Source organism: Bufo bufo, chromosome 1, assembly GCF_905171765.1.
Source record: "Bufo bufo chromosome 1, aBufBuf1.1, whole genome shotgun sequence".
Classification (NCBI taxonomy): Eukaryota; Metazoa; Chordata; class Amphibia; order Anura; family Bufonidae; genus Bufo; species Bufo bufo.
The window spans coordinates 793,531,379-793,603,467 of NC_053389.1; the positions used below are offsets into that span (position 1 = coordinate 793,531,379).

At 46.6% G+C, this 72,089-nt stretch overlaps 2 protein-coding genes and 1 long non-coding RNA gene across 3 annotated transcripts; 1 reads left to right on the top strand and 2 right to left on the bottom strand.

Moving 5' to 3' along the window:
• The first annotated feature begins 12,957 nt into the window (after nt 1-12,957).
• HOOK2 (hook microtubule tethering protein 2) lies at nt 12,958-34,736 on the top strand. The gene is made up of 22 exons (XM_040415047.1): nt 12,958-13,120; nt 17,580-17,665; nt 18,947-19,019; nt 19,220-19,270; nt 23,089-23,221; nt 24,040-24,107; nt 25,478-25,540; nt 25,833-25,913; nt 27,677-27,840; nt 28,081-28,221; nt 28,505-28,706; nt 28,817-28,927; nt 29,193-29,280; nt 31,098-31,164; nt 31,242-31,379; nt 31,457-31,544; nt 31,624-31,658; nt 31,814-31,896; nt 32,073-32,176; nt 32,281-32,385; nt 32,546-32,617; nt 32,720-34,736. The coding sequence occupies exons 1-22, from the start codon at nt 13,037-13,039 to the stop codon at nt 32,879-32,881; spliced, it is 2,199 nt and encodes a 732-aa protein (XP_040270981.1). The 5' UTR covers nt 12,958-13,036; the 3' UTR covers nt 32,882-34,736.
• Nucleotides 26,905-52,955, bottom strand: LOC120986457. Its single transcript, XR_005775687.1, has 3 exons — nt 52,945-52,955; nt 45,658-45,660; nt 26,905-27,144 (listed from the first exon to the last, which is right to left on the bottom strand). It is a non-coding gene; the product is annotated as an uncharacterized LOC120986457 (long non-coding RNA).
• BEST2 (bestrophin 2) lies at nt 47,661-54,895 on the bottom strand. The gene is made up of 10 exons (XM_040415048.1): nt 54,807-54,895; nt 51,990-52,164; nt 51,803-51,897; nt 51,414-51,647; nt 50,987-51,141; nt 50,222-50,299; nt 49,713-49,865; nt 49,530-49,610; nt 49,063-49,217; nt 47,661-48,136 (listed from the first exon to the last, which is right to left on the bottom strand). The coding sequence occupies exons 2-10, from the start codon at nt 52,139-52,141 to the stop codon at nt 47,716-47,718; spliced, it is 1,524 nt and encodes a 507-aa protein (XP_040270982.1). The 5' UTR covers nt 52,142-52,164; nt 54,807-54,895; the 3' UTR covers nt 47,661-47,715.
• Nucleotides 54,896-72,089: the final 17,194 nt, after the last annotated feature.

A 72,089-nucleotide genomic window follows, 5' to 3' on the forward strand; every position in this document is an offset into this window, starting at 1 on the left:
GGTTACTGTAATAAGATGTTACAGGGGTAATAAGAGGATCAGGAGCCGGGTTACTGTAATAAGATGTTACAGGGGTAATAAGAGGATCAGGAGCCGGGTTACTGTAATAAGATGTTACAGGGTAATAAGAGGATCAGGAGCCGGATTACTGTAATAAGATGTTACAGGGGTAATAGAAGGATCAGGAGCCGGGTTACTGTAATAAGATGTTACAGGGGTAATAAGAGGATCAGGAGCCGGGTTACTGTAATAAGATGTTACAGGGGTAATAAGAGAATCAGGAGCCGGGTTACTGTAATAAGATGTTACAGGGTAATAAGAGGATCAGGAGCCGGGTTACTGTAATAAGATGTTACAGGGGTAATAAGAGGATCAGGAGCCAGGTTACTGTAATAAGATGTTACAGGGTAATAAGAGGATCAAGAGCCGGGTTACTGTAATAAGATGTTACAGGGGTAATAAGAGGATCAGGAGCCAGGTTACTGTAATAAGATATTACAGGGGTAATAAGAGGATCAGGAGCCGGGTTACTGTAATAAGATGTTACAGGGTAATAAGAGGGTCAGGAGCCGGGTTACTGTAATAAGAAGTTACAGGGTAATAAGAGGATCAGGAGCCAGGTTACTGTAATAAGATGTTACAGGGGTAATAAGAGGATCAGGAGCCGGGTTACTGTAATAAGATGTTACAGGGTAATAAGAGGATCAGGAGCCAGGTTACTGTAATAAGATGTTACAGGGTAATAAGAGGATCAGGAGCCGGGTTACTGTAATAAGATGTTACAGGGGTAATTAGAGGATCAGGAGCCGGGTTACTGTAATAAGATGTTACAGGGTTAATAAGAGGATCAGGAGTCGGGTTACTGTAATAAGATGTTACAGGGGTAATAAGAGGATCAGGAGCCGGGTTACTGTAATAAGAAGTTACAGGGTAATAAGAGGATCAGGAGCCAGGTTACTGTAATAAGAAGTTACAGGGTAATAAGAGGATCAGGAGCCAGGTTACTGTAATAAGATGTTACAGGGGTAATAAGAGGATCAGGAGCCGGGTTACTGTAATAAGATGTTACAGGGGTAATAAGAGGATCAGGAGCCGGGTTACTGTAATAAGATGTTACAGGGTAATAAGAGGATCAAGAGCCGGGTTACTGTAATAAGATGTTACAGGGGTAATAAGAGGATCAGGAGCCGGGTTACTGTAATAAGATGTTACAGGGGTAATAAGAGGATCAGGAGCCGGGTTACTGTAATAAGATGTTACAGGGGTAATAAGAGGATCAGGAGCCGGGTTACTGTAATAAGATGTTACAGAGGTAATAAGAGGATCAGGAGCCGGGTTACTGTAATAGGATGTTACAGGGTAATAAGAGGATCAGGAGCCGGGTTACTGTAATAAGATGTTACAGGGTAATAAGAGGATCAGGAGCCAGGTTACTGTAATAAGATGTTACAGGGTAATAAGAGGATCAGGAGCCAGGTTACTGTAATAAGATGTTACAGGGTAATAAGAGGATCAGGGGCCGGGTTACTGTAATAAGATGTTACTGGGGTAATAAGAGGATCAGGAGCCGGGTTACTGTAATAAGATGTTACAGGGGTAATAAGAGGATCAGGAGCCGGGTTACTGTAATAAGATGTTACAGGGTAATAAGAGGATCAGGAGCCGGGTTACTATAATAAGATGTTACAGGGGTAATAAGAGGATCAGGAGCCGGGTTACTGTAATAAGATGTTACAGGGGTAATAAGAGGATCAGGAGCCGGGTTACTGTAATAAGATGTTACAGAGGTAATAAGAGGATCAGGAGCCGGGTTACTGTAATAGGATGTTACAGGGTAATAAGAGGATCAGGAGCCGGGTTACTGTAATAAGATGTTACAGGGTAATAAGAGGATCAGGAGCCAGGTTACTGTAATAAGATGTTATAGGGTAATAAGAGGATCAGGAGCCAGGTTACTGTAATAAGATGTTACAGGGTAATAAGAGGATCAGGGGCCGGGTTACTGTAATAAGATGTTACTGGGGTAATAAGAGGATCAGGAGCCGGGTTACTGTAATAAGATGTTACAGGGTAATAAGAGGATCGGGAGCCAGGTTACTGTAATAAGATGTTACAGGGTAATAAGAGGATCAGGAGCCGGGTTACTGTAATAAGATGTTACAGGGGTAATAAGAGGATCAGGAGCCGGGTTACTGTAATAAGATATTACATGGGTAATAAGAGGATTAGGAGCCGGGTTACTGTAATAGGATATTAAAGGGGTAACAGGAGGATCAGGAGCCGGGTTACTGTAATAAGATGTTACACGGTTAATAAGAGGATCAGGAGCCGGTTACTGTAATAAGATGTTACAGGGGTAATAAGAGGATCAGGAGCCGGGTTACTGTAATAAGATGTTACAGGGTAATAAGAGGATCAGGAGCCGGGTTACTGTAATAAGATGTTACAGGGTAATAAGAGGATCAGGAGCGGGTTACTGTAATAAGATGTTACAGGGGTAATAAGAGGATCAGGAGCCGGTTACTGTAATAAGATGTTACAGGGGTAATAAGAGGATCAGGAGCCGGGTTACTGTAATAAGATGTTACAGGGGTAATAAGAGGATCAGGAGCCGGGTTACTGTAATAAGATGTTACAGGGGTAATAAGAGGATCAGGAGCCGGGTTACTGTAATAAGATGTTACAGGGTAATAAGAGGATCAGGAGCCAGGTTACTGTAATAAGATGTTACAGGGTAATAAGAGGATCAGGAGCCAGGTTACTGTAATAAGATGTTACAGGGTAATAAGAGGATCAGGGGCCGGGTTACTGTAATAAGATGTTACTGGGGTAATAAGAGGATCAGGAGCCGGGTTACTGTAATAAGATGTTACAGGGGTAATAAGAGGATCAGGAGCCGGGTTACTGTAATAAGATATTACATGGGTAATAAGAGGATTAGGAGCCGGGTTACTGTAATAGGATATTAAAGGGGTAACAGGAGGATCAGGAGTCGGGTTACTGTAATAAGATGTTACAGGGTTAATAAGAGGATCAGGAGCCGGTTACTGTAATAAGATGTTACAGGGGTAATAAGAGGATCAGGAGCCGGGTTACTGTAATAAGATGTTACAGGGTAATAAGAGGATCAGGAGCCGGGTTACTGTAATAAGATGTTACAGGGTAATAAGAGGATCAGGAGCCGGGTTACTGTAATAAGATGTTACAGGGGTAATAAGAGGATCAGGAGCCGGGTTACTGTAATAAGATGTTACAGGGGTAATAAGAGGATCAGGAGCCGGGTTACTGTAATAAGATGTTACAGGGGTAATAAGAGGATCAGGAGCCGGGTTACTGTAATAAGATGTTACTGGGTAATAAGAGGATCAGGAGCCGGGTTACTGTAATAAGATGTTACAGGGGTAATAAGAGGATTAGGAGCCGGGTTACTGTAATAAGATGTTACAGGGGTAATAAGAGGATCAGGAGCCGGGTTACTGTAATAAGATGTTACAGGGGTAATAAGAGGATCAGGAGCCGGGTTACTGTAATAAGATGTTACAGGGTAATAAGAGGATCAGGAGCCGGGTTACTATAATAAGATGTTACAGGGGTAATAAGAGGATCAGGAGTCGGGTTACTGTAATAAGATGTTACAGGGTAATAAGAGGATCAGGAGCCGGGTTACTGTAATAAGATGTTACAGGGTAATAAGAGGATCAGGAGCCGGGTTACTATAATAAGATGTTACAGGGGTAATAAGAGGATCAGGAGTCGGGTTACTGTAATAAGATGTTACAGGGTAATAAGAGGATCAGGAGCCGGGTTACTGTAATAAGATGTTACAGGGTAATAAGAGGATCAGGAGCCGGGTTACTATAATAAGATGTTACAGGGGTAATAAGAGGATCAGGAGCCGGGTTACTGTAATAAGATGTTACAGGGTAATAAGAGGATCAGGAGCCGGGTTACTGTAATAAGATGTTACAGGGTAAATAAGAGGATCAGGAGCCGGGTTACTGTAATAAGATGTTACAGGGGTAATAAGAGGATCAGGAGCCGGGTTACTGTAATAAGATGTTACAGGGTAATAAGAGGATCAGGAGCCGGGTTACTGTAATAAGATGTTACAGGGTAATAAGAGGATCAGGATCCGGGTTACTGTAATAAGATGTTACTGGGGTAATAAGAGGATCAGGAGCCGGGTTACTGTAATAAGATGTTACAGGGGTAATAAGAGGATCAGGAGCCGGGTTACTGTAATAAGATGTTACAGGGGTAATAAGAGGATCAGGAGCCGGGTTACTGTAATAAGATGTTACAGGGGTAATAAGAGGATCAGGAGCCGGGTTACTGTAATAAGATGATACAGGGGTAATAAGAGGATCAGGAGCCGGGTTACTGTAATAAGATGTTACAGGGGTAATAAGAGGATCAGGAGCCGGGTTACTGTAATAAGATGTTACAGGGGTAATAGGAGGATCAGGATGCACAGCCGAGGGAGAACGCTCTGCAGGATGAGGAGGGGCGCTTAAGATTGCTCTCGCATCCAACAATATTTCATTGCTGGTTGCTAGGGCAATAATATGGGCCCTCTCCACATTCAACTGTATCTCTGTCCTCAGGACAGGGATACAGTTGGATGCTGCGGCCTGGCACAGGAGCTGATGTCTTCTTGTCCTGCCGCTCGCTGTTTGGCCCTTTCACATACGGGTTGTGTCTGGATCTGTTTAGGAAAAAACAAATGGCTTTGCACACAAGTGCAGTCAGTTTTGTCTGCGTTCAGTGTTTCAGTTTTTTCTCTGCAGGGCGCGATCAGTATTGATGTGTTTTGTAGGCGCGTAAAAAAACTGATGAATGACAACATCTCCTAGCAACGATCAGTGAAAAATGCTTTGAATCCGGATGCAATGAGCTTTTCACGGAAACCCCATTCACTTCTATGGAGCCAGGGCTGCTGGAAAAACGCAGAATATAGAACATGCTGCGATTTTCACATAACGCAGAGATTATTAGTGGGGGCACTATGGTTAGGTTTCTGCATACTGGTGGGAATTATTGTTGGGGACATTATTACTACTTGGGGCACTATGATTTTTTTTTTTTACTATTGAGGGCATTATGGTGGCTTTCCTACCACTGGAGGCCTTATAGGTGGCATTATTACTATTGGGGGGTACTATATGGGGTATTAATAGTACTGGGGCACTATAGGGGTCAATTATTACGACTGGGTGACTACGGGGAATATTATGGGCTGTATGGGGACATTTTTGGGCACAGTGTGGAGGGCTCTACTACCAACAAGGGGAACTCTGGGAGAGCATTATTACTATTGGGGACACTGTTAATAATGAGGGCACTCTACGAGAGGATTATTACTTTTGGTGGGACTTTTAGGAGCACTATTACTGTCATGGGGCAATTATTTTTATGGGCATTGTGTGGCAATCATTATTAAAGGGGCACTATTTGTGTGGTACTAGTATTTTCAGGGGGTATTGAGGAGCACAGTGGGCATAGTATTGGGGGTGGAAGCAGGACAACACTGTGGGGTCACCAAGATAGGGAGTTTGTGTTGAGAAGGTGGGGAGGATAATGGAAAAGTGAGGAACCAAAGACGTGGGGGTGGAAAACTCTGCAAAGACAAGATGTGGCTAGAAGTCTTCATGGCGGTCTGGGCCAAATGGAAAAAGGGAAAGAGAAGGTCAGAGGAGAATCACCAGATGTAATAAATATGTTGTGCTGTATTCTCCTGTATGTTTGGTAGAGCTGAATAGCCAGACGTGGTGTCTGACAGGAAGATTAGCGCTGCATGCCGCAGTTACGAGGTTGTCAGACGCTGATATAGACTGTAATAACACTATTATAGGCCATGCCGCTGTGCAGCATATGTTCTATCTAATGCCGCACTTTTTTTTATTCCAGAGAAGTCCTCTGATTCATATCTTCATTTTGCCACCTTCTCAGGAGTAGTTTAACAGGAAGTGGAGGGTGAAAACCACAACTTCTCAAGAGATCCCACATCATCGCATCCTGTGGACCACAGACTCATTTTGTGTACAATTCATATTGCTCAGACTTGGGTTCAGATTGTGCAGTGAAAACCTTGCTACTGTTTCTTAAAGGAATACTCCAGAGAACACGGATACACTGTGCTATGCCTGGGGCAAAGCTTGGGGCCAGAGCATAACTTCCGTCCTGGAATACCGTGCTGTTCCCACTCAGGCCTAGTGTATCCGTTTTTTTTTCCCCTTGGAGTGTTCCTTTAAGTACAGAATGCGTCCCCTTTTAATATTCTCCCGGTGTGGTCAGAAGCCCAAGAGAAACCTCATCAAATATAATCCATTGTTCTGTGTTATCGGCACCGTCAGGCGGCAGAGCCCCCTACCGTATGCCCCATATAAGCTATACTTATAGATGTTAGGGTAAGTACCAGTTAGTAGTGAGCTGCAGTACCCCAGCATGGCCAGTAGACAGCGTATGGAGCTGTCTGATTCCAGCTCTGTCCATTGTTTAGTTTCCGGTGCTGGAGGCTTGCCCAAAAACAGCTGATTGGCAAGAGTGTGAAGTGTCGGACCCTAGTGATCTGTTGACAACCCCTTTAAAGGGCATCTGTCAGCAGTTTTGTACCTATGACACTGGCTGACCTGTTACATGTGCGCTTGGCAGCTGAAGGCATCTGTGTTGGTCCCATGTCCATATGTGTCCGCAATGCTGAGAAACATGAAGTTTTAATATATGCAAATGAGCCTCTAGGAGCAACAGGGGCGTTACCATTACTCCTAGAGGCTCTGCTCTCTCTCTCTGCAACTGTCACGCCCTCTCCAATTTGATTGACCCGTCCAGGCGTGGTGATGTTTTTTATTGCCTGGCCTTGTCAAAGTGGCGAAGGAGAGCAGAGCCTCTTAGTGTAATGGCAACGCCCCCATTGCTCCTAGCAGCTCATTTGCAGCAATAGGGAGAACATGGGACCAAGTCAGCCAATTTCCTAGCTACAAGTCTCTTGACAGAGGTCCTTTAAGCTGCCCGAATACATTAGAATGCTGTTGACGGATCTTATTTTTGTCCCCCAAGGTTTGCACTTGATGTGACGTGTTTGAGGGCTTTGAGTGCGCACTAGATCACCCATGTTGAATTTTCCCACCTAACTCCCAAGAGATAAGCTGTCTGCATCTGCTGTTGACGGATCCTTTTTTTTTACCATAGACACTTGTAATGAATTCCCCCAGGGTATGTGTTGGCCGTTGCACCTATCTATCCCACTGGAATTGCTATGGACATATGGCCAAGCTGAATGTATATGTAGTAAGACTGAGGCGACATCTCTCACCGGAAAGTTATGTAATGTCAATGTCTACGGAGCTGCGCCCACAGAGCTTACAGTCTATATATGTTGTAGTAAAACAAGCAGCAGGTGAGCGCACATTGTTTACAGCATTGATCACACAGGTATTTATGGGATGAGATCACCTGAGTGAGCAGGAAACCTGCATAACCTCAGCTTCCTCATACACAAGGCAAACAAACAAGCGCCGTGAGGACTGGACAACCCATCGTCTCTGCCCTGCTCCCTGCACTGGGCTGGAATGTTACTTGCTGCTTGCGACATGCTGCGTGCAGCTGCACAGAGCGCCGCCTGAAGCCTCTCCTGGGCATTAGGATTAGGGATGAGCGAATCGACTTCGGATGAAACATCCGAAGTCGATTCGCATAAAACTTCATTCTAATACTGTACGGAGCAGGAGCTCCGTACAGTATTAGAATGTATTGGCTCCAATGAGATAAAGTTAGCGCTTCGCGGAGTCTCGCGAGACTTTGCACAATAACTTCGTCAATTAATTTGTACTGTAAAAAAAAAACATTTCCCGAACTCGGGTTCAGTTCCAAGGTGCCACTTGCTCATCGGAGCCAATACATTCTAATACTGTACGGAGCTCCTGCCTTAGACCTCCACCTGGTGCTTACGTACATGTAACCTCATCATACCGCCTTAGCCATGACGAGTGCTGGATCCTTCACCTATGGAATGGAGAAAAGAGCCATGGTCTGACTGGCTGGTAAGGCGGCCATTGTTCTGCGGCAGATCATAGCTCCGATGTATATAATGAGTTTCTGTAATAATGGTAATTGCCCTGTGTGAATGACGTCCTGACGTGTTAGATGAGTCCTTGATCCTCCCTTTACATTCTGAAGACGCTTAGTCCTTTAAACCAGGGATTAGCAACCTCCGGCGCTCCAACTGCTGTGAAACTACAACTCCCAGCATGCTCCATTCATTTCTAACAGCTGAGCCAGTGTGCAGGCTGCTGGAGTTGTAGTTCACAAGAGCTGGAGTGGCGGAGACTGCTATCCCAGGCTGACGCCCCATCAGCCTGTGTACTATCCTGGCTATAAACCCAGAGATTTCTCTAGAATGGTCTGTACGCCCATTGAAGCCTATGGGTCCGTGAAAATCACGGACACGCCACGGATGGCATTCGCGGTGCTTCCGTTTTTCACTGAAGACTGATAGCAGATTCTTTGGAAAGTAATTTTCAGCTGAACAACGTCAGTGAATTACGGATGACACACGGATGGTAAAAACATCTTGACAGATGAAACACGTACGCTTTTTTTCACGGACGTCACAGTGACACAGAAATGTGGACGAGGCCTTAGGGCTCATGCACATGACCATATGTTTGGTCCGCATTTTTTGGCGGATCAGATGCAGACCCATTCATTTCAATGGGACAGTAAAAGAGGCGGACACCGTGTGCTGTTCGCATCCGCACGTCTCTTCCGCGGCCCTGCAAAAAATGTTGGAACATGTCCTATTTTAGCCCGTTTTGCGGACAAGGATAAGACATAAAAGTGAAAAAGAAAATGGCAGCATGTACACGGCCGGGCTCCGTGTGTAGCGGATCTGAGATTTACGGACCGCAAAACACTAACGGCCATGTGCATGAGCCCTAGGTGGGAGCATAAAAAAATAATGAAAAGTTTAAATAGGTTTTTGTCGATTCTTGTCTGCAAACGGACAAAAAATAGGACTTGTTCTATTTTTTTTGCGAGGCTGCGGAACGGACATACGGAGCACACGTGTGCTGTCCACATCTACTGTGGCCCCATTGAAATGAATGGGTCCACATCCGAGACGCAAATAATATGGATCAGATGCGGATCAAAACTACGGCCGCGTGTATTAGCCCTGATAGGTAATAAAAAAAAGCAATTGCGCCAAAATTGTTTGTTTTTGGTCACCTCTCTTCCCAGTAAAAATTATATATTATTATAATATTTATATATATATATATAAAGTGATCAAATACCTGTACGTACCCCAAAATGGTAACTATACAACTACAGCTTGAGTCTTGACACAGCTCTGCCGAAGGAAAAAGAAAAAAGTTATAGGCGTCAGAATATGGCAACACCAAGAATATTTTTAAGGTTTTTATTTTATTTATTTTTTTAAAGTTGTAAAACATCACAAAAGCTATATACATTTGGTCTCCCCCATAATGGTACCAACCAGGCGAATAAAGATAACGTGTCATTTATACTGCACAGTGACCGGCGTAAATACGAACCCTAAAAAAACTGTGGCACAATTGCATTTTTTTTCCCCCATTCCACCCCATTAATAATTCTTAAAAATTTTCTTATATGAAAAAAAGTATGGCTTTTGGAAAGCGGGGAGAAAGAGTGTTCTTAAAGGGCTTGTTCAGGATTAGAAAAACATGGCTGCTATCTTCCAAAATCCACAGGTTGTGTGCGATATTGCAAATCTGCCCCATTGACTCTGATGGAGACCAGCTGCAATACCAGCCACAACCTTTGGATGGCGTGGTGCTGTTTTTTTTTTTTTAATCTGCTTGTTTTTCTAATCCTGGACAGGCTCTTTAAGGATTATGACTCAGTATCAGTGGAGTACGACCTCTGGGCTTCCGTCTGTTGGCAAACTACCACTCCTAGCATGATCTGGCAGCTGGCAGAGCATGCTGGGAGTTGTAGTCAGGTTTTAGAGTAATGATTTACACTATGACTCACGGCCTGAATTGAGCTTTCAAGGAAAATGAAACCGGTGTCAGAGTTCTGTGTAACTCCGCAGTGTACTGTGGAGGTGACGGAAACATCTTCTCTGCGCTGATACATTGCAACAAACTATCTGCACAAACCACAGACCTGTGTGGTAACTGTGTGTATTTAGCTCTGGACTGGATACAGCTGTAACAAACCCTCAGCGGTGGCTCTAAATCATGTTTCGATTCACTGTCAGCAAGCAGTGATATTGAAAATGGTGAAGAATTGAAACAGAGTATACTAGAAAGTTGCACTTATTATGAGTAGTACCTAGTACAGGGGCAGACCATGAGACTCTTATGATGTGGCCCTTGGTGAGAGGGACTGGACTACGTCTCCTTCACAGTGTTTACCGGTTTCTGCCACTAGGGGGAACTCACTGCTTGCAGCTATATCCAGGTGCTATACTAGCAGCAGAAATCTATATGCAGTGAGCTCCCCCTAGTGGTGACAGCTGGTAGCTCTAATTTTACCACCACGGTCGCTGTGTGAAGGGAAGTGGGGGACTTCGATTTCTAGGTGGTAAACCGACCCTTCAAAAACAAAAAAGTATATTATAAAATTACCTCTCCCGCGGGGAGGGCCATGTTTGGGTTGTGAGTTTTGCTATGAGACCCTATTATTTTCAGGGCACATCCCTGCTTTTAGGTCGGAGATAGTCCGTTGTATACTTACGGTGGTTGGTCCAGGTACCTAGAACCCGCCATCGAGTAGCCAGGTGTTGGGTCCGCCACTGTTAAAAATAAAAGTAAAAAATAAAAAAACACCCCAAAAAACTACAAATTGGCCTGTACTGCCAGCTAAGACCCAATCACCCTCAATGGAACATGTAACACCTAAAAATTTACGAATGCAAATTTTAAAAAAATCTATTATAGGGCAACTGGATTATTACCAGAAAGAAAAATAGGTAAAACGTAAAAATAAATATTTTTTGTTACGTTATTTTCAAACTGTAACTTAAAGGGGTTGTCCAGGTTCAGAGCTGAACCGGGACATACCCATAATTTCACCCAGGCAGCCCCCCTGATGTTAGCATTGGAGCATTTCATGCTCCGATGCTCTCCTTTGCCCTGCGCTGGATCGTGCAGGTCAAGGGCTCTTTTATTTACAATAATACACTGCCGGGCAGAGGCTTCCGCCCAGCAGTGTGTTCGGTGACGTCACCGGCTCTGATGGGTGGGCTTTAGCGCTGCCCTAGCTGTTTTACAGGCTAGGGCAGCGCTAAAGCCCGCCCATCAGTGCCGATGACATCACCGGGCTAACTGCTGGATGGAAGCCTCTGCCTGGCGGCCCTCTGGAGAGCCCGGTTCGTCACGGGAGAATCACAAAATGCCCTTGCCCTGTGCGATTCAGCGCAGGGTAAAGGAGAGCATCAGAGCATGAACTGCTCCGATGCTCAAGTCAGGGGGGCTGCCTGGGTGAAAATGGGGATATGTCCGGGTTCAGCTCTGAATCCAGACAACCCCTTTAAAATTGTAAAAGAAAGATGTGAATTATGTGCATAAAATGATAAGAAAGTAACCTACATTGTCTGCAAAATAAAAACACACACAAAAAAATCATATCACCCCAAAAAGTTATAGCTGTTAAACGAATGCGTGCAGAAAGCGGCTAAGGTCGAGTTCACACTTGTGTTAGGGCTCATGCACACATCCATATGTATTTTGTAGTCCGCAAAACACGGATCCGCCAAAAATACGGATGACGTCCCTGTGCAATCTGTATTTTGCGGAACAGAACAGCTGGCCCCTAACAGAACAGTCCTATCCTTGTCCGTAATGCAGACAATAATAGGACATGTTCATTTTTTTTCCGAAACGGACATACGGAAACGGAATGTACAGGGAATAACTTTAGTTTTTTTGTGGACCCGTTGAAATGAATAGTTCTGCATAATAGTTCTGCATAAGGTCCGCAAGAAAAAAACTAAACGGAACGGACACGGAAAGAAAATACATTCGTGTGCATGAGCCCTTATTTCCATCAGTGATTGGGAGACAAAACCAGGTGCAGGTCAGAAGCACAGAACAGGTGCAGATCTTTCCATTATTTCTGTGGAGGCGCCGCTCCTGGTTTTGGCTCACAATCACGGATGGAAATCAATGAAGTGTGAACTTGGCCTAAACGGTGTCTGGTCCAATAGGCCCAAAATATGCCAGACCTGATCAGGTTAATACGTAATAATTGAAGGAGTTGTCCCATGAGTACTACTTATTCCCTAACCACAGTGTCTGGTCGGTAGGAGTCAGACAGCTGGGGCCCCTGGCTGCTCCCATACTGGCATGGAGCGGACAGCACTATGTAGGGGCCACATCGCTCCTGTGAGTGCTTTGCATCCCCTTCATAATGTGCACAAGTGCTCTCCATGTGCAGACTGCCCTTCCTATTTACAGAGGTGAATGTCGAGCAGTGCTGCAGTATAAAGCATGGAAAAGGACAGAACAGCAGCCGGACCCTCAGATGAGACAAGAAGCAGAATTCATGTAGCCATAGCTGAATCCCAAGTTGGATGAAAACCAGTATGGCGGATATCACCCAGCTTTCTCAGACTCCTGAGACCACATGGCAGGCATACATGGCTGTGTAATGGGACAGGATAGTCTGGAACAGATATCCACAGTAGCCTACAACCTGTGCGTCCTCCAGACATATAGATATTGCCTTGACTGTCAGTGCATGCTGGGAGTTGTATTTTATAGCAACAGTTGAAGAGCCTGGTCTAGGTATGTTTTGACACATCACGTGTTTTAATAAAAAAAAAATCCTTCAGGCAATGCGATGGACACCCTTATTTGTCCCGGTGAAGGCCCTATCACCCGAACCGTTGCTCTTGGATGCCAGAGAAGCTGCATTCCGATTGGACGGGTATTTGGAAGTGGGCGTTCCTTTTTATCGAGTAAGGTATGTTATACGTGAGCGCTACGGTGCCCGGCGAGGACATAAACAGCTGGAATTCGCCTTGCCGTGGCCTACTGGCTAAAACCGTATGTTTTCTGAGGTAAAGAGCCGGCGACACCGGGAGATGAGCGGCGACAGGAGAGGGGAGCAGAGTGACCCCCTGCTGACATGGGTATGTGTCTCCCACGGGGGGAGAGGACAGCGCGGCTGGACACTTCTAACTAAACTTTTCTTGCTGTTACTACTCTTACTCCCACTTTACTCATTATTACTCACCCTGGTAAGCGTCTTACCGTGGAGCAGAGGATTACTGTATCGTCACGTGCCCGGTAGTATTTCCTCCCATCAAGAAATTATGTAACTCTCCACAGGTATAATACTTCCGTGCATCCTAGTACCTGCCCCTACATAATACTACAGCCCCTACTCATTATATGGGGGTACTTTCTATACTGCCCTACTCATTATATGGGGGTACTCTCTATACTGCCCTACTCATTATATGGGGGTACTCTCTATACTGCCTTACTCATTATATGGGGGTACTCTCTATACTGCCCTACTCATTATATGGGGGTACTCTCTATACTGCCTTACTCATTATATGGGGGTACTCTCTATACTGCCCTACTCATTATATGGGGGTACTCTCTATGCTGCCCCCGCTCGTTACACGGGGTACTCTCTATGCTGCCCCCGCTCGTTACACGGGGTACTCTCTATGCTGCCCCCGCTCGTTACACGGGGTACTCTCTATGCTGCCCCCGCTCGTTACACGGGGTACTCTCTATGCTGCCCCCGCTCGTTACACGGGGTACTCTCTATGCTGCCCCCGCTCGTTACACGGGGTACTCTCTATGCTGCCCCCGCTCGTTACACGGGGTACTCTCTATGCTGCCCCCGCTCGTTACACGGGGTACTCTCTATGCTGCCCCCGCTCGTTACACGGGGTACTCTCTATGCTGCCCCCGCTCGTTACACAGGGTACTCTCTATGCTGCCCCCCGCTCGTTACACGGGGTACTCTCTATGCTGCCCCCGCTCGTTACACGGGGTACTCTCTATGCTGCCCTATACTAGAGCTGCTACTCTTTATGCCAGGGTACCTTTAATACTTCCCTACTCATTATACAAGGGTGCTCTTAATACTCCCCTATACTATACTAAAGCCCCTGTTCATTTATACTATAACTATACTACCCCCCCATTTATACTATGACAGCGCTGTACTAGAGACCCTCCTCATTTATACACTGCTCAAAAAAATAAAGGGAACACTTAAACAACACAATGTAACTCCAAGTCAATCACACTTCTGTGAAATCAAACTGTCCACTTAGGAAGCAACACTGAGTGACAATCAATTTCACATGCTGTTGTGCAAATGGGATAGACAACAGGTGGAAATTATAGGCAATTAGCAAGACACCCCCAATAAAGGAGTGGTTCTGCAGGTGGTGACCACAGACCACTTCTCAGTTCCTATGCTTCCTGGCTGATGTTTTGGTCACTTTTGAATGCTGGCGGTGCTTTCACTCTAGTGGTAGCATGAGACGGAGTCTACAACCCACACAACTGGCTCAGGTAGTGCAGCTTATCCAGTCACATCAATGCGAGCTGTGGCAAGAAGGATTGCTGTGTCTGTCAGCGTAGTGTCTAGAGCATGGAGGCGCTACCAGGAGACAGGCTAGTATATCAGGAGACGTGGATGAGGCCGTAGGAGGGCAACAACCCAGCAGCAGGACCGCTACCTCCGCCTTTGTGCAAGGAGGAAACAGGAGGAGCACTGCCAGAGCCCTGCCAAAATGACCGCCAGCAGGCCACAAATGTGCAAGTGTCTGCTCAAACGGTCAGAAACAGACTCCATGAGGGTGATATGAGGCCCGACGTCCACAGGTGGGGGTTGTGCTTACAGCCCAACACCGTGCAGGACGTTTGGCATTTAGTAACATAGTAACATAGTAACATAGTACATAAGGCCGAAAAAGACCATTTGTCCATCCCAGTTCGGCCTGTCATCCTACAAGTTGATCCAGAGAAGGCAAAAAAAACCCTGTGAGGTAGAAGCCATTTTCCTCACTTTAGGGAATAAAAAAATTCCTTCCCGACTCCAATCAGCAATCAGAATAACACTCCTGGATCAACGACCCCTCTCTAGTAGCTATAGCCTGTAATATTATTACACTCCAGAAATACATCCAGGCCCCTCTGAATTCCTTATTGTACTCACCATCACCACCTACCTCAGGCAGAGAGCTCCATAGTCTCACTGCTCTTACCGTAAAGAACCCTTTTCTATGTTTTGTGTACAAACCTTCTTTCCCTCCAAACGCAGAGGATGTCCCCTCGTCACAGTCACGTCCTGGGGATAAATAGATGATGGGATAGATCTCTGTACTGCCCCCTGATATATTTATACATAGTAATTAAGATCTCCCCTCAGTCGTCTTTTTCTAACGTGAATAACCCTAATTTTGATAATCATTCAGGGTACTGAAGTTGCCCCATTCCAGTTATTACTTTAGTTGCCCTCCTCTGGACCCTCTCCAGCTCTGCTATTGTCTGGCCTTGTTTACAGGAGCCCAGAACTGTACACAGTACTCCAATGTGTGGTCTGACCAGAGAACACCAAGATTGGCAAATTCGCCACTGGCGCCTGTGCAGATGAAAGCAGGTTCACACTGAGCACATGTGACAGACGTGACAGAGTCCTTGTGACGCCGTGGAGACGTTCTGCTGCCTGCAACATCCTCCAGCATGACCGGTTTGGCATTGGGTCAGTAATGGTGTGGGGTGGCATTTCTTTGGAGGGCCGCACAGCCCTCCATGTGCTCGCCAGAGGTAGCCTGACTGCCAATAGATACCGAGATGAGATCCTCAGACCCCTTGTGATATCATATGCTGGTGCGGTTGGCCCTGGGTTCCTGCTAGACCTCATGTGGCTGGAGTGTGGTCAGCAGTTCCTGCAAGACGAAGGCATTGAGCTATGGACTGGCCAGCCCGTTCCCAGACCTGAATCCAATTGAGCACATCTGGGACATCATGTCTCGCTCTATCCACCAACGTCACTTTGCACCACAGACTGTCCAGGAGTTGGCAGATGCTTTAGTCCAGGTCTGGGAGGAGATCCCTCAGGAGACCGTCCGCCACCTCATCAGGAGCATGCACAGGCGTTGTAGGGAGGTCATACAGGCACGTGGAGGCCACACACACTACTGAGCCTCATTTAGACTTGTTTTAAGGACATTACATCAAAGTTGGATCAGCCTGTAGTGTGTTTTTTCATTTAAATTTTGAGTGTGACTCCAAATCCAGACCTCCATGGGTTGAAAATTTGATTTCCATTTTTTTATTTTTGTGTGATTTTGTTGTCAGCACATTCAACTATGTAAAGAGCAAAGTATTTCAGAAGAATATTTAATTAACTCAGATCTAGGATGTGTTATTTTTGTGTTCCCTTTATTTTTTTGAGCAGTGTATTATTACAGCGCTATACTAGAGACCCTACTCACTTATACTATGGCAGCGCTATACTAGAGACCCTCCTCACTTATACTATGGCAGCGCTATACTAGAGACCCTCCTCACTTATACTATGGCAGCGCTATACTAGAGACCCTCCTCACTTATACTATGACAGCGCTATACTAGAGACCCTCCTCACTTATACTATGACCATGCTATACTAGAGACCCTCCTCACTTATACTATGACAGCGCTATACTAGAGACCCTCCTCACTTATACTATGACAGCGCTATACTAGAGACCCTCCTCACTTATACTATGGCAGCGCTATACTAGAGACCCTCCTCACTTATACTATGACAGCGCTATACTAGAGACCCTCCTCACTTATACTATGACAGCGCTATACTAGAGACCCTCCTCACTTATACTATGGCAGCGCTATACTAGAGACCCTCCTCACTTATACTATGGCAGCGCTATACTAGAGACCCTCCTCATTTATACTATGGCAGCGCTATACTAGAGACCCTCCTCACTTATACTATGGCAGCGCTATACTAGAGACCCTCCTCACTTATACTATGATAGCGCTAGACTAGAGACCCTCCTCACTTATACTATGGCAGCGCTATACTAGAGACCCTACTCACTTATACTATGGCAGCGCTATACTAGAGACCCTACTCACTTATACTATGGCAGCGCTATACTAGAGACCCTCCTCACTTATACTATGGCAGCGCTATACTAGAGACCCTCCTCACTTATACTATGGCAGCGCTATACTAGAGACCCTCCTCACTTATACTATGGCAGCGCTATACTAGAGACCCTCCTCACTTATACTATGGCAGCGCTATACTAGAGACCCTCCTCATTTATACTATGACCATGCTATACTAGAGACCCTCCTCATTTATACTATGGCAGCGCTATACTAGAGACCCTCCTCATTTATACTATGGCAGCGCTATACTAGAGACCCTCCTCACTTATACTATGGCAGCGCTATACTAGAGACCCTCCTCATTTATACTATGGCAGCGCTATACTAGAGACCCTCCTCACTTATACTATGGCAGCGCTATACTAGAGACCCTACTCACTTATACTATGGCAGCGCTATAGCAGGAATATAACACGTTGTGTCTTCCTTCCGTAGATGAGAACGTTTCCAGTCTCCGGTCCGTGTGCGTCCTACAAGGACTTAACGGGAGGACTTGCTATCGCCCAGGTGTTGAATCTCATGTGAGTAGAAAATCAGGGTTTGAATCCTGAGACTGATGTGATGACTTGTCCATAGTGGCATAGTAGTGCTTGTAATGTCACGCCTGTCTCCTCAATCACCCTGCATCCTGGTACATGTCACCCTGTCCTGCATATGTGTGCGGGCTTCATGGGCATCAGAGGTCTGTCCCACGGGGCCACTGTCCTGGGCGCATCTTTGGATGTCCTTCAAGTTCCGGCTAGTCCTGCACATGTGTCCAGGAGTGCCGCGCAGTGTCAGGCAGCTGCACAGTCAGCAGAGCTATATGATGCCATCAATCTCGTGGTGCACTTGATTGGTACCTTCTGACACCCCAAAAGTAGTGCATGGAGACCCCGTTCTGCTGATCTTAGGGTATCGGTTGTCTAATTGGGGTCCTGTACTTCCCCCTCCTTGAAGGGTTCACAAGATAGGTGCCCAATATTAGACTGCTGGGGCCCCACCGACCACCAATATGGGGGCCCACAGTCACTCTCTTTCCCTATCTCCATAGAGTTGTCTGGAGCTCAAGTTCGGCCACCTTGCCAAACAACTGGTGAGGGGGAGACCAAGGATTATGGGGATCGAAGTGGTGGGTCCCCAAAAGTCTGACATTTACTAGCTTTCCTGTTAGTGAAAACTCCTTAAAGGGAACCTGTCACCGGGATTTTGTGTATAGAGCTGAGGACATAGGTTGCTAGATAGCCGCTAGCACATCTGCAATACCCAGTCCCCATAGCTCTGTGTGCTTTTATTGTGTAAAAAAACAATTTGATACATATGCAAATTAACATATAAGAGTCATATCTTACTTGTTTGACCAGAGAAGAGTCATATTTTCAAACTCTGACTCATCTCAGGTTAATTTGCATATGTATTAAATCGTATTTTTTTTTACACAATAAAAGCACACAGAGCTATGGGGACTGGATATTGCAGATGTGCTAGCGGCCATCTAGCAACCCATGTCCTCAGCTCTATACACAAAATCCCGGTGACAGGTTCCCTTTAATCTTATGTGTTCTTAGAGATTAGAAAGACAGACTTGCTTTACTTCTTCCCCAGAAAACAGTGCCACTGATGTCTGTGGCTGTATCTGGTATTGCACCTGAGAAATTAGGTGCAATACCTGAGACTGTCCGTGGACAAGAGTGGCGCTGTTTCTGGAATAAATAAAAAAAGAAAAATAAGTTTATCTTTACTTATCTCGGACAAGCAATGATTAAATATAAAATGAAATAAACCTGTACCCTCAGTGCTAATGGTGTGTCTTGTGTCTGCAGAGATTCCTCCTGGTTTAATGAAGCCTGGCTGATGAGGATAAAGCCGGACCCTACCGACAACTGGAGGCTGAAAGTAAGTGGTAGCGCCATAGAGGGAGTTGTCATAACCTGTTCCCTGCCCATAGTCACCTAGTGCTGTATTCAATGAGCGTTTCAAAGGACAATGGCTTCTCCTGCTATACAGAGTCAGCACTGTACAAATAATGTACCGTCACACCTTATATCCAGAGAACCGTCGGCTACTAACATGCACTAATTCCTCCCTTCCATCAGGTCAGTAATCTGAAGAGAATCCTGCAGAGCATTCTGGAGTATTATCAGGAAGTGAGTATCTTCTGTCTACATAAAGTAATGTCCAGTGACAGGTGGCAGTATTATAGCGGTTATATTTTTGTACATAGGAGCAGTATTATAGTAGTTATATTCTTGTATATAGGAGCAGTATTATAGTAGTTATATTCTTGTACATAGGAGCAGTATTATAGTAGTTATATTCTTGTACATAAGAGCAGTATTATAGTAGTTATATTCTTGTACATAGGGGGCAGTATTATAGTAGTTATATTCTTGTACATAGGAGCAGTATTATAGTAGTTATATTCTTGTACATAGGGGGCAGTATTGTAGTAGTTATATTCTTGTACATAGGAGCAGTATTATAGTAGTTATATTCTTGTACATAGGAGCAGTATTATAGTAGTTATATTCTTGTACATAGGAGCAGTATTATAGTAGTTATATTCTTGTACATAAGAGCAGTATTATAGTAGTTATATTCTTGTACATAGGAGGCAGTATTATAGTAGTTATATTCTTGTACATAGGGGGCAGTATTATAGTAGTTATATTCTTGTACATAGCAGGCAGTATTATAGTAGTTATATTCTTGTACATAGGGGGCAGTATTATAGTAGTTATATTCTTGTACATAGGGGGCAGTATTATAGTAGTTATATTCTTGTACATAGGAGGCAGTATTATAGTAGTTATATTCTTGTACATAGGAGGCAGTATTATAGTAGTTATATTTTGTACATAAGATCAAGTATTATAGTAGTTATATTCTTGTACATAGGAGCAGTATTATAGTAGTTATAGTCTTGTACCTAAGACAGTATTATAGTAGTTATATTCTTGTACCATAGGGGGCAGTATTATAGTAGTTATATTTCTGTACATAGGAGCAGTATTATAGTAGTTATATTCTTGTACATAGGAGCAGTATTATAGTAGGTATATTCTTGTACATAGGAGGCAGTATTATAGTAGTTATATTCTTGTGACATAGGAGGCAGTATATAGTAGTTATATTCTTGTACATAGGGGGCAGTATTATAGTAGTTATATTCTTGTACATAGGAGGAGTTTTATAGTAGTTATATTCTTGTACTTGGAGGCAGTATTATAGTAGTTATATTCTTGTACATAGGAGGCAGTATTATAGTAGTTATATTCTTGTACATTAGGAGGCAGTATTATAGTAGTTATATTCTTGTACATAGGAGGCAGTATTATAGTAGTTATATTCCTGTACATAGGAGCAGTATTATAGTAGTTATATTCTTGTACATAGGAGGCAGTATTATAGTAGTTATAATCTTGTACATAGGAGCAGTATTATAGTAGTTATATTCTTGTACATAGGAGGCAGTATTATAGTAGTTATATTCCTGTACATAGGAGCAGTATTATAGTAGTTATATTCTTGTACATAGGAGGCAGTATTATAGTAGTTATAATCTTGTACATAGGAGGCAGTATTATAGTAGTTTATATTCTTGTACATAGGAGGCAGTATTATAGTAGTTATATTCCTGTACATAGGAGGTAGTATTATAGTAGTTATATTCTTGTACATAGGAGCAGTATTATAGTAGTTATATTCTTGTACATAGGAGCAGTATTATAGTAGTTATATTCTTGTACATAGGAGCAGTATTATAGTAGTTATATTCTTGTACATAGGGGGCAGTATTATAGTAGTTATATTCTTGTACATAGGAGCAGTATTATAGTAGTTATATTTTTTGTACATAGGGGGCAGTTATTATAGTAGTTATATTCTTGTTACATAGGGGGCAGTATTAGACGCATGTGTTTCCCCAAAGGGACAGGAGTGTAGCCCTGCAGTGGAATGGATTGGACACGCTCCTGACCCTTCTTTCCCCCTGCCATCTGCTGTATGAAGCCTCCATACACTGTAGACCACCCGCAGGTTCAGCAGACTGTACAGATGACGTATATAGAGCAGCTTTTGCGGGCTCCTGCTTGATCTTTGGCCTGGAATGTATCAGTGTTGCAGGTTGTGTGGTGTTTTTCATCTTTTCCAGATTACGTCGTCCTTTCCCCTCCAGGGCTATCTGTAATCATCACCTTGTCCTGCCAGAAAAACCCCGTCAGTGAGCTTGTGCCCTTATTCCGCTTGCAGCGCGAACAATGGAGCCTTTGTCGCTTGGGCTTCCCCCTTTCTGGAATTTCTTCTGCGCTCTTATCTCAGTCCTTCACCCGCACTTCCTCTTCACCTGCTGCAGGCCTCATCCCAAGAAAATGTCCCCTGCGACCAGCGTTAATCATTGTGCAGCCACAAACCTAAAATATCTGTAGTGCTGGGGCATATACTGTATATGTTATACCAGAATAGTCCTTTCACTGACAGCAAGCAGAGCTCTGGACAAAGGCAAGAGCTTGTACATTTCATGACAGTTCCCCATTGGCTGACTGACATTCATTCTTAATTTACACTATAGTAGTTCCTTCAATGACTTGACTTTATCTGGTCGACAGTTGGGTAGTCCATGAATGTTCAGGGGGACGGAGGTTGGGTCTGAGGTTCCTTCTGGGGTGACGTGTCCTCTTCTGAATCATAAAAGCTCAAAGATCGTCATAAGGCCGGGTCCATGTTACAACATATCCTATAATCCCTCGGAACTGATCATTGTGTAAGGCCGCCATCTGGTGGTCACTGGGTGCAAGTGGACACGTTTTTATTTCTACCTAAAATCCACTGTAAATCTGTCCTCGAATTGTTATTGTGGCTGCTTTTACACTTCCCACGGGGATTTTCATCTGCTCATCTTTTCCTGAGCTACATCCTGTATTATACTCCAGAGCTGCACTCACTATTCTGCTGGTGCAGTCACTGTGTTCATACATTACATATCCTGTACTGATCCTGAGTTTAATCCTGTATTATACTCCAGAGCTGCACTCACTATTCTGCTGGTGGAGTCACTGTGTTCATACATTACATATCCTGTACTGATCCTGAGTTTAATCCTGTATTATACTCCAGAGCTGCACTCACTATTCTGCTGGTGGAGTCACTGTGTACATACATTACTTATCCTGTACTGATCCTGAGTTACATCCTGTATTATACTCCAGAGCTGCACTCGCTATTCTGCTGGTGGTGTCACTGTGTACATACATTACTTATCCTGTACTGATCCTGAGTTACATCCTGTATTATACTCCAGAGCTGCACTCGCTATTCTGCTGGTGGTGTCACTGTGTACATACATTACTTATCCTGTACTGATCCTGAGTTACATCCTGTATTATACTCCAGAGCTGCACTCGCTATTCTGCTGGTGGAGTCACTGTGTACATACATTACATTACTTATCCTGTACTGATCCTGAGTTACATCCTGTATTATACTCCAGAGCTGCACTCACTATTCTGCTGGTGGAGTCACTGTGTACATACATTACTTATCCTGTACTGATCCTGAGTTACATCCTGTATTATACTCCAGAGCTGCACTCACTATTCTGCTGGTGGAGTCACTGTGTACATACATTACTTATCCTGTACTGATCCTGAGTTACATCCTGTATTATACTCCAGAGCTGCACTCACTATTCTGCTGGTGGAGTCACTGTGTACATACATTACTTATCCTGTACTGATCCTGAGTTACAACTTTTTATAATACAATGCTTCCATTTTTTTGTTATTGGAAACAGTCAGCAAGCTTGTCCCCAGACAGGGCAGCGTTTTCTTACATCAGACTGGTGTAAAGATGACACTTCCCAGACTGTCTGCCCAGAGTCTACTGCGGTGATTTTGCAGACTCTGAACATGCAGGGGGATTTCAGCTCTGAAGCCTGCAGAATTGTAATGTGTTTATTCCTGCCCAGGTTCTTTCGCACCCGGTTTCGGAGGACCACATCCCAGATGTTGCGATGATTGGGGAGTTTTCCAACACTGCAGAGCTGAGGAAGATGGTGCAGCTGGTGCTGGGATGTGCTATCAGCTGTGACAAGAAGGAAGGTGCGACACAAGATTTGCCTCCAATCCCTCCACTTCTAGTGTCCTGCTACCAGATAAATTAGGGTTATTTCCACTACTACTCGGGCACTCCCCTATGCTTTACAGTGCAGCATTACTTGTCTATATTGGCTGCAACTAAACTGCAATCTATGGGACAGAGAAAATGATTATAAGTGAACTGCTCCAAACAAACGTGGTGTTAAAGGGAACCTGTCACCAGGATTTTGTGTATAGAGCTGAGGACACGGGTTGCTAGATGGCCGCTAGCACATCCGCAATATCCAGTCCCCATAGTTCTGTGTGCTTTTATTGTGTAAAAAAAACGATTTGATACATATGCAAATTAACATAAAAGAGTCATATCTTACTTGTGTGACCAGAGAAGAGTCATGTTTTCAAGCTCTGACTCATCTCAGGATAACTTGCATATGTATCAAATCGTTTTTTTTACACAATAAAAGCACACAGAGCTATGGGGACTGGGTATTGCGGATGTGCTAGCGGCCATCTAGCAACCCGTGTCCTCAGCTCTATACCCAAAATCCCGGTGACAGGTTCCCTTTAACAAGGGGGAACGACCGAGATCAGTTGGAAATAGGGAGGCCATTTATTATTATTTACACGCTGAAAATGTGAAAATTGATTTAAAGGGACTCTCCACAACTGATGATGTATTTTACCTGGTACACAGGGCGGGGATTCTCTTTGTAGGGTTACTTTGTCATGCTCTGCCCAGCAATGTGTATAACCTAACAGATCAGTTCTGTCTCGAGTGGAAGCCTCCATTATGACTCTGATCCTTCTTCTCCAAACTTCAGAGCATATCCAGCAAATCATGACCCTGGGAGAGTCGGTGCAGCAGGCTGTCATGGAGTCCATACAGGAGGTAGGTGCTATTTAAAGTAGAACCCCACCCAACCCTTGTATCCTGCGTCCTGTCACGGCTGATTGTTTGCAGCACAGGCTCGATGGCTATATACAGTGGAGGAGAGGGCAAAGCTAGCCAGTGGGTAAAAATGCTTCCCCCCCTGTGCTCTTCAGCACATTGTACAGGTCACCAAATGGCGCCTGCGCCTCGCTATTCTGCTGGCGGAGTCACTGCGTACATACCATACTGCCATTACCGGTAATCAGCTTACAGAACTCTGGGGGTCCTGCTGGATTGGGGGTGGGGGAGGGGAGAGACCCCAAACATGCCTGCATGGATGTACCGAATGGCGCATGCGCAATGAATACCAGCCACCATTTCCAATAATTAGTCTACAGACCTGCGGGCATCCTTCTTGATTGGGGTTGGGGGGGAAATGAGACCCCAAACATGCTTGCTTGTACCAAATGGCGCATGTACAGTGAATTCCAGCAATTTTTTTTCTACAGATCTCCGGGGATCCTGCTGGATTGGGGGTGGGGGTAAAAAGAGACCCCTAACATGCTTGCTGCATCCATGTATTCTCTGCGGAGTTTCTCATTAATGAGCACCTGTCACCTCCTCTGCCATGTCTTAGTAAAATACTTGCATTCCTCATAAAATTGTGGGTATGGAGCACCTTTTCTTTGGATTCCTCTGTTATCCCTCCTGGAAATGTGCGAATAAATGGTCCACTAGGTCTACCATTCCTTGTGCCACCATGCAATTGGCACCGGCAGTCGTCAGTGTTTTTGTCACTTGTATAAGTAACAGAGGATCTGCACAATGCAGAATTAGGGCCCATTCACACGACCGTGTGGCTGCCTTGCCCGTGTTGCGGATCGCAAATTGCGGTGTGGAGGCACAGACTCGAAAGCCCACGTAAGGGCGTCCGAGTGTTTCCGTGGGCTTCCGTTCCGTGCCTCCGCACTGCAAAAAATAGGGCTTGTCCTCTCTTTTGCCATATGTTGCAGATCGCTGACCCATTCAAGCCAGTGGGTCCGCACCGCAGTGCAGAGTTCACTCGGCCGGTGCCCGGGATTTGTGGACCGCTATTTGCGGTCTGCAAGACGGGCATGGCGGCTGTACGGTCGTGTGAATGAAGAAGAGATTCTCATAGGGAATACAAGTAGTTAAACATGGTTCTTGTCATGTCAGCGACAGACCAGTCGCCGGATGGACCCCGTTGACTTATAGTCTGGTCCATCACCCTCGGCTTGGTGCCCGTCATTTTGGCTTGAAAAATTTAGCTATTAGTTAAAAAAATTCCCAATTCTGTAGCGCAGGGACTTTGATTTGGAGGATGTTTGTTCTGTACTTGCTGATTGTGTATTTTCCCTCTCCCACAGCTCCTGAGCAAGGAACCCACAGACGCAGCGACTGCCGACAGCTATGTCAACTACGACAGTCAGGTAAGTGTCCCCCCAAGACCTTTCTTGCCTCCTGGGATAGTGAGAGATGGGTTTTGGTGTTCTGCATCCTGCAGCTCTCCAGCTGTTGTGAAACTACGATTCCAAGGATGCTAGGAGTTGTAGTCGCACAACAGCCGGTGGACCGCAGGTTACATAACACTGGTGTAAACGCTACATGTCGCACCATGCTTTGTGAAGACACTGAACCAGCAGGGGATGCTGAATTGTCACTGCAGCTTTGGATGCGATTGGAGTAGAACTGTAGCCTGGTATCTTGTTTTTTGTCTTCCAGTCTCGTAAATATTACTTCCTCAGTGAGGACACGGACGAGAAGATGGGCATCCTGCATCGGTGCCACGAGCTGGAGCAGCAGGTACGGGGGGGTAACGTGGGGCATGCGCAGTTTCCATGGTGATGGCGTGTCTGCTACTCGGTTGCACGTGTGTGTGTGGTGGTGTGCACAGCATCTACTAAATTACAGACCCCCCGACCCTAAATAACCTGGGGGGCTCTTATTTACTCATTTGTAGATGCAGATTGATTAATTGATCTGGTAGTGCAGATGAGGTGCCGTCGCCTAGCAGAAACCCACCGGGACCCATTCATATGGGTTGTCACAGCCCCGCCCCCTATGACAAACCTCACTTAAAATCTAGGATCGTGGCACTGGGTGGACATGCCATTTAAGTATAGTTTTTGACAGCTGAAGAATTGTTAGAATTTCCCCTTTTCACATTGAGGTTGGCACATACCCGGCGGCGGTTTCTGCCCGGCAGACTCTGGTGGTGGGTGGGGGCTGGGCTTCTAAACATGGCGACCTCATTGAATGATTTCACCCTCTAAAAAGGTTTTGAGCTGAGTTTGATTTGGCATCCGGAGATGTTGGGTGAGTTTAATGCCTGCCTTGTACCCGCTACTTCTAATGCTAACCTTTTTGCATGCCAGCAATGCCTGCCAGCTGCCTAACCCAGGGCATTGCCCTGCAACACAGTGCCAGGGGTCGGTCATGACACCCCCTCATCTACATGTTTGCATCCTGTACCCCTTTGTCTATGTGTTACTTGTATATGTTGTTTTGCAGCCATTTGTGGGTACAGACCCCTAATTTTGGGATTGGGGGGAGGATTCTTTGGCGCTCCACACTAAAAGCATCATCGATTAATAGAAATTGTGCCCACCATGTACCCACTGCAATTAGCATGGTACCCAAAGCTGGCACCCTTACCCCTGCCCTGCTCCTATAGGAACTTGTATGTTTGCAAACTAAAGCCTCGTGCACACAGCCGTATATATAGATTGCGGTCTGCACAATATGGAAACCATCTGTGTTGCATCCACATTTTTTGCGGACCTGTTGACTTTAATTTGCGAAACGGACATACAGATTCAGAAAGCGCATGGATCATCCGTGTGCTTTCCCTATCGGTATGTCCATTCTTCAAAAGGATAGAACAGGGATCAACAAACTTTGGCACCCCAGCTGCTGTGATACTACAACTCCCAGCATGAAAACATGCTCGGCTGTTCTAACTCCCATAGAAGTGAACGAAGCATTCTGGGAGATGTAGTTTCTGAACAGCCGGAGTGCCGGAAGTTGCTGATCCCTGGGATAGAATGTCTGCAAAACGCGGACCGTGGGTCCATTGAAGTCTATTGGTCCAAAACAAAAAATGCGGATGGCACACAGACCGCTTCCGTATTTTGTCGATCCGCGGTTTGCAGACTGCTAAACGGACACAGTCATTTGCATGGGCCTAACTGTGAGGCTCTTATCTAGGAGTGAACCGGACCCCTAGGACAGGGAGAAGCCATGAGTGAGAGGGTTTGCAGAATATTGCATGGGATATCCATACCTTGTCCCCGCACCCTGTGCATGGACCGAAAACCGCACAGCATCATGGGTTGTTACCTGACCTCATGTGTTGATCTGGGGACATGCTAGGAATTGTAGTACTGTACCAGCCTGGATGATGAATATGTATGGGGTAACCACAGGAGAAAAGCCCTTGTTATGACCCCTTTCCCCTTAACCCTTTCTTCCGCTCTCGTCTCTTAACCCTTCTCACACTGTGTGCACTTGGCTCCTCTCCCTCCCATGTCGTGCCCCCCCCCCCCCCTCCACCTTTCCTCCTGAAGGTCTCCTTGCTGATGGAAGAGAAGCGTAACCTTCTCTCTGAGAACCGATCCCTTCGAGAGCAGCACGATTCACCAGACGGAGACATCGGGACACCCCAGATGTTCACTAAGAAAATGCTGCTGTTGCAAAGTCAGATCGAGCAACTTCAGGAAGAAAACTACAGGTAAGGGCAGAGCAACGATAGGCAATGTTACTAACGATCTTCCTGGTTCATGAACAGAATGACAGGTCTACAGTGAAGACTGGGATTGCAGCTCCACTCCATTAAAGTGAATTGATCTGAGCTGCAATTCAACCCACAATCTGTGGGACTGTTTTAGGAAGAAAACAACGGTTTTTGTAATCTTGGACAACCCGTTTAAATATCCTGGCAAATGGCTGATATTGCTCCAACATGTTGCAGGCTGGAGAGTGCACGTGATGACTACAGGCAACGGTGTGACGAGCTGGATCGGGAGTTACAGGAACTCCATCAGCGGAACCAAGACCTAACCGGACTTGCACACGAGGCCCAGTCACTACGGGATGAGATGGACGTACTCCGGTAAGGGGGCAGGCTTGTCTAACAAGAACTAGACTTTTTTTCCCCCCCAAAGGTACCAAATTTTTCATCAAAATTCTGTGGAGGGTCCCATTGATCATAGGGGTGGAGGTGGGCATTCTAGAGCATTTGTGTCAGGCTCCATTGAAATGGCTGATAACAGGGAACAGTACACTGCATTAAACTGCATAATATACACGTCCCATTGTAATGGCTGCTGCAGAAAAGTTTCACTAGGGCTCCTCCTAACTGATATGACTGTGGCCCCTTGTCTCTACCTCATCAGGCACTCTTCAGACCGCGTGGGGAAGTTGGAGTCCCTAGTTGAGTCTTACAAGAAGAAGTTGGAGGATCTGGGAGATCTGCGGCGCCAGGTGAAGCTTCTCGAGGAGAGAAACACGGTCTACATGGAACGCACCTGTCAGCTCGAGGAGGAGCTTCACAAGGCGCACGCCTCCCGAGGACAGGTGGAGAGCCTCGGCCGACAGGTAAGTGATGTCTGCATCTGACTAGAACATTGAGCTCTAGGATTAGCTATGACATCCAGGCCTGGCTTATGGTTGGAGCTGTACGATTTGCTGCTGGTTCATCTTGTCAGGTCCAGGAGCTGAATAAGAAGCACTCTGCAGAGTCCTTGCGGGCAGAGAAGTGGCAATTCGAGTTCCAGACCTTGAAGGAAAAATTTGAGGCTTTACAGAAGGAGCGAGAGGTGAGGAATGTACCTGCATTGGTAGGGTCGTCTTCCTGGGTAGTCTCTCGTTAGCTGTAGCTTTCCAACAAACACTTTGATCTGATGGGTGTGCTTGACGCTTCTGGAGATCAGGGGCGCCTGCTGCTGGTTGCCTGTGTGTGATCCCTCTCTGGTCATAGCAGACTTCAGACATGATTTCTCGTCTGCATGGCTGCTTCTTCGGAGGACGGGCATCCTGAGGTCTATGGTGGGATGATGTCCAAGCTCCTGTGTTTTCTTCCAGCGGCTGCTGGCAGAAAGAGACTCTCTACGGGAGACCAATGAAGAGCTGCGCTGCTCCCACCTCCAGCAGACGTGCCTGGTACAAGCAGGTGAGAAGACACAACTAAAGCTGATAGTTGAGGGCTCCGGCAGTATTCCTGCCCTCATGATCACTACAGGCTATGAACACTCCGGGCTAAAGGAGTTGCCGCTCCCTTTGTACCATTGTAAGGGCCTGGGCGATCTGGCATGTTCTTAGGGTGGATGGGTTATACTGGGCCAGATGTCTTTGGTCAACTTCCTAAATAATGGATTCCGCCTCTGTTGACCCATGTTTCTTAATCTGATGTAGAGTTGTTGCGATACCAAATTTTTGATTCGGTTTCGATACCATGAAAAAGTATTGCGATACTCGATACCATTCGATACCACGCGAAAAAAATAAACAAAAAAAGCCACGTGCATTCCTCATTTTTAAAAATGGCGAATCGCGCAGTTTTTATTTTATTTTTTCTGTTCCGGCATTCACCACCTAGATTTTTTTTTTATATTTTAATAGTTTGGACTTTTCTGACGTGGCGATGTAATATGTTTATTTATATATTTTATATGTGAAATTGGGAAAAGGGGGGTGATTTATACTTCATATTTTAGTGTTTTTTTTTTTTCACTTTTTATTTAATAACTATTTCCCCCCTTAGGGGCTAGAACCTGGGATCTTTCATCCCTTTTCCTATTCACCCTGATAGATCTCTATCAGGGTGAATAGGACTCCACACTGTCCCTGCTGCTCTGTGCTTTGTGCACACAGCATCAGGGATGTTACCATGGCAACCAGGGCTTCTGTAGCGTCCTGGCTGCCATGGAAACCGATCGGAGCCCCAGGCTTACACAGCTGGGGCTCCGATCAGAAGCTGCCACTGCACCACCAATGAGGGGGAGTGGAGAGGTCCCTGTGGCCACTGCCACCAATGATTTTAATACTGGAGGGTTGAGAGGGGCCGGCGCACTGTGCCACCAATGATTTTAATGGGATGGGGGGATTGAGGGGGGGGGGGGCACACTGCACCACCAATGATTTTACCCCTTTATACAGGAGGCGGGTACTAGCAGATCAGCGGCAGTTAACTGCCGCTGATCGCAGCTCCCTGTCAGGGGCAGGGTGCCGGCAATGCGATTCTGCTGCCGGCACCCGCCTCCTGTATGTGTTAAAGACTGACTACTGTATATGAGTCCAGACTTTCACTATTAGGCCACACAGAGCGGCGCCCAGCGATGTCTCAGCACTCACCATTTAGTCCTGGGCGCCGCTCCGTTCGCCCGCAGTGCCCCATTACTGTCTCCTCTCCTGCTCCACATGCTGCTGATTACTATCGGAGCGATGGGAGGAGACATCAGCTTCACTAGTGGGCGTTCCTTCTCCCTGGCTGTAGCGCTGTCCAATCGCAGCGCAGGGAAAAGGAACGCCCACTAGTGAAGCTGATGTCTCCTCCCATCGCTCCGATAGTAATCCTATCATTGGTGGCGCAGTGCGCCCGCCCCTCCTCCGCCCCTCTCTTCTCATTGCCGCCCCTCCTCCACCCCCTCTCTTCTCATTGCCGCCCCTCCTCCGCCCCTCTCTTCTCATTGGTGGCAGCGGCAGCAGCACAGGGGGAGGGAGGACAGCTTCCTTCTCCCCGTGCTGCTGAGAGAGAACATGAGCGCGCCGATAGCAGCGCGCTCATGTTCAGAGATACTAGACTGCGCAGAAGCGCAGCCCAGTATCGAAAAAACGGAAATCCCGGTATCGTATCGATACCGGGACAAAAGTATCGATTGGGTATCGAAATTTCGATACCCGCAACAACCCTAATCTGATGTATAGAATAGGGAATTGTGTTAATTGGACGAGTCCTCCTGAGATTTTTGGCATTTCATCCCTTCGTAGATGCCTTCTCTGGACTGTCTTCTCCGGTGGACAACTTGGCAGCAGAGATCCTTCCTGCGGAGCTGAAGTAAGAGTTGTGCAGATGCGATGTACAGAGTAGAGGTTGTATATGGCTGCCTGTACTGACCTCTGTATACCCTGTAGGGAGACGGTTATCCGCCTGCAGCAGGAGAATAAGATGCTTTGTGTGCAGGAAGCCTCGTACCAGCAACGTCTGTCCGAGCTGCAGAATTTGCTAGAAGAGTCCAACCGCGGCCGCAATAGACTTGAGAGCGAAAACCGGTGAGGAAGGGGGGCATTGTGCGTCTAACCTCCCTCCCCCCATACCTTCCATAGATGATGACTGTCTCTTGTTTCAGGCTGAATCAGCAGCAGATCCAGGAGCTGAAGTATCGGATCGAGGATCTTCATAGACAACTGATGGAGCAGGGCAGCCGGGCAGAAGATGTAAGTGCGCCTTATATGTTTGACCACTGCACTGTACTGTCCACCCACCGGACTCTAACCGGACCCTTCTCTGTCCTAGTCCTCACAGCTGAAGAGGAAGCTGGAAGAACACCTGTAAGTATGTAACCTGCACATTGGGGACATGTGTCCAGCAGAGCTTACAGTCTAATGCACATCGCCAAAGTTGGATAGAAGTAGGATTTGTAGTAGGGTTGTTTCCTGCAGAGACAATCTAATTTACATTGGTTTTCATGATGTGCTTCTTTCAGGGAGATGCTTCATGATGCTCACTCAGAATTGCAGAAAAAGAGAGAATACATTGAAACCCTGCAGCCTAAGGCCGACTTGAACAGTAAGGAATCCTATCAAATTCTGTATATCTGCATGCACCACTAGGGGGAGCTCACTCTGTTCAGGATTATACATTTCCCGATGAGTTTTATGGGAACTGTGTGAATCCCTTTTGCATTCAGAGTTTTGCCCTGGGGCTCTAACCCTGATTATTACTCTCCGTCCCTCCCGCCGCAGTGTCCCGCAAAGTGGATGAGTTGCAGCAGATCTTACGACAGAAGGAGGACGACATGAGGGCCATGGAGGAGAGGTACAAGCGATACGTGGACAAAGCCCGGACGGTGAGCAGCGAGTTTTTCCAAACGCTAATCTCCCCGTCTCGTGTGCACACGTTTTGGGATGCGTTTTGGACTTTTTAAAAATCTTTTGTGAACCTTCTCCTCAGGTTATTAAAACTCTGGATCCCAAGCAGCAGAATTACATTCCTCCAGAGATCCAGGCCTTAAAGAACCAACTGCAGGAGAAGGAGACCAGAATCCGGCACTTGGAGGTGCAGACATCTTAGTTATAATACATAAGAGTGCATGTGAAGGAGGTTGTCGGAGAAAGGCGTCTGACAACCTGATCCTCTTTCAGCTCTGTGTGCAGGAGGGGTGTCAGATTTCCCTCCATAGAGGTATGCAATAGTATTTCCACTTCCTTTCTTCCAGACTGACTTCGAGAAGACCAAGTCTCAGAAAGACCAGGAAGAAAAGCTGATCATAAGTGCCTGGTATAACATGGTGGGTGACTGCTCCGGGGTGCCTGGTAATGGCGGGGGGGGGGGGGGGGGAGCCTGGCTTGGGTATTGCACTTACTATATTTATTATGCCCTTTCTCCGCAGGGCATGGCGCTGCAGCAAAAGGTCACCGACGATAGGACGCAGGTCCCGAGTGGAGCCCAGTCTTTCCTGGCCCAGCAGAGACTGGCCACCAATGCCAGACGTGGACCGCTCTCCCGCTCCATGCTCCCCAGATACAGCGACAAGCGGCAGAGCATGTCATGAACCCACCAGGGTGGTTCTATATAAGCTGCATACTTCTGCCAGCCCCATAAGGGAGGGCTTGTTTACCTAGTGCCAGGGACCAGCAACCTCCGGCACTCCAGCTGTTCTGAAACTACAACTCCCAACATCCTCCCTTTTACGTCCATGGGAGTTACAATAACAGCCAAGTAAGTGTGGATGCTGGGAGTCTGTAGTTTGACGAAGGTTGCTGATCCGTGGACTAACCTGTCAATGTCTGGACAATCGCACTCCTCTAGGGGGCGCTGATCCTTTTTATAAAACTAATTCTGCCTTCTTCTTTTTAACCTTTGCTGCCTCCTTTTACCCTTATGCGTTTCCCTTTACCTAGGGCATCCTCAAAACTGGCATGGAACTTGCTGTAGATTAATGAACATGAGCAGAGTACTTGTAGTGTGCCCCCTGGAGGCAGTGATGTGGACTGCTAGATACGGCTCATTATAGGATAGGGTGCCCTATGTACATGCCCCATCCTAACATAGAGACATATACAGGCTGCATGTGGCGGCCCCTGAGATCTCCTGCTCATTCAGCTATAAGCATATGGTTTTATTATCACGGATGGTTTTATTACAGTCATTGTGTCTTTCAGTCGCTCACATACACTGGTTCAGTACACGTTACAGGTCGTCGGGGTAGGAAAAACCCCAAATTCACCATAGTTATATTCTATAGGTAGTCTTCTATGAAGGCATATAGCCAGTACTGCAGCACCACCTTGTGGTTGTTTGTGGTTACTGCAATGAGAAATAACTATAGGATTTTTTTTTTTATCCACCTATAATTTTAAGGTTTACCGTCCTGTCTTTTGCACAACTGGTGCAATTTAATTCTATAGTTAAGCACAAGCCAAAGACCTCTCCTTAGGATGCACATTCACCTCTTTTTATAGGTTCTGGGTAGACATAGCTTACCGCGTTTTATATTTAGGGGAGGGGAGACCCCAATAGTTTATACATGCTCCAGTATGTTATATGCCATTTTGACGTGTAGTATTTATATGTAAGTCAGTAACACTAATAGGGTTCTGGATAGAAGACGTCACTATTTTATATGTATATGGCAGTCAAATTTTAGGGCTGTTTAATGGAAATTAGATTTTCTTTTTTGAAAGATAATTAAACGTACAGACAGTACCCCCCCCCCCCCCCCTTCACCCGTGCACTGACTTGTTGCCTTATTAACTCTTGCTAGCAACACAGAGCCCTGAGCTAGCCAAAGTGGTACGTCCTATGTACAGTATATATATGGATAGTATTATACTGGCCCTTTAAATCCTGCTGCTGCCATTTTCCCATCCCTTTTCATATTTGGACAGGTGACGTTGGGGTGTTTTTCGGGTCTATACACGGATGTTGTTTTCTGCTTGTATTTATATGTGTTTTAAGCTGTGAATTGCTACTAACTTGTACCGTTTTTATTGTTCTGGTTGGTATGTCACTCCTGACCCTTTCACTTCAAATAATAAATAGCGCGTTATGCCCTAAGGTAGATATTTTTATAACATTATAGGAGAAGAGCTGCTTTTTAAAATACATCTTGATACAGAGGTACCCCCACTAGGGAGGGTAAGGAGCTCCATATTGTTAGAGGTGCAGTACCTGCTGTGCCCTCTAGATGGAGCTGTGATGGTATAACTTACAAGAGCTGAATATGCCGTCCACTATAGAATAGGTACAAATATAACCTCTAGTCATTGAGGGGAGTTTGTCTTGTGGGCCCCCCCCAATTTACAGATGTCTTTTCTATCTGCTCTTAGCTTACCTTTCGTAGTATTGTTTATGATGTTGTCTTTTATACACTACAAATAAAACTTTTATCTTCCTTTTTACCAAAATCCGTCTTTTTATTTTATTTTTTTTCTCCTCCATAAGTGATTAATATCTTGAGTTGATAAGAGTCCAGGAGGCTCCATTTACAGAAGCAGCATTGCCTCACGAAACCATTTGCAGGTTTTAAAGTGGTCCTCTGGGTCTAACGTACACACATTGACCAAAAAAAAATAAACAATACTTCACCCAGATAAAAATGTCAGATTGCTGCAAAGCCCAACGTGCAGTTAGGTATCGGGCAGATAAGTAAATGATTACAGGTATGGTCTGATTAGACACTGCGTCTTGCCACAAGAGGGCGTAAAAGTGCTTCTCCGCTGCCCTATAAAAAGGCTGGCAGAGGCTACTTTTGGGTAGTGTACCTCTTGGCGATTGCTGACTGCTAGGTATGACACACTGAAAGACATTTTGTCCAGTTGACAGACTTTGAGAGGGGGCCCATAATTGGACTTAGAAGCAGGTTGGCCGTTCTGACCTAGCTGATAGGAGGTGTTGGGGGTAGTGCTTACATGAGGGCACACTAACATGGCAAGCAGGTTCTGGATGGCCCAGACAGACCACTAGTAGAGGAGATCATTTTATCCCCTGACAGCCGCTATAGTTTTGTTGTTCACCATCCAGACACAGGTGGCACCTTCATTATACCCCCCGTCTCTGCCCAGACCATTTCCAGACGCTAAGCAGAAATAAATATGGAGTCATTGCACCCATTATGTGCCCTGCCAATGACAGCCAGCAACTGTCGCCTTCATTTGCAGTAGTTTTGTGAATGAGAAACCTGAACTGCTACAGACTGGAACCGTATTATGTTTAAGAACTGTCATATATTGTAAAAAAACACAACTCATGCTCATGTGGGTATTACTGCATTGATGAATTGCACATTTACCTATAGTATCATACCTGTAATGGCAGCAGTGTATGCTCCAGAGCTGCACTTCTTACTAGAGACATGAGGCTGTGATCAGTATAGGGTACCTGCACACAGGAATGTATTTTCAGGTGCAGTTTATTTCATATTTGCATTGTAAAGAATGAAATCCACACGAAGAAGTACCCATATGGCTTTTGTAGACAAATGAGAACTGTATTCAGGAGCCATTATTAATGTGCATATAAGACAGACCCTTGTTATGGGGACAGGTTTAAACACTCATGAAATAATGTTGTATTTGTAAAAGAATAACTACTATAATACTGCTCCTATGTACAAGAATATAACTACTATAATACTGCTCCTATGTACAAGAATATAACTACTATAATACTGCCTCCTATGTACAAGAATATAACTACTATAATACTGCCTCCTATGTACAAGAATATAACTGCTATAATACTGCTCCTATGTACAAGAATATAACTACTATAACACTGCTCCTATGTACAATAATATAACTACTATAATACTGCCTCCTATGTACAAGAATATAACTACTATAATACTGCTCCTATGTACAAGAATATAACTACTATAATACTGCCTACTATGTACAAGAATATAACTACTATAATACTGTCTCCTATGTACAAGAATATAACTACTATAATACTGCTCCTATGTACAAGAATATAACTACTATAATACTGCTCCTATGTACAAGAATATAACTACTATAACACTGCTCCTATGTACAATAATATAACTACTATAATACTGCTCTTATGTACAAGAATAGAACTACTATAATACTGCTCCTATGTACAGGAATATAACTACTATAATACTGCTCCTATGTACAGGAATATAACTACTATAATACTGCTCCAGCAGAACAATGCCGGGAATGCACCCCCTCCACCCCCGATCGTTTGGGAAACTCATAAGGCTGTAATTCGGGGAGAACTTATTGCCCTCGGTGCCCACATCAAAAAACAACGCTCCCGAGCTATTACCAGCCTCATGTCCTGTATTGAGTAGCTTGAACTTCTACACAAACAATCGCAAGCGCTCAGTTGCGCGGCTGAACTTATTGACGCGAGAGCGAAACTTAAGAATCTACTTAATGTGACCTCGGCCAAAATTCTCCTCCGCTCTAAGTTTAAATCCTACGCCCATGGTGATAAAGGAAATCAACTTATGGCGGCGTTGGCTAAAAAAACAATACTCGGACTCCTTTATCCCTGCTATTAAGGATGCAAAAGGTAACCACCACAAGTCTACCCCCGACATTGCAAAGGCTTTTAGCTCCTTCTATACTGAGCTTTGTAACCTCCCTCCTCAGGTCAATCAGCTAGCAACCTCCCGGAGCCCACGGAAAAATTTCTCTCCTCCCTACAACTCCCGAATGTCACCCTGGCTCAAGCTGCTCATCTGGTAGCCCCAATCATGGACTCTGAAGGTCCTTGTCTCTATCCCCTCGGGGAAGAGCCCTGGACCCGACGGCTTCTCCATCACCTACTATAAAACTTTTCAAAACATTCTAGTCCCACATTTCCGCTCCCTGTGTAACCACCTTCTTAGCGGAGGCCAACTCCCTCCCCAATCGCTCTCAGCCCATATTACTATTATTCATAAAGAGAACAAAGACCCCCTAAATTGTGGCAGCTACCGCCCAATTTCCTTAATGAATACGGATGTTAAATGGTTGGCCAAGATACTAGCTTAGCGGATCCATTCGATTCTCCCTGACATCATTCATAAGGAGCAGGTTGGGCTTGTCTCTGGCAGACAGGGGAACGAGAATACCGTCCGCCTTCTTCATCTTATGAATTGGGGACACGGAGCACCTCTACTCCACTAGCTTTGCTCAGCACTGGATGCGGGGAGAAGGGCCTTCGACGGGGTCAGCTGGCATTATATGTCTGCGCCCTGTTGAAATTTGGCTTCCCTACCAGTTTATATCAGCTATTTCTCCTTGTACTCGTCCGCCTCTGCCAGGGGGGTCAAGGTCAATGCACCCTTCACCCGCCTTTGACATATCTAACTGGCACGAGGCAAGGTTGCCCACTCTCCCCATCCCTCTTTGTCCATGGAGACCCTATTAGTGCAGAGATCAGACAAAACCCAGATATTGGAAAGGCATCAAGATGGCTTCTTATACCCATCTTACCACGGCATTTGCAGATGATCTGATCATTATGACCACTAACCCCATGATTTCATTCCCACGACTTCATTTGCTATTTGAGGAGGTTTGGATGTGGTCTTTAACTTTAAGATCAATTAGAGTAAGTCATTAGCTCTGAACGTATTCTGCAAACCCTATGTAGTCAAGAACCTCCTTTGACTTGGGCCCCCACATATAACGTTTTGGGGGATCCGTATCTCAGCCGACCACGACGACTTATTCGGTCTCAACTATGCCCCCCCTACTCAAATATATTAGAACACACCTCAGTCCCTTAAACTCCCTGTTATCTTGTGATAGGCAGGAAGAACTACCTCAAACCCTTTATAGTACCCAAACTCCTGTTTTTATTGCAAACATACCGATCTGGTCTTACCCCGTTCTTATTTCGTAGAGATACGCCGTAGTTTCTCCTTGTTCCTGTGGGTGGGTAAATCCCTAGGGATAGTTTACTCCACATTGACAAGAGAAAAAAAGATTTGGGGGCTTTGGTCTGCCCCGATGTTCACACTTACTACACAGCTTCGCTCGTAAGTAGATGCTTCTCTCTCCACTCTCGGTCAACCCCTGAATCTATGCGTACAATTAGAACGTGCTATACTCACCTATAAAGGACGACTTATCCTGTGGGGGAATCCGCACATGTTCCCCTAATAACTCATATGCTTCCCCCATTTGGAAAGGCATGTTAGTAGAATGGGCCAAACTATATAAATCCCGAGCCCTCACCCCCCCCCCCCCCCTACATCTACTACAGAATTACATTCATCCTGACATTCTTATGCAGTAAGCCAGATTGGACTAATGCACATTGCGCAACAATATCCACTGACTGGGTCAGGTGTAAATGATGGTTAAGAGTTTTGTTCGTGATGCCAATTGCAGCGTGCGCAGGGTACAGTCTCAGGGCCCTTTAAGGTGTTGCAACTCACGTACCAGGTGAGGAATGCCAGAGTGGGGTAATGTCTCTGTGTAGCAGTAGGTATAGTGTCAACGGTGTCTCCTACCTTGGTACGGCTGGACTCCTGGATCCTGGCTCACTTGCAATAAATGAGTGTTGCTAGTCGGAGTAATGGAGGATTTTAGTAGTAGTAAATGAGATCCAGACTTGTAATATAATCCAACTTGTCTTTACTGGTTGCAGCAGTAATCCATATGAGATACAGCAATAGTCATATTAGGTCCCAGCAGTATTGGGCAATGTATGGCATGGGATCAATATCTCTTCTGCTCCTATACTAAATGCCTGGAGAATATGGCAGGAATCTGTCTTCTGCTCTTTCTACATCTGCTGTAGTGTGGGAGCTGACTAGCTGAGGAGGAATTTGGCTTCTCCTGGTCTCTGGATGTTACTCCCAGTTCTGCTCGCAGGGAATGGCTCTTCCTGGAGATGCTGCTTGCTGGTCACCAATTGAGGCTGAAGGGCTCAGACTGGGAAGGGTGATCTTTGGTCTCAACCGAGACGAATCCTGGTTGGGATCCCTATTTCTGGAGCTCCTACCAGCACAGCCTTCCCCGAGCCGGGGTGGCTGGCACACTCACTGTAACTTCCTTTCCTCCCCATGAGGAGGGGGAGCTAAACTGGAATTTACTATTCCAGTCTAGAAATGCTAAACTGTACTAAGGTCCTCCTACAAGATCCACACTCTACCTAGAATCAAAGCCCTCTCCTTCCTTTCTACCTGGGCGAGATATTAACGCTCTTAAACTGCCCCCCCCCCCCCCCCCCCCCGAGATACCGGGGGAAAAAACTCTCGACGCTTTACAGAGAGTTGCTTTCCTTCTGCCCCTCCAGCACTGCACTTTATGTCTGCCTGGGAAAAGGAGCTCTCAATCCATTTTATCCGAGCCAGAGAAATCGTTAATTTCTAACGATAATTTGTTTTCCCTTAGTCCTAACAGCAGCACAGATGGGGTTAACTGCCCCTGTGGACTGGTAGGACCGGCAGAATTTTTAATGAGCCCAAGAACCAATAAACGATCTTCAGCTCCCTGAAAGGGAGGAGGTCACCCCCCAGCCCACCGTGTTTTTAACAAGCATAATGTATTTAGGGTGGGATATTTGTGTGCTGCTGTTAGGACTAAGGGAAAACAATTATTGTTAGAAATTAAACGATTCCCTTACGTCCTACCAGCAGCACAGATGGGGAGATAGCAAGAAGAATCCCCTAGGAGGGTCCTCATGCCTGGCAGAGACTAAGAACTGTCTGCCCAAAAGCCGAAAACTCTGCATCCTAGCATCTATCCTATAATGGGAGATAAGGTGACTCAGAGCTCCAGGAGGCCGCCTTACAGATCAATTCTCAGGGAAGAAGTCATTCTCCGCAACAGAGGTGTAGACAGCCCTAGTAGAATGGTCTCACACAAACTCCGAGGATCTAGGGATTGGGAGACGAAAGCCTCCCTAATGGCCTCCTTGAACCAGCGACTAATGGTAGCTTTAGGACGCTTTAACGGCCTTTAGACTTACAGGCAAAACAGGATAAGGGAGATTTTCATCTATCCTGAATTCTCTGGCTCTATCCACATAGACCAGGAGGCACCTTGAAATATCCAGCGGGTCTCTTGCTGGGAGTATCAGAGGAGGAGGCTGAAAACAAAACTGGTAAAGAGATTACCTGGTTGATATTTGGAAGGTAGGCACCTTAGGCCTGAAGTAGGGTAAAAACTTCAGGAGTACTCTGTCCTGTAGGAAGATAATATAAGGGTGAATTGTCAGAGAAAGCCTGCAATTCAGAGATCCTTTTGGCTGAAGCTACAGCCAAAAGAAAAACCATCTTTAAAGTTAAAAATCTGAATTCCACCTCCTCCAATGGCTCGAAGGGGAGAGATGCTAGCCCCCTGAGCACAACTGAAAGATCCCACTGGGGAATAGGTTTCAGTATAGTAGGCTTTAGTCTTTCAGCTCCCTTCAGGAAGCGTTTGATGAGTGGGTCCCGAGAATGTGGCCTGTTGAGACAGGCCGAGATGGCACAAATCTGTACCTTCAAGGTAGCTGGAGAAAGGCCTCTATCTAATCCATCTTGAGGAATTGTAGTATCGCAGGAAGGGGCGGATCTGCAGACGCCACCTGTTTGGAATCACACCATGACATGAAGATTTCTCATGATCCTGGAGTAGGCCTTCTTTGTAGACTCTGCTCTGGAATGCGAAAAAGTTCTCAGTACCCGACTCGGAAAGCCCTTCTATATTGGGAAGGGACTGATCAACCTCCAGGCTGTCAGGTTGAACCTGTGCAGATCTGGGCAGAGGTGAGTGTCCCACGACACCAGGGTCTGCTCCGGGGGGAAGTCTCCAGTATTGTCCCCGACTCATCTGAATGAGTTGGGTAAACCAGGATCTCCTGGCCAGAACGGTATGATGCTATTACCGAGGCCTGATCCTGACGGATTTCATCAATACCCCCGGTATCAAGGGAAAAACGGCGGGAAGATGTAAGCCAGCCTGAACCTCCACGGTATCGACAGAGCATCTATCGCCAGGGGGTTGTCTTCCTGTACAGGGAACAGAACCTCAGCACCTTGGCGTTGAACTGGTTGCCATGAGATCCACCTCTGGCATGCCCCATCTGTGAACTAACTGCCTGAAGATCTCCGGATGCAGAGACCACTCCATGGTCGGTAATCCTCGACTTAAGCGGTCCGCTATCATATTGAGGGAGCCTCGAATATAAGTGGCAGATAGATGGGAAAGGTTAGTCTCTGCCCACCGAAGAATTACCCCCGATCTCTGACAGAAGGGGCAATGATCTTGTGCCGCCCTGCTTGTTTATATAGAGAACCGCAGTAATATTGTCTGACTGGACTTTCACTGCTCTGCCCCGGGTGAGATGGGCGAAGTGAAGGAGGGCTAGCCGGATAGCTCGCATCTCGCGAAGATTGGAAGAGAGACGCCGCTCCAGAGGAGACCAAGATCCCTGTACTGGGGATCCGTCCAGGTGAGCGCCCCAGCCTACAAGGGACGCGTCAGTAGTCAATATGACCCAAGCTGTTGGGTCATAGACTTCCTGCTGGTAGCTGAAACCACCATCTGAGGGAATTCCGGGTTTGACCGGACAGGGAGCACAGGGATCTAGCCCCGCAGGGCTGCCGTTCCATAAGTGTAAGACCTCCGACTGAAGAGGACGGAGGTGCCATAACGCCCAAGGGACTGCGTCCGCAGCCGCTGACATGAGCCCCAGCATCTTCATGAGAGTCCGGATAGAGACTCGACGAGGGACAAAAAGGACTCTTGCAAGGTCCTGAATCCGCGCTCTCCTTTCTAGAGTCAACCGGAGGGACATCTCCACAGAGTTGACCACGAATCCTAAATAATGGACTGAAGTCGATGGGCTCACATTCGACTTCTGCCAGTTGATAATCCAGCCCAAGCGGAAGAGAAAGGAGATTGCGATCTGAAGATGGTGGGTAAGGATCGGAACTGAAGAGGCTATGAAAAGCCAATCGTCCAGATAAGGAATAATAGTCAGTCCTTGAAGTCTCAAAGCTGCCACCACCGACACCACCACCTTGGTGAAGATAAGGGGGGCAGAAGAGATTCCGAAGGGAAGCGCGGCGAACTGAAAGTGCCTGCGAACCCCTAAAATCTGGACCGCGATCCTGAGGAACTTCTGGGAAGCGGAATGGATCGGGATGTGAAGGTACGCATCCTTGAGGTCCAGAGTAGCCATGACGTCTCCATTGTTGAGGATATGGCTGACTGACCTTATGGTTTCCATCCGAAACCTGGTTTTCCTTATAAATCGATTGAGGAATCTCAAGTCGATGATCATCCGGAGATCTCCCGTCTTCTTGGGAACCAGGAACACTGGAGAATAAATCCCTAGGCCTCTCTCCCCTGCCGGCACCTCCTCCAGGGCTCCCTTGGAGATATAGTCCTGAATATAAGATTCTAGGATCTTTTGTTTTGCAGGCCCGAAGTTTCGCGTGGCGATGAATCTCTCCGGAGGGGGGGAGATGAGATCTACCTGGTAACCGGCAGAAATTATATCCTGAACCCTGGGATCTGCAATCTGCTGGGCCCAAAAGTCTTTGAAGTGGGAGAGACGGCCCCCCACGGGAATTTGGGGAGGGGTACGGGAAAATCTAGAGGAGATACTGCAGGGGCAGCAGGGCTTATCCAAGAGCCTCGGGGAGGCCTATAGTCAGGAGGGTTTTGCCTCCCTGGTGGGTTTGCGGGGGCGTCTCGAGAATCTACGAGACGCCCCCCCCCCCCAATCTCTGTGCCTAGCCTGCTGCCTTGAACGGCCTCCGTCTTTTTTATCCTGCCTGGGGCGACCCCGAAAGGGCTGCTGAGGGAGACTCTTCCCTTTCTTGTCGGAGAGTCCCTCCATGATTCTGTCCAATTCGGGACCCGAACTGACAGAACAAAAGATTGAATTTGGACTCGTTGTCCGCGATCCATGGCTTCAGCCAAAGTGGTCTGCGGGCAGCTGAAACTAGAGCCATTGTTTTGGCGGCCAGTTCAGCTGCATCTGGTGGAATCGACCAAGAAATCCATAGCCAGATTGGCTGATTTAAAAGCTGCCAAGATGTCGTCTCTGGAAACGCTCTGGTCCACGTCCGTCTGGATCTGGTTGAGTTTGGAGCGCAGAAAGGAGGCTACTTCAGTGGCCGCAATTGATGTTGATGCGGAGGCAGCAGCTGCCGCGTAACCCCTTCTAAGGGTGCACACTGCCCTCCGGTCTAGAGGGTCCTGCAGACTAGACCCATCATCTGCAGGGACCAGAGTGCGCCTGGACAACTTGGCTATTGCCATGTCCACCTTGGGAACGGAACCCCACGATTCCACCAAGGGGTTTAGCCATCGGATACATGAGCTTAAACTTCCTGGTAAGGACTGGGGGCCTTTCTCAGGCTTTCTCCACTCTGTACGCATCACAGAGAGGAGGGTCCTCATCCGCTCTAAAGACACGCTGTGTTCCGTCCGGCGGGATCGAGGACTCCCCCATGTAAACATCTTGGTCCCCCGACCTGATGGACTTCAGCAACTTCCTCAGAAGAAGACCCCACCGAACAGGGAGTAGGTCTCTCGACCGGTGCAGCCACTTCCATGGGAGTCTGAGAGGATCCTGGTAGCCTCTCATTAAGCAGGCGCACCACTCCCTTAATGGAATCATCCACGTAGGTCTTTGTCCACTGAAACATCTCTTGCATCGTGGGTTCCGTGGATGCCTGTGTGCGGCAACTCTCGCACCTTGAGTAAGGGCAGTTGTCGCCCAAAGGTGTGTTACAATCGTAACAGGCCAAATGCTTCCTTTTGGCCCCGGACTTCCGCTGATCAGAATCCTTAGGGGAAGCCATAACTGTAAGAAAAGAACAAACAGGTCATAACACCTACAAACACCAAGTGGAGGTGAAAACGAGACCATATGGGCGCCCACCAGCACTGAAGTAAAATAGAGCTTGAAGAAAAAAAACCAAGCCAAGCAATATATTACTCAATCGGAACCAGCCCAGGGGCCTCAATCGGAACCAGCCCAGAGAAGTAATAGAGCCTATACCAGGCTCAGGTGACCCTATGTGTCTCCCCAGGCTATCCTGAACATTCAGGATGTTTATAAGGAGAGCAAAAACGAGCGTGAGATTTATACTAAACCCCACCGCATCGGACGAAAAAACCGGAAGTGACGTAGCGCACCTGGTGCGCGTCACTTCCGGAAGATGGCGGCGCCCACGCTGCGGCAGGAGAGGGACGGGACACCGCAGAGATGCCGAAATCAAGGCGGAAGAAGAGAGGGGGGGAACCACCCCTCCCCCGACGGTACTCTGTATCCGCGATAACACCTAAAATAAAGGCAACAAAGGGGCAATTTCCTAGATGGAAAAAAAGAGCCCCTTAAGCACTCTTCAGCTCCCTGAAGGGGAGCGATACGCCAGTCCACCTGTCCAAAGGACAGAAAAAAACACGGTGGGCTGGGGGGTGATCTCCTCCCTTTCAGGGAGCTGAAGATCGTTTATTGGTTCTTGGGCTCATTAAAAATTCCGCCGGTCCTACCAGTCCACAGGGGCAGTTAACCCCATCTGTGCTGCTGGTAGGACGTAAGGGAAGCCTCTATTTTATCTCACTCTCATGGCTTCAACCGATGCATCAAAATTCAAGAGAATTCGTATAAACTGCTTACGCGCTGGTACAAAACACCAGAATTCCTGCACAGACTCAACCCTGATTTCCCAGAGCAGTGCTGGAGGTGTGGAACAGAGGTTGGCTCCTTGTCGCATCTCTGGCGGTTTTGTAGCAAAATCCACCCCTTCTGGACCCAAATAGAGACCACAATTAATCAGATATGCTCCTCTAGCGTCCGTCTAGATGCAAAATTGGTTCTCCTTTGGTGTCCCAATGACTCCCTTACTCCGTCCAAGACTAATCTCCCGACCATGCTTCTCACCGCTGCCCGATTGTTGATTCCCCTTCTTTGGAAGAATGACTCCCCACCTTCAATGTTGATGTGGACCGAGAAAACAGACCAATTGTTCAGATTTGAGGAATTGGCCCACTGGGAAACCCACACACGCTCCAAATACCTCAAATTGTGGCGCCCTTGGGAAAAGTATCGTAAGGCCGAATGCACATATATAGCTGGTCAATACGAGTGTATTACTGTAGTGCAGCTGCAGCATGAAGCGCACGGCGTCATAGCAACCAATGACGCCGTGCGCTCCTGCTCTGAACAGGAATCCAGCCCGGCATACCACGGACCGCTCTCGGCCATGGGAACATGGCCGTGTGCATTCGGCCTATGTCTCTTAAGTGATGTAGAAGGAACTCCCCCCCCCCCCCCCCTCCTCCCTACCCTTTCCCACCCACGTATGTCCTTTTCTTTCATCGTTTACTGTCTAAATATGTTTATATTCACGACCTCAGCTATTTTGATAAGGTCTGCAAGATTATTTGTACCTGTTTATTCAGTACCATTTGCACATGGCTATTTGATGATATCTGCCTTTATTTGACCATCTGCACTCTCAATAAAAAGAGATTTGGTTAAGAATATAACTACTATAATACTGCCTCCTATGTACAAGAATATAACTACTATAATACTGCTCCTATGTACAAGAATATATCTACTATAATACTGCCTCCTATGTACAAGAATATAACTACTATAATACTGCTCCTATGTACAATAATATAACTACTATAATACTGCCTCCTATGTACAAGAATATAACTACTATAATACTGCTCCTATGTACAAGAATATAACTACTATAATACTGCCTCCTATGTACAAGAATATAACTACTATAATACTGCTCATATGTACAAGAATATAATTACTAAAATACTGCTCCTATGTACAAGAATATAACTACTATAATACTGCTCCTATGTACAAGAATATAACTACTATAATACTGCTCCTATGTACAAGAATATAACTACTATAATACTGCCTCCTATGTACAAGAATATAACTACTATAATACTGCCTCCTATGTACAAGAATATAACTACTATAATACTGCCTCCTATGTACAAGAATATAACTACTATAATACTGCCTCCTATGTACAAGAATATAACTGCTATAATACTGCCCCTATGTACAAGAATATAACTACTATAATACTGCCTCCTATGTACAAGAATATAACTACTATAATACTGCTCCTATGTACAAGAATATAACTACTATAATACTGCCTCCTATGTACAAGAATATAACTGCTATAATACTGCCCCTATGTACAAGAATATAACTACTATAATACTGCCTCCTATGTACAAGAATATAACTACTATAATACTGCCTCCTATTTACAAGAATATAACTACTATAATACTGCTCCTATGTACAAGAATATAACTACTATAATACTGCTCCTATGTACAAGAATATAACTACTATAATACTGCCTCCTATGTACAAGAATATAACTACTATAATACTGCTCCTATGTACAAGAATATAACTACTATAATACTGCCTCCTATGTACAAGAATATAACTACTATAATACTGCTCCTATGTACAAGAATATAACTACTATAATACTGCCTCCTATGTACAAGAATATAACTACTATAATACTGCCTCCTATGTACAAGAATATAACTACTATAATACTGCCTCCTATGTACAAGAATATAACTACTATAATACTGCTCCTATGTACAAGAATATAACTACTATAATACTGCTCCTATGTACAAGAATATAACTACTATAATACTGCTCCTATGTACAAGAATATAACTACTATAATACTGCCTCCTATGTACAAGAATATAACTACTATAATACTGCCTCCTATGTACAAGAATATAACTACTATAATACTGCCTCCTATGTACAAGAATATAACTACTATAATACTGCCTCCTATGTACAAGAATATAACTACTATAATACTGCCTCCTATGTACAAGAATATAATTACTACCTCCTATGTACAAGAATATAACTACTATAATACTGCTCCTATGTACTAGAATATAACTACTATAATACTGCCTCCTATGTAAAAGAATATAACTACTATAATACTGCCTCCTATGTACAGGAATATAACTACTATAATACTGCCTCCTATGTACAAGAATACAGCACTATTATGATCACCATGATGCAGTTGGCACTGTTGTGGGTGTTATTACTGTGGGGGCACAGTGTGGCCGCCATGTGTGTTGTGTTGTGGCCACTACTATGAAAGTTCAGGGACATCAGAAAACATCTGTAACAAACATTTATTTTATTAAATAGTATAAAACGCAGCAGATAATACTGATAACTATAAAATGAAATGCATGAATTCCCATCTCTTCTAAAAACACTGATCTAGTTTCTGGCAGCAGCGGTATTTCGTACATACAACGTATTTGGCACACGAGATAAATGGTCTGCAGCGGTGAAGCACGTCCAACTTCACATTGTCCATTTACCTAACCGTTCTAGCTCATGATACATTCACGAGGCCTCGGGCAGGGCGCTGTCCTCCACCTTTTGGGCATCAGCAGTGGCATCTGCTATGTGGGCGGCCTGCTCACCGACAGGGATGAAAGACTGTTGAGTTTCAATACGGAACAGGGTCTGTAGTGGGAGGTCAGGGGGTCGTGTCTCAGGATGAGGGAGCGTCTCAGCATCTTCTGGGTTCTCCTCATACAGGCTGTCAGAGCTCCTGGAGGCCGAGCTGGTCGATCGTCTCAGCAGAGTCATCCGGCTCTCAGGGGCCATAGATGGAGCAGTGAGGGCGGCAGAAGAGGAGAGCGGAGAGGGCCCCACACCAGGGAGAAGGCGGCTGAGCAGAGGGAACGGACGGGTATAGGTCTCTTCATTCATCTCCTCAATGTCAGAGAGGGGATGGAACTGCATGTCCTCCTTAGCAATACTGAGAAGAAAACAAATAGTTAAATATTAATTAAAAATCTCAAAATTACCATTGGTACCCCCTATCACACCCACAGGGGTACAGGATGCTGGGATATGAGGAGCTGTTTGATAGGGTCCTCATACTGCAGAGAAGCTTTAGTTGTCTCTGACATATAAGGAGCACAGCAGTCAAGGGTGAATATTTTTGGATCCCTTTACAAGGGTTGTCCCAAGGTTTAAAGGGGTTATCAAAGAGTAACACAGACCTCCTAGAGTGACCGCCCTTTGGTGGAGATCATACTTACCTGGTCCCGGTGTCTAACGCTCCTGGGCCAGCTCTTCTTCCCCCTACCGCGCCAAGATCAACATCCGTCAACGGTGGGGACATGTGACCACTGCAACCAAGCACAGGCCACAGCATAGACCCATGACAATGGAGGAGCAGGTCACTGTTGAGGCCTGCGATTGGCTGCAGTGGCCCCGTATCCCTCCCCCCCAGCACGGCAGGGAGAGGAAGAGCTGGCCCAGGAACGTTAGACACCAGGACCAGGTACTGTAAGTAGGATCTTCATCGTTGGTAGGCCACTCTGGGAGGTCTCTGTTACTCTTGGAAAATACCTTTAAAGTCCTCATTCCTGTAAATAAGAATCTGATCAGTGAGGACCCAACCACTGGGACCACCACCACTCACAAGAATTGGGGGGGGGGGGGGGGAGCATGCACACTGACAGATAGCTGGGCTTGCTCGACCCCCGATGCGGGGAAGGGTGGGGGTTCCAGTAGCTGACCCCCCCTCCCCCCAAAGAATGAACTAATGCCGCAGTTGCGCCATTTTATTAAAATCACTATGTTACAGAGTTAAAGCTGCTGCATATTGGGAAGACTGCGACAAACAGCTCCATATATCTCATCTGGTGAAGAAACTATAATGCACTTGATACTTACGCCATGTCAAAGGTAGATCCTTGGAAGGAAGGCTGGAGCTTCTGGAATAAAGTAGCTGCAGTGTATGGAGGTCGCGGATCTGAGTCATTCCAGTAACGATCCTTCACCAGGAGGGGAACATCCCCGTACATCTCATCTACACCCAGCATAGACACCTAGCACATGGGCAGAGGGAAGAGTTATGGCCTAGGTTTTTCTTACACCACTAGAGGGAGCTCACCACAGATGGATTTAGTATCGATGGGAGTTGTATAAATCCCTATGTGGTGAGCTCCCCCTAGTGGCAGCAAAAATGCAATAATATAGATATATAGTAAAATCCTCTTTTAAAAATTATTTTCCCCCTGTATTGGGAATATGGATTAAATCACTAATTGCATTAGTCACCCCCCACCCCCCCCCAATCCAACGCCATTGTAAATGGACTAACGTGAACCTGCGGATGTGCTGTCGGTAACCTTCATTACCTGGAAGTTCCTATCGATCAAGAAGTTGGTATCAAAGTCATCATCGTCCTCCCCGAAAGGATTGATGAGCTGCTCTGCCACCTAAGAAGTATGGGGGAGGGGTGCGTAAACATATGCAATAACATATCACTGACCTTCCCCACAGAACTAAAGACAAAATACACATTATAATAGAAAATATACCTTAAGCCAGCCGGCATAAAAGAAGAACTGCAGGAGGGTGAAGACTGGGACATAGAGATCGAGGTCATGGCCGCCGTAACCCTGGGAGGGGTCTAGGAACTGCCGTCCAATCAGACATGTCAGAAAGTAGCTGTACACCGCGATGGTCACCACCTAACACCAAGAACAGAGATTTAAAAAAAAAAAAAAAAAAAAAAATGTCCAGGATTAGAAAAAAGGCCTGCTTTTATCAGAAACAGTGCCACACCTGTATGTGGGCAGTGTCTGGTACTGCAGCTCAGCTCAATTCACTTAAATTGGAATTAGCTGCAATGCCACATACATCCACAGGGGGGCGTTTGTGGGGAGAAAAAATAAAAATAAAATTACACCATAGAAACCAATTACTTTTTTATTTCTTTATTTATTTTTTAAACATCACTGTCTATTATAGAGATATATTATATCCTCAGGTTCATTTAATAGATTTAAAGGGCCAGTGTCCATGCTTGGAAGCATAAAGAGCTTACCTGAGTGTACACGAGTGGCACACTGATCCAGTCGTAGTGAAAGAGCATGCTGCATTGCCCACGGAAAGCGTTTAACTCCTGCAAGTACAGAAGATACAATAATGTCCTAATCCTGTGAGGTACAGAAGTGGCCCAGTTTATAGCATACACAGATTTCATTCCAAGATGTGCTATACTCCTATCAGCCACAAGGGGTCACCCTAATGCCACCAGGAGACTGGAGCTGAACACTCCAGTAGCTTATAATCTTCAGTTCTGTCTGAGTCTTTTTCTCCTCCGAGTTACACTCTGGGCTAGCAGGGTTCTGTTCCATTCCAAGGGAGATAGACAATGAAAGAGAAATTGCAAGGAATTCCAAAAGACCGGCGCCACCTAGCGCAGTGCGCAGGGCAACAGCGCCACCTAGCGCAGGGCAACAGCGCCACCTAGCGCAGGGCAACAGCGCCACCTAGCGCAGTGCGCAGGGCAACAGCGCCACCTAGCGCAGTGCGCAGGGCAACAGCGCCACCGAGCTATCCTTGTGTGTGCCTGCATCCAAAACTAGGGAAAGATATTCAGCTTCCATTGAACTCTATATTAAAACCATATGCAGTGAGCGCCCCCTAGTGGCCTAGGAAAGGCTTTTTAAAGGGATTTCCCACAATGAACAATACTCACCAGGATAAAATTCGGGAATATTGTCATGGCACAAGACATTACAGTAACAGACCCCCCCCAACAAGCTCCCGCAGAGCATCACCCCATAATGGCGGACGCCTAACTCACCTCTATGAGCATTTTGTAGGCGTGGTCATCTCGGATTCTGCCCTCACTCCGCGCCTGCGCTGCCAGACTGCAGAACCAGACGCACGGGACCCAGTACTTATTATAGGGGGAGCGCAGATTCTCATACCTCTTCCTCTCATGACGCGTCATAAATCCTGCGGGGGGGAAATTAGTTATTACCAGGCGCCCACAACCAGGCCCCTCCCCTTATATCGTATAGGCCCCGCCCTCTACTTAAAGGGCATATCTAGTCTTATGCAATGAAGCTCAATTATTGTGGGATTAAATGTTTTGCATAGGTTTCAAGAACCCTGCTTGCCATCAGTGAAAGGGAACATTTTTCTATCCTGACCTAATGCTTCTCACAGTGTTCAGTCTACATCACAGTGCCACCTAGCGGCAAATGAAAGACGAAGACAACCCTCACCTGCTTCCACCACGTGGTCTATAGTTGGGAACCTCTTGAAGGCGGCCGTGCTGACAGAGCGCAGGATGAGAAGACCGGACATGCTGCAGTAGCGCATCAGAGTCCTGCGGTACATTCTCCCTCTCTCGTCTGATCCGTGCACTGTGGCGGTGATGGCGCACATGACCCTGTCCGGGAACGGCATGGAGAGGTACTGACTCCACCAGCGGTTCACTACCAGCGTGACATAGAAACCTGAGGGACCACATAGGAAATATTTCACACATAAGAGCGCCCCCTAGGCATGTTTTTTCACAAAATGCTGTCAACTTCAGAGATTGGAGGCACTATATGGCGAAATATACACGTGTACTGATCACAAACTGGATGATGGCGGCGGGTTCTCTCACCTAGAACGAAGGACACGGGGATGAGATTGGCGTAGTTATTGCAGTAAAGCGAGACTTTCTCAAAACAGCGTCTCTGATCCTCATCGAGGCAGAACCTGAGAAAACAGAAAAAATAAAAAATATTAAAAATCTGAACCACAAGATCACGCCCCCAGTCAGCGAATGACCCCCATGGCAGCCATCTTACCTGTACGTTATACTGAGGCCCGAGTACATGACGAAAAAGGCCAGGAACTCCTTGTATAACAGCTTGTATATACTGCCCCGCCACAGCAGCAGGAGCTTATAGAAGCCACCAAAGCGGGCGTTAGCCACACGAGCCGTGTACGTCACCGTCATGGCGCCCAGCGCAGCACGGGGACCTGCAAAATACCAAGCATGGGCTATCATGTGTGATACTGTCTGCAGAGCCTGGTGTATCTAAACCTACCATGTGTGGTACTGTCTGCAGAGCCTGGTGTATCTAAGCCTACCATGTGTGATACTGTCTGCAGAGCCTGGTGTATCTAAGCCTAATATGTAATACTGCCTGCAGAGCCTGGTGTATCTAAACCTACCACGTGTGGTACTGTCTGCAGAGCCTGGTGTATCTAAACCTACCACGTGTGATACTGTCTGCAGAGCCTGGTGTATCTAAACCTACCACGTGTGATACTGTCTGCAGAGCCTGGTGTATGTAAGCCTAACGTGATACTGTCTCCTGAGCCCGGTGTATCTAAGACCGCCATGTGTGGTACTGTTGCTGAGCTAGGTATCTAAGTCCATTATGTGCGATACGGACTGCAGAGCCTGGTGTATCTAAGCCTAACGTGATACTGTCCGCTGAACCTGGTATATTTAAACCTATCCTATGTGATACAGTCTCCAGAGCTTTCTGTATCTAAACCTATGACATGTGATACTGTCTGCTGAGCCTGGTGTATCCAAGCCCACCATGTGTGGTACTGTCTGCTGAGCCAGGTATCCAAGTCCATTAGGTGTGATACTGTGTGCAAAGCCTGGTGTATCTAAACCTACCATGTGTGATACTGTGTGCAAAGCCTGGTGTATCTAAACCTACCATGTGTGATACTGTGTGCAAAGCCTGGTATATTTAAACCTATCCTGTGCGATACAGTCTGCAGAGCTTGGTGTATCTAAACCTATGACATGCGATACTGTCTGCAGAGCCTGATGTATCTAAGCCCGCCATTTGTGGTACTGCCTTCTGAGCCAGGTATCAAAGTCCATTATGTGTGCTACTGTCTGCAGAGCCTGGTGTATCTAAGCTTATGACATGTGATACAGTCTGCTGAACCAGGTATCTAATCCTATTATGGCTCATTTTATCTGCCGAGCCGTGTATCTAAATCCTGTATTACACCTGATGATCTCTAACGAGTGTTCGTAGTAACGCTCGTTAGCGATCATCTGGCGGTGTAATACTGCCGCCGATTACCCGCTGAACGGGAAACCCCTAATCTTGATATGTTAAAAAAAATTATCGTTTGCAGGCGCCAGATTGTGGTTTCTATACTGCGGAGGAGATCGCTGCATGTAATAGCCGCAGTCTCCTCCGCTACGAGCATGCGATTAGCAGGAGAGAACGCTTCCCTCACGACAATCGTCTGCCACATTGGGCTGTGTAATACTGCCTTAAAGGGGTTGTCTCATCATAGACACCCGCACCTATATAGAGAACGGAGCCCCGCAAGGTGGTAGCCGGACCGGAGTTCTCCAGCCAACACCTCGCGGCTCCCCATAGAAGTGAATGGGAGCGTACCGCGCATGCGTGGCCCCCGCTCCCATTCATTTCTATGGGGCAGACAGAAAACGCTGAGCTCGGCTATTTTCGCCGCCCCACATAGAAAATGAATGGAGGGCGGCTGTGCATGCGCAGTGCGCCCTCCTTCACTTGTGGGGCGCCCTTCTCGATTTAGGTGTGGGTCCCAGTGGTGGGACCCGCGCCTATAAGACAATGGGGGCATATCCTAGCGATATGCCCCCATTGTCCATGATGAGACAACCCCTTTAAGCCTGATATATGTGGTAACAGAAGGGCTACATGGCAGTCAGGATACAGATACTGTTTATGGCGGCCTCCACCCCCTCAGACATTACATGTTGTATCCGGATGGCAGCCACAGTGCTGATAACAGGTCAGGCATTTACTAGAATGGGGCTGAGCTGCACTACCAGACACAACCTGTCGTCAAGGGTGGCGCTGTTTCTGGAAGGAAGCAGCCGCGTTATCCTAATCTCATTGCACACATACAGGTGACGACTTCTGGTTAATTGATAACTTCCTGTATTAATTGTGTGTAAGCGGCCGGACCCCCACCTTAGATTTCTTATGTTTGGAGACATTCCTGAGAACAATGGAGGAGACGAAATCCTATTGACTTTCAGCTTTTAAAGACAACACGAGTAAGGTGCCAGAGTGGCGGGAAAACAGCGGCACTTCCTATAAACCGCATGGTTATCTAATGTGTAAGGGGGTCCTCCGACCCTCCCCCTGATGGCAAAAAGACGGCTTGGGCATGATGGCTTCCAACATGCCCGATTCTTTGCTCCCTGGGGCAGGAGAAGCCGCTGTCGGAGGGGTCTAGCAGCACACAACATATCTAGATATATGGCGAGAATATTCACAGATAGCATCCATCAGGAGGGGGTCGTTAGGGCTGCGAGCAGATGGGTCGGGGGTTTTGTCCTCACTGCTGATAAGACACCTGGACCTATAGGCAGAAAACCCCCCGCAATGTACAGAACCAGGGGCGAAACCTCATCCACTCTCTGCGGTAGGTTTACTACATGGCGGGTTTTAAACCCTCAGCAGGTCAATCTGTTCAGTGGATTCTTTTTAGTTTGGAATGTGGCGAGTAAAAAAAAAATAATAATCTACGACAAATCCGACACGGATTTTGTTGGAAATTTCACTGCAGAAAATCTACCTTGTGTGAACGTACCGTAAAGCACTGTAGATCTACAACCGACACACATGCTGGGGCTTCAGAACAGTACAGACCTGTAGGCAGAGCCGCACAGCGCTCGAATCACGGCGTCATACAGCGCTCAACTACAACAGCCGCACAGAGCTCAACTACAACAGCCGCACAGCGCTCAACTACAACAGCCGCACAGCGCTCAACTACAACAGCCGCACAGCGCTCAACTACAACAGCCGCACAGCGCTCAACTACACAGTGCTCCACTAAAACCGCAGTGCGGCGCTCCAATAATAATAATAATAATAATAATACAGTTCTCAAATACCACCACACTGACCAAATAATGCCATATAGTGCTCATCTCTGGTGCCTCGTTAGCAGGGGCAGCTAATGCGTCCTTCCTTGGTGACCACAGAGGTCACATACCCCTAAGCCCAGTCCTAGAAGAGACAAAGGACAACCCTACTACACCCAGGATGTGTGGGGACTGAACTGCTGATCCCAAGAAAGTCACTGCATATGGTGGAATATTAACTATTGGATGGCAAAACTCTGCATCAGAGAAACCAAGAGCGTCAACCCAGATGTAGCAGAGCTGAATTTGTCATAAGTCTACCTGCAGCCCTGTGTAAGATCACACGTATAAAAATCAGCTCTGCTATATCTGGACACAAACAGAGCCCCATTCACACCACCTGTCACATGATTCCCCCCCTTCCCAGTGTAATAATGGTATAATATAACACTCACCAGTGCAGGTGACCACCGCCTTCCCCTCTCAGTGCACAGAAGGAAAATGTTCTCCTAACTAACCCAGCCTGCCCCATAAAGCTCACCCTCCCCACCCAGACACCTCTGCTCTCCTCCCACTCACCCCAGCATGTAATTGTCCAGGTGTTGGGGGAGGGGGCATGCCTTGTGGGCTACAATGGGACCCCCACCGCTGGACTTTTTACTGTAGTAGTACAGGTCCTCTGCTGCCCCCGTGACCATCTGGATCCATCCTCCAGTCCTGTTCACACGGTCAGGTTCCGGTAAAACTATAACTCCCAATTAGAGATGAGGGAATTTCCGCTTATGAAATTCGTTCAAGCTTCGTTTGGTGGTAAAAGGTGAATTGCGTTATGGATTCCGTTACCACCGACCGTAACGCAATTCTATGACGTTTAGAGGCATTCCGTTCCGTTATTCATTCCGTCAAAATAGAACTCTATAGGCTGCAAAACGGATCCGTCCCGTTTCCGTTATGCAGGAGAGGACTCTGGATCAGGAGAGGACTCTAGCATAACGTAAGCCGGACGGATCCATTTTGCAGTCCATAGACTTCTATTATGACGGAATGAATAACGGAATGCCTCTAAAGTCATTCCGTCATAGAATTACGTTATGGTCCGTGGTAACGGAATCCATAACACAATTCACCTTTTACCACCAAACGAAGCGTGAACTCCCAATATTCACACAGGACTGAGGAAAAAGATTGCCTGAGATCCCATAGATCTTCTGCTCCCAACCTGAACCTCCTGCTCCCAAAAAAGGTCTACTCCACCTGCGCAATATAAAAAAAACAAAAATGAGTGCACCCAGCTTTCCCAGGCCCCTGAAACCCACAATGATTCCATTATGGTCAGAAATGTTGTATAGATCCCTCTCGAGTCACCAAACATCTCCGACCCGTCGAGACATGGACTCCACAAGCCTCTGAAGATCTGTGAGGTCCTGTCAGTGACGAGGTAATGGAACCACTGCTACCAGCAGAAATCTCCTGGGCCCTGAGCGAAATCTGTTTTAGGGCCCCCCTTACCACTTGCCATACTGGTTTCTTATATGGCAGAGGTGTGTTTGGGCCCCCCTAATGTACGCCTAGCCCAGGGATCCATTACCCGCATATGGTATAAAACTGCCTGGAAGTAAGAAGATGGAGATCAGAGCTAAACTGGACTGGAGCAGAAAACGTCTGACCGGGGTCATAACCCAGGAGGACTGGTTTTACTGGATTTTTATACAAGTGTCTGGTGCATCTAAGTCTGTCATGTAATACTGTAACTCCGGGTTCACTGAAAAATATTTGGTCACGAGACCGTACTAAATTCAAAACGTATCTGTAGGGTTAAAAGGAAAACTTTATGAGAGAATGAATTAAAATCACTAGGCTCATGTGCCCTTACCAGGACTAGGCCGAAAAGGAAACGCGCCAAATTGGAGCTGTGTGAGGTGATCCCCACAGTCCCACTAGCAGTAGGTATGCTGATAGATGGTTACAATACGGTGCTACTGTATCTCTACCCTGAACCACTTCCCAAAAGAAAACTAGTGGTAATTTGTAAACTCACTGGACCTTAGTATTTGTCCAAAGGTGAGTACCACTAGTAATATCGGTGTCATCCGCTATTTGTATATCCTGGATAAAGGTCACCAGGTATCCCAACAAGATAGCCGTATGAACCCTAAAACTCTATATCGGTTTGGGGCGTTTGATAAGTGTTAGCCCACTACTGGCCTGACTGGAGGTGTGCCAAGAGGGACAGTAACAAAGCCTGGCACCTATTTCAGACTGAGCGCCATTGTCAGGGGCGTAGCTAAAGGCTCATGGGCCCCGATGCAAGAGTCCAAAAGCTTGGGCCCCCCTTTCCCTCAGTGCTTTGTGGCCAACATAGCGTTTCTGCTGCCTGAGGCAAAAATTGAAACGGCACACTACTAGGGTTGCCACCTTTTCTTCAAGCCAAACCCGAACAGGAGGGAGGGAGGGCCCCCTTCCAGGCCCCACCCATGTCCAGCCACGCCAATGTCCCGCCTCCACCCCTGGTCGCTGTCGCACCACGATCGTTACGCCCCTGATCCCTTCACTACAGAAATACAGCGCCCCATACCTCTTACATCCAGTGACGTCTCCTTTGATGTAGATGTTCTCTGTCCTCATCTTCTCCTTTCAGACCTTCAGACCAGACTACCATTTTGTCGCCATTTTTCATCTCTGCAGTTTGACAACAACAACAAAAAAATCTTAGTTTACTGCTTTTCCATCATCCTCCCATCTTCTGGACAAATCATCCTACTACCCCCAATACTGTGCCGCTGTGCTCCCCAATACTATACTGCAGAAACAGATAAACCCCCTGATAACACTAGTACCACACAGAGCCCCCCATATAAAATACCCCTTCTTTGTGGCCTCAGTAGAAGCCCCCAAATAATGTGCCAGTAAGAAGTGCCCCCCATAGATGCCCCCACATGTGTCAGTAAGAAGTGCCTCTTTTCTCCGCCCCAATATGTGCCAGTATAAGGTGCCTCTTTCCCCCCTTCCCTTATATGTGCCAGTATCAAGTGCCTCATTCTCCCCCCCCCCCCAATATGTGCCAGTATAAGGGGCCTCTTCCCCCCCTTCCCCCCCATATGTGGCAGTTTCAAGTGCCTCATTCTCCCCCCCCCCCCCAATATGTGCCAGTATAAGGTGCCTTTTTCCCCCCCTTCCCCCATATGTGGCAGTTTCATGTGCCTCATTCTCCCTCCCCCCCCCCCAATATGTGCCAGTATAAGGTGCCTCTTTCCCCCCTACCCCCCATATGTGGCAGTTTCAAGTGCCTCATTCTCCCCCCCCCCCCCAATATGTGCCAGTATAAGGTGCCTCTTTCCTCCCCTTCCCCCATATGTGGCAGTTTCAAGTGCCTCATCCCCCCCCCCCAATATGTGGCAGTATAAGGTGCCTCTTCCCCCCCAATATGTGCCAGTATAAGGTGCCTCTTTCCTCCCCTTCCCCCATATGTGGCAGTTTCAAGTGCCTCATTCTCCCCCCCCCCCAATATGTGCCAGTATAAGGTGCCTCTTTCCCCCCTTCCCCCCCATATGTGGCAGTTTCAAGTGCCTCATTCTCCCCCCCCAATATGTGCCCGTATAAGGTGCCTCTTTCCTCCCCTTCCCCCATATGTGGCAGTTTCAAGTGCCTCATTCCCCCCCCCAATATGTGCCAGTATAAGGTGCCTCTTCCCCCCCCCCCAATATGTGCCAGTATAAGGTGCCTCTTCCCCCCCAATATGTGCCAGTATAAGGTGCCTCTTTCCACCCCTTCCCCTATATGTGCCAATTTCAAGTGCCTCTTTTCTCCACCCCCCCCCCCCCAAATATGTGCCAGTATAAGGTGCCTCCCCCCCCTTCCCCCATATGTGCCAGTTTCAAGTGCCTCATTTCTCCTCCTCCCCAATATGTGCCAGTATAAGGTGCCTCTTTCCACCCCTTCCCCCATATGTGCCAATTTCAGGTGCCTCTCTTCTCTAAAAAAAAAACTAAAAAACTTTTACTTACCTCCAACGAAGCGATGCAGGCCTCTTCTCGGCCGGTGTACCGTGCTGTACGGCTCAGGCGGCGTGATGACGTCATTGCGCCGCCTGCACCGGCCTCTGATAGGCTGCAGGCACAAGGCCAGCAGCCTAACAGAGGAACAGGGGAGGGAGACGCCTCTCCCTCCCCCGCCGCAGCACAGCCATCTGTATCGCTGTCCTGAGGACGGCGATACAGATGACTATGGAGATGAGCGCTTCCACAATGGAAGCGCTCATCTCCCTGTCCCCTGCCGCCGCCGCCATCATTCACAGCTGATCCTGTGCCCGGGTCTAAGAAAGGCTTGTACCCGGGCACAGGATTGCAAACCCGGACTGTCCGGGTCATTCCCGTACAGGTGGCAACCCTACACACTACCCCCCCTCCCCATAACAAATTTCTGACCTTACCCCTTCCCTCCAGCCAGAGGTGTAACTTGACCAGCATGCACTTTCTATAATACCGGTGTCTTCTTATGCACCGAAAGGGTCTTTGGGCCCCTCAGGCTCCTGGGCCCGGTAGCGACTTCTACCTCTGCACCCCCTATAGCTACGCCCCTAGCTATTGTGCTGGGTAATAAACTGTAAATCCCTGCGCTACTTAACAGCCGCAAGATTTGAATGCCCTGCATGCGCTCTACGCGTTTCTGTGCCCCTATTAGCGGGGGCACTTCATCAGGAGCACCAGGCACAACAGAAGGAATAATATTCTGACGGTCACTACTTTGTAATGGAGTTGGCGGTGAACGCTGCACATGTGGGTCGCAGCATTAGCAGCGCTGTGATGGCCGCGGGCGCGCCGCCGACTCCAGCGCATGTGAAGGGGAGGGTGGGCGCTGTACGAGGCAGCCAATCAGAGGAGGGGGGCCAAGCTTCCGATCGCGCTGCTGGGTTACCTATGATGCGGCCAGGCACCTTCAAGGTTAGTATGGGGGATCATTAGGCGACTTGTAAACCCCCTCAAGATGATTAGAAATGCCATGAGTGGCAGATGTACTCCAGAGGCCCTGACAGCAGTCCAAAAGAGACTAATGTCAGCAGTGTGTTGACAAGTATTATAAAGCCCACAATTATTTGGCTACTAACAGATGTAATGTTAGAGAGCATATAGCTACAGAAAAATAAAATAAAATAAAACTGATAATACACCTGATATTTTTAGACAAGGAACAAAATGAGTACTGCGGCAGAACCAACACAGGCGGAGCTGCAGTGCGAGTTAATACCATAAACGCTAGATTATTCAATAAAGCAGGCAAAGCTGCTGCGTTCATTTAGTCCTCTCGGAGTCTCTGTGTTCATCCGAAAAACCCATTGGAGCTCCTTTCTCAAAAGTCTGTTATCCAGATCCCCTCCTCGTGGCATCTGCCTGATATGTTCAATCCCTTGAAATCTCATGAAGTTGGTATTCCCTGCATGTACAGTACAGACCAAAAGTTTGGACACACCTTCTCATTCAAAGAGTTTTCTTTATTTTCATGACTATGAAGGCATCAAAACTATGAATTAACACATGTGGAATTATATACATAACAAACAAGTGTGAAACAACTGAAAATATGTAATGTTCTAGGTTCTTCAAAGTAGCCACCTTTTGCTTTGATTACTGCTTTGCACACTCTTGGCATTCTCTTGATGAGCTTCAAGAGGTAGTCCCCTGAAATGGTTTTCACTTCACAGGTGTGCCCTGTCAGGTTTAATAAGTGGGATTTCTTGCCTTATAAATGGGGTTGGGACCATCAGTGGCGTTGAGGAGAAGTCAGGTGGATACACAGCTGATAGTCCTACTGAATAGACTGTTAGAATTTGTATTATGGCAAGAAAAAAGCAGCTAAGTAAAGAAAAACGAGTGGCCATCATTACTTTAAGAAATGAAGGTCAGTCAGTCAGCCGAAAAATTGGGAAAACTTTGAAAGTAAGGGCTATTTGACCATGAAAGAGAGTGATGGGGTGCTGCGCCAGATGACCTGGCCTCCACAGTCACCGGACCTGAACCCAATCGAGATGGTTTGGGGTGAGCTGGACCGCAGAGTGAAGGCAAAAGGGCCAACAAGTGCTAAGCATCTCTGGGAACTCCTTCAAGACTGTTGGAAGACCATTTCAGGGGACTACCTCTTGAAGCTCATCAAGAGAATGCCAAGAGTGTGCAAAGCAGTAATCAAAGCAAAAGGTGGCTACTTTGAAGAACCTAGAATATGACATATTTTCAGTTGTTTCACACTTGTTTGTTATGTATATAATTCCACATGTGTTAATTCATAGTTTTGATGCCTTCATAGTCATGAAAATAAAGAAAACTCTTTGAATGAGAAGGTGTGTCCAAACTTTTGGTCTGTACTGTACCTCATTCATATGTCTGGAGATCGAGGTATCTTTATTATTACGTACATCATTAAGATGCTCCCCTATTCTGCGTCTTAATTCGCAAATCATTTTTCCAACATATTGTGAACCGCAGGTACATGTCATAAGGTATACCACTGCTGTTGTCCTGCAGTTAATGAATGATTTTATCTCATAGGTCTGCTGAGTTGTCGAGCTGCGGAAGGTTCTCCCCAGCTGTATTGACCTGCATGCAACGCATCCACTGCATCTAAAAGTGCCTGTTGGTTTTGGAGACAGCCACGTCTGTTGTTGCGGAGAAGAGAGAAAACTGTGAACCACACGATCCCTGATGTTCCTGCCCCTCCGGTATGTAATCGAGGGGGATTCACTAACCAATTGCGCCAAATCGGGATCTGTGCGTAGAATGCACCAGCACCGATTAATGATGTCCATGACCTACATATGTCCCGCGTCGAAGGTGCCGATTATTCTAGTTGTACAGTCAGGTCCATAAATATTGGGACATCGACACAGTTCTAACATTTTTGGCTCTATACACCACCACAATGGATTTGAAATGAAACGAACAAGATGTGATTTAACTGCAGACTGGCAGCTTTAATTTGAGGGTATTTACATCCAAATCAGGTGAACGGTGTAGGAATTACAACAGTTTGCATATGTGCCTCCCACTTGTTAAGGGACCAAAAGTAATGGGACAATTGGCTTCTCAGCTGTTCCATGGTCAGGTGTGTGTTATTCCCTCATTATCCCAATTACAATGAGCAGATAAAAGGTCCAGAGTTCATTTTGAGTCTGTTATTTGCCTTTGAAATCTGTTGCTGTCAACTCTCAAGATGAGATCCAAAGAGCTGTCACTATCAGTGAAGCAAGCCATCATTAGCCTGAGAAAACACAACAAACCCATCAGAGAGATAGCAAAAAACATTAGGCCTGGCCAAAACAACAGTTCAGAACATTCTTAAAAAGAAGGAACGCACCGGTGAGCTCAGCAACACCAAAAGACCCGGAAGACCACGGAAAACAACTGTGGTGGATGACCAAAGAATTCTTTCCCTGGTGAAGAAAACACCCTTCACAACAGTTGGCGAGATCAAGAACACTCTCCAGGAGGTAGGTGTATGTGTGTCAAAGTCAACAATCAAGAGAAGACTTCACCAGAGTGAATACAGAGGGTTCACCACAAGATGTAAACCATTGGTGAGCCTCAAAATCAGGAAGGCCAGATTAGAGTTTGCCAAACGACATCTAAAAAAGCCTTCACAGTGCTGGAACAACATCCTATGGACAGATGAGACCAAGATCAACTTGTACCAGAGTGATGGGAAGAGAAGAGTATGAAGAAGGAAAGGAACTGCTCATGATCCTAAGCATACCACCTCATCAGTGAAGCATGGTGGTGGTAGTGTCATGGCGTGGGCATGTATGGCTGCCAATGGAACTGCTTCTCTTGTATTTATTGATGTGACTGCTGAAAAAAGCAGCAGGATGAATTCTGAAGTGTTTCGGGCAATATTATCTGCTCATATTCAGCCAAATGCTTCAGAACTCATTGGACGGCGCTTCACAGTGCAGATGGACAATGACCCAAAGCATACTGCAAAAGCAACCAAAGAGTTTTTTAAGGGAAAGAAGTGGAATGTTATGCAATAGCCAAGTCAATCACCTGACCTGAATCCGATTGAGCATGCATTTCACTTGCTGAATACAAAACTGAAGGGAAAATGCCCCAAGAACAAGCAGAAACTGAAGACAGTTGCAGTAGAGGCCTGGCAGAGCATCACCAGGGATGAAACCCAGCGTCTGGTGATGTCTATGAGTTCCAGACTTCAGGCTGTAATTGACTGCAAAGGATTTGAAACCAAGTATTAAAAAGTGAAACTTTGACTTATGATTATTATTCTGTCCTATTACTTTTGGTCCCTTAACAAGTGGGAGGCACATATGCAAACTGTTGTAATTCCTACACCGTTCACCTGATTTGGATGTAAATATCCTCAAATTAAAGCTGACAGTCTGCAGGTAAAGCACATCTTGTTCGTTTCATTTCAAATCCATTGTGGTGGTGCATAGAGCCAAAAATGTTAGAATTGTGTCCATGTCCCAATATTTATGGACCTGACTGTATGCTCCTCCGTACTCCTTTCCTCGGGGACCAATAGGGTATTACGGTCAGAGCATCGTGCGTGGTGGTATGCGTTTCTGAGGATGGAGTCAGGGTAGCCTCTCGCCCTAAATCTCGTTCTAAGACCATTGGCCGCATGTTTTAAATCAAATGGTTCTGAACAGTTCCTCCTCGCCCTAAGATATTGTCCCTTAGGTATGCCCCTACGCAAAGCGTATGGGTGGCAACTTTCCCATTGTAATAAGCTGTTGGTAGCGGTGGATTTCCGGTACATCTTAGTGGTGAGATGTCCATCATTTTGTTTGGTTATGAGTAGATTAAGGAACGTAATTTGACAGGGATCCACTGTGGACGTAAAATTAAGTCCTACGTTGTTATCATTCAATTGTCTGACAAAGGCCTAAAATTGCGATGACCCCCCCCCCCCCCTCCAAAGGATCAAAAAGTTGTTGATGTAACGCAACCATAGTTGGATACATGACGACCATTCATCCAGATGTTCACCAAAGACACATTCTTTTTCCCACCAGCCCAGGTATAAGTTTGCAAATGTCGGGGCACATGGGCTCCCCACGGCAACTCCCTTGAGTACCCTGGAAACATGCCCCCTGGTCTGAATGTATTCTCCGTGGACACCCAAACACCTGTATAAAGTGTTTGCATACCGCTTTGGCGGCCGACTCTGCTGTCTGGTCTCTGGTGGGTACAGCCACCGCATACTTTGTGAAATGGTCTGTCATGACTAGACAGTACGAGTGTCCCGAGGTAGAGTATCCAATCTGTACATAATCGATCATAAGAAGCTCTAGTGTCGCTGGAGTCCGGATGGCCTGGACAGGAGCCCGCTGTTCAGTACTCTTGCTCAGCCTGCAGGGCTGACACTTAAGACAGGCCTCGGCCACCATGTCTGCCAGATCTGGACAGTATACCAGCCGTTGGAGCCACTTGAACGTTTTGTCGCTCCCGAAATGGGCGCCCCACTCATGGGCTTCCCGGGTGGCCTCCGGTCCCAATGACATTGGGATGACAATCTGTTGCCGGTACTACAGCTCTGACTGTAAGTATATGGTCTGACACAGGAGGCCCTGGGTAACAGTCAGCTTATCCCACTGCCTCAACAACTTTTGGTCTTCTGGATTCAGATGGGCCCGCTCTTCCGGCCGAGGCCAGGTCTTGGTCCGGACCCATTCACTCACTTTTCACAGGTCCAGGCAGCCATTCTGGACTCTCTCCCAATCAGCCAGCGTCTTTCCCAACACCATGGACATCCCGGACACCACCCCACTTGAATGTGCCACGTCCTGGAACATGGGTAATCGACCAAGGTCAGGAGTTTTAGTGTCCTCTAGCTCTTCATCGGCTCTTTGAGTCGGCGCCCTTACAGGGACTCGGGAGCATTGGCATTGACGTTCTCTCTACCTGACCGGAACTTGATCCAACCACCTCTGCTCAAGGGCACCGAGCTTGGCATTCTCCAGATGTGCTAACGGGTTGTTGTCCATCAGCATGGTCACCTCTGCACCTGTCAGGTACTCTGCGAACCTTTCGGTCATTGCCCACACCAGCGCCGGTAGTTCCAGTTTAAAGGAGCTATAGTTGTCAGGGTTGCGCTCTGACTTCTTCAAAGACCGGCTTCCATAGGCAATGACTCTCTCACATCCATCCTGGACTTGGGATAACACGGCCCCCAGACTATGTAGACTTCCGTCAGTGTACAGAAGGAATGGGGTGTTGAACTGCGCATAAGCCAGGATTGGGACACTGGTCAGCGCCTCCTTCACTGCCTCAAAGGCCTCTTGTTGCCGGGGTCCCCAGTCTATGGGATGATTCTTCGGGCCTCTCGCAGTTCCCCTCAATAACTCGTTTAACGGGCCCACCAGATGAGCAAATTTGGGTATAAACCTCCTGTAGTAGCCGGCCAGTCCCACAAACGTAGTGTACTCAGCTGGGGCCACTTCTGGACAGCTTCCACCTTGCTGGGGACCGGTTTTACCCCCTCCGGGGTCACCACATGTCCCAAATACTTTATCTGCTGTCGAAACAGTTGGCACTTCTTGGGCTTGATCTTGAGCCCATGGTTCCATAGCTGTCCTAGGACCTGTCGCAGCTTCTGGAGATGATCTTCAAAGGAGGCCCCAAACACTACTATGTCGGTCAGGTATATCAATACTGACTCAAAGTTGAGATCCCCCAGACAGTGCTCCATCAACCACTGGAATGTTCCCGGAGCATTGGAGAGACCGAATGGCATCTGGTTGAACTCGTAGAGTCTCATAGGTAGAATGAAAGCCGTCTTCGCTTTTTCCTTCTTGGCCACCGGTACCTGCCAATACCCACTGGCCAGGTCAAGAGTCGAGAAGAACTTCGCCTGGCTCAGGGCTGACAACGATTCCTCAATCCGTGGGAGTGGATAGGCATAGCTGGTGACTGAGAACTGAACAAAGGCTGATCCAACACACGTGCGGTACCGCAGGGTCCGTTGCTTTGCTCTCCAGCTCTCATAAGCGATCCTGGCAGCTGTACTTCTCCTAAATGGGATCTGGGTCCTTGACACGATCAGCTTCACTTGGCTGTAGTTCAAGTGATGACTCCACGCTTGGATGTTAATGGATTTCTTCTCTCACACACCTTTCCAGTCAGCAACTAAGATGGATGCCAGCTTCCTTCCTCTAGACACACAGCTCCACCTCCTATGAATATTTAAATCTAAGCAATCTGTTTAGCTCTGTGGTAAAACAGTGTCCTCTTGTGGCCAAACAGCAAAATTACAGTGTTCATGCAATAAGAGCTGTTTCACAATCTCACATTATACTGTATCTAAGCCTATTCTGTGTGATACTGTCTGCTGAGCCACTGCATCTAAGCCTTTTCGGTATGATACTTTCTGCTGAACAACTGTATCTGAGCCTATCCTGTGTGATACTGTCTGCTGAGCCACTGTATCTAAACATGTCCTGTGTGATACTTTCTGCTGATCCGCTGTATCTAAGCCTATGCTATGATACTGTCTGCTGAGCCACTGTATCTAAGCCTATCCTGTGTGTTACCGTCTGCTCAGCCACTGTATCTAAGCCTATCCTGTGTGATACTGTCTATACATCAAAGAATGCAGATCACTAGAAGGTATTATCTGTACAGACCATTAACAAGTAGTGAATGCTGGGAGATTACGGCTCTGAAGAATACAGAATTGTGATGTATAATGATGCCTCCACACGGGTGTGGTCCGGTCAGTGTGAAGGCTGCGTCTCCCGGACTCACCGCGGCTCGGCTGACCGGAACTCCGAGAGGTAATGAGTTTCATTCTAACAATACTAGTAAAGATCTATATGTCACTCAGGGTCTATGGAAAGTTGGGTGACCTCACTGTCATGGCTGCCATCCAGCATCCATAATGTAGAAGACCAGTGTATTACCGCCATATTCATCTTCAGGCGAGTTTGGCGCAGGCTACAGGATGGTGCACCAGTAATGTCTTTACAGGTAATGGAGAATATTTATCAAAGGTGGGAAAATGGGGCAGTTGCCTAGCAACCAGTCAGACTGTGTGATCATTTTGTAAAGGTCAGGAATCTGGTTGCTATGGTCAACTGCTCCATAGCAATAGTTAAATCTCTGCCAGTGTGAGCAGCCGTCTGTATCCACATCCAGTAGACAGGATGAAGAATACAATGCCGGGGGCCATGATCCCCTCATCACACTGATCCGTCTGGTTATCTGCATAGAATAGGAGACACAGGACAAAGGATCAGTGACCGTCAGTGTGAGATGGGGAAGGGGGGGGGGTCACTGACACTGCGACATCATACAAGTGAGCAGATAGATAGATTTCTATATACAGTTGTACAGTTTATAGGTGACATTAAAGGTGGAAAAAGTTCTGAAATGATTTACCTTTGTCTCATTTATTTTTACATCACAGAAACCTGACATTTTAACAGGGGTGTGTAGACTTTTTATATCCACTGTACACTACTCAAAAAATGTTAGGGATATTTGGCTTGAGGTGCCCAATAAATTTCCTGGTTCAATTAGAATTAGTATTTAAACAGTCCTCCTCATCATGCTGCTTACATTTTGACATCATGAGACTAAGACGACACCTAACAATAGATCAACAGTACCTCGCCATTGCGAGGCTTCAAGCAGGGTGTTCTTAGACGGAAGTGGCCACTGAGCTTAGAGTCTCACAGAGTGTCATCAGCAAGTTGTATCAGAGATACAGAGAGATTGGAAGAGTCACAGAAAGGCAGAGAAGTGGACGTCCTTTGGCAGTGGCATGCTAAGGGGGTGGGGGGGCGGTCTGCCCTGGGTGCCGGCTCTCAGGGGGGTGCCAGAAGCAATGAGCATTTCCATCAATACAGATGGAAGTGCTCATTGCTGGAGCGCAGGGAGCTGATGTCCTGCCACTCACCGCTCAGCTCCCGTCCTTCAGGCCGGCGGCGCACAGAATGGTGAAGCAGGAAGACTTATCCCCGCTCCACCATTCAGCCTGCAGGCACAGATCGCACTGCCGGCCTGTGTGGGCGGTGCCTGCTGCCCGGAAATCTGCATAGCCTCGCCCACACTGTGCTGCAGAGCGATCTGTGCCTGCGGGGCAGAGAGGTATGTGAGCTTCAGGAACGGGACAAGGTGAGAAGTTACTGTGTTGTTGTTTTTTTTGTTTTTGTTTTTAATACAGAGGGGTCACAGAGGACTTTATTACTATAGAGAAGGCACAGAGGTTTTTATTACTATGGAGGGGGCACCACAGAGGACTTTATTACTATAGAGAAGGCACAGAGGACTTTATTACTATGGAGGGGGCACAGAGGACTTTATTACTATGGAGGGGGCACAGAGGACTTTATTACTATAGAGAAGGCACAGAGGTCTTTATTACTATGGAGGGGGCACAGCGGACTTTATTACTATGGAGAAGGCACAGAGGACTTTATTACTATGGAGAAGGCACAGAGGACTATATTTCTATGGAGGGGGCACAGAGGACTTTATTACTATGGAGAAGGCACAGAGGACTTTATTACTATGGAGGGGGCACAGAGGACTTTATTACTATGGAGAAGGCACAGAGGACTTTATTACTATGGAGAAGGCACAGAGGACTTTATTACTATGGAGGGGGCACAGAGGACTTTATTACTATGGAGAAGGCGCAGAGGACTTTATTACTATGGAGGGGGCACAGAGGACTTTATTACTATAGAGAAGGCACAGAGGACTTTATTACTATGGAGGGGGCACAGAGGACTTTATTACTATGGAGGGGGCACAGAGGGCATTACTAATGTGAATTGGGCACAATGGGCATTTCTACTATGGAGGGGGCACAGAGCCAGAAGGCATTATTACAATGAAGGGGCACAGAGGGCATTACTACTATTAAGGGGGTACAATGGACATTATTACTGTGAAGGGGGCACAGAGGGCATTACTGCTATTAAGGGGGCACAATGGGCATTATTACTATGAAGGGGGCACAATGGGGATTATTACTATGAAGGGGGCACAATGGGGATTATTACTGTGAAGGGGGCACAGAAAGGGCATTACTACTGTGAGGGGCACACATCTGTACAAAACTGGTGTGAAGGTTGTACAATGAGGGCAATACTACTGTGAGGGGGTACATTTTTTTTTTTTTGTATTGGGGGGGGGGGGGGGGGGGGGGGGGTGCCAGAGAAAGGACCCATCCCGGGTGCCAAACACCCTAGGCACACCACTGTGCTTTGGCCACATCCCACACTGATGACCGCTTCTTTGTGAACAATGCCCTGTGGAAACGGATGATGAATGCCACAGAACTCCAGGCACATTACACGGAGGTGAGAGGCACCCAAGTGTCACGTCAGACCATTCAAAACCATTTACATCAGCGTGGTCTTCCTGCTAGACAACCTGCAAGGGTACCTGACCACACGACCAGGCACAGGCATCATCGTCTTATATGGGTCAGGGAGGATCTACACTGGACGAGGGACCAGCGGGCCTCAGTGCTGTTCACTGATGAAAGTTGATTCACGCTGAGCAGAAATGATGGCCGATGACGATGTTGGAGACGTCAAGGAGAGCGCTATGCATCAGCCACTGTTGTAACCAGACGAGCCTGTGTCTAGTCAATACAGAACTGCCCTACACTGTGTGAATGCTACAGTGACAAGCCCATACTACCTGAATAACATCATTAATCCAGTCATTGTGCCTCTGTATGAACCTAATTTCATCTTCATGGAGGACAATGCGCCAGCTCATCGAAGTCACATCATTAGGGAATGGCTGCTGGAGACTGGGGAACCTCTAATGGAGAGGCCTGCACTTTCTCCAGACCTGAATCCCATTGAAAACCTAAGGGATCAGCTGAGTCGCCGTGTAGAGGCTCGTAACTCTATACCCCCAGAACCTTGATGACCTGAGGGCCGCCCTTCAAGAAGAGTGGGATGCCATGCCTCAGCGGACTGTAAGTCGACTTGTGAACAGCAGGAAACGTCGTTGTCAAGCTGTAATTATTGCTCAAGGCCACGTGAGAAGTCTAGGGGGGTCATTTATTAAGACTGGTGTTTTAGACAATGGATCTGGCGAAGTTATGAAGAGGCGCCGGCCTCTCCATAACTTCAGTGTAGCACAGCTTCCTTGCTGGTTTACATTTAGACCATTTTCTACGCCTAAAACAGCCATAGAAAATGGTAAATGAGACGGACCTGCGTCCGTCCCCTTTTGTAGACCTGGCATGAGTGCACCGCAGTCTGCACCAGAAATACGCCCTAATTTAGGTGTATTTCTGTTTAATAAATGACCCCCTAGGTGTAAAGGTACACATACAAGGATGTGTATTTCAACCAGGCGCCCACTACTACCCCCATCAGTCATTACTTGTGATGTGTGAGGTGACTCTACCCCACATCTCACTTCCATACAAAAGGATTTCTTTTAACATGCAAACGAAAAAACAACTGGAGAGAAGAATGAGCGATGACATCACCGCACCGCTGCTGGGAGTGGAGAAGGTAAGTAGTAAGTAAGTAGACCGGTCCGGAATGGGGATTGGGAATAGGAAGTACGTCACAGTGAGGCTTCTTGGATTCTTAGGGCCCATGCACACGACATGTTCCGCCCATGCCATGCATTGGGGACCACAAATTGCAGTCCCTAATGCATGGGTACCGTCCGCGTGGCCTGCGCTGAGGGATTCGGACACATTCAACTTGAATGAACATGTTCTATTTCTTTGAGGTGCGGAGGCTTGGAGCGAAATGCCACGGAAGCGCTCCATATCGTCCGGATTGCTGACCCATTCAAATGATTGCAGGCCGCAATACGGGCACGGCCGGCACACGTTTATGTGCATGAGCCCTTTATCTGAATGTGATGCTGCCAAAACTGATGTATCTAAGCCTGTTACAAGTGATACTGTCAACAGAACTGATGTATCTAAGCCTATTATATACGATACTGTCAGCTGAACGGGATGTATCTAAGCCTGTTATATGTGATGCTGCCAGAACTGATGTATCCAAGTCTGTTATATGTGATACTGTCAAGTGAACAGATGGATCTGATTGAGATACCATCAGCCGAACTCCTGTATCTAAGCCTGTTAGAAGTAATAATGTCAGGTGAACTGATGTATCTTAAGGCGACTTTCACGCTAGCGTTTTAGTTTTCCGGTATTGAGATCCGTCAGAGGGGCTCAATACTGGAAAAAAAAACGCTTCAGTTTTGTCCTTATTCATTGTCAATGGGAACAAAACTGAACAGAATGGAGCGCTCCAAAATGCATTCCGTTCCGTTTAGTTGCGTTCCCAGACCGGAGAGCAAACCGCAACATGCTGTATTTTGCTTTCCGTCCAGGGATGCGGAGCAAGACGGATCCATCATGACCCCCAATGCAAGTCTATGGGCACGGATCTGTTTTCTCTGACACAATAGAAAGAGAATCCGTCCTCCATTGACTTTCAATGGAGTTCATGACGGATCCGTCTTGGCCATGTTACAGATAATACAACCGGATCCGTTCATAACGGACGGTTGTATTATCAGTAACGGAAGCGTTTTTGCTGATCCCTGACGGATCCAGTAAAAACGCTAATGTGAAAGTAGCCTAAGCCTGTTATACAGTCCTGATCAAAAGTTTAACCCCTTAAGGACTCAGCCCTATTTCACCTTTAGGACTTGGCCATTTTTTGCAAATCTGACTAGTGTCACTTTAAGTGCTGATAACTTTAAAACGCTTTGACTTATCCAGGCCGTTCTGAGATAGTTTTTTCATCACATATTGTACTTCATGACACTGCTAAAAATGGGTCAAAAAAGTAAATTTATTTTGCATAAAAAATAACAAATTTACCAAAAATTTTGAAAAATTAGCAAATTTCAAAGTTTCAGTTTCTCTACTTCTGTAATACATAGTAATACCCCCAAAAATTGTGATGACTGTACATTCCCCATGTGTCTACTTCATGTTTGTATCATTTTGGGAATGATATTTTATTTTTTGAGGATGTTACATAGCTTAGAAGTTTAGAAGCAAATTTCGAAATTTTTCTGAAATTTTCCATACCCACTTTTTATGGACCAGT

Excerpts from the sequence above, each read along its gene's own strand:
- HOOK2 (XM_040415047.1), top strand. The coding sequence starts at position 13,037 with ATGTTTTCTGAGGTAAAGAGCCGGCGACACCGGGAGATGAGCGGCGAC. Across the intron at positions 31,165-31,241 it reads ATCCTTCCTGCGGAGCTGAA|GGAGACGGTTATCCGCCTGC; the intron begins GTAAGAGTTGTG and ends TATACCCTGTAG. Across the intron at positions 32,618-32,719 it reads TAAGTGCCTGGTATAACATG|GGCATGGCGCTGCAGCAAAA; the intron begins GTGGGTGACTGC and ends CTTTCTCCGCAG.
- BEST2 (XM_040415048.1), bottom strand. The coding sequence starts at position 52,141 with ATGACGGTGACGTACACGGCTCGTGTGGCTAACGCCCGCTTTGGTGGC. Across the intron at positions 51,898-51,989 it reads GGCCTCAGTATAACGTACAG|GTTCTGCCTCGATGAGGATC; the intron begins GTAAGATGGCTG and ends CTGTTTTCTCAG. Across the intron at positions 49,218-49,529 it reads TGATCGATAGGAACTTCCAG|GTGTCTATGCTGGGTGTAGA; the intron begins GTAATGAAGGTT and ends CCCATGTGCTAG.